Source organism: Coptis chinensis, chromosome 3, assembly GCF_015680905.1.
Source record: "Coptis chinensis isolate HL-2020 chromosome 3, ASM1568090v1, whole genome shotgun sequence".
NCBI lineage: Eukaryota > Viridiplantae > Streptophyta > Magnoliopsida > Ranunculales > Ranunculaceae > Coptis > Coptis chinensis.
In genome coordinates this window covers 82,314,321-82,386,409 of record NC_141458.1, presented here as the reverse complement: position 1 = coordinate 82,386,409, position 72,089 = coordinate 82,314,321, and the positions used below count along the sequence as shown (strand labels likewise).

Sequence of the window (72,089 nt, the reverse complement as noted above, 5' to 3'; positions counted from 1 at the left end):
TCTTCCCAAACAATGGGATTTGCATCCATAGTTTGAGATTCGGGTTATAGCCAAAACCGATGAAACTCATCAACTTGTAATATGCATCTTTAAATTTTGACATTGTCTTCAGCCTATTTTGCACATGCACCTTGGTAATTTCCTTATGAGCTATCTTGTTCACCTCTGAGATGACAACATTGATTGTGTAATCCTTCCACCCGTTCCCTGCTTTGAGGCCCTGGTGCAAATGTTCCCGTAAAACACTTAACATACATGCATCCATAGAATTGGACCAAAATGTTTTCCTGACCCTCATGTCGATTGCACCCCGTTGATTGTGTCTCTCATGCGGACTCCATTCTGTTAAGAAAATTATCCCAAGATATATAATTGAAATTTATGTAATGAAAATATATCAACTAGAAGAAACATAGGAAACCACAAAATAAATAATCGTTATTCCAAAGTCACAACTAAGTTTTCATGTCCTCCCAAGATAAATCAAATCATAATGTTCTACATAATTAAAACATGCAACAAAGAAAAAAGATACCCAAAACTAAAGCATTTGCTCAAGGATGACGATAATCATAGTCATTCCACATAGTTTGAGCAAGATTTTCTCTAAACCCAAATCCACTCATCACTAGATCTTATTGCTATAATGTCCGTCGCCCCTTGAGTGCCAACATCATTACCGTCTTCGGAAGATCCGCCATTCTTGCCCAATATCACTTGGATCTTCATCTCGAATGATATTATGAAGAATAGAACAAGCTATTATCAATTTGATTTGTGTATCCACGCTTATAAAAGGGCATGCCTCAAGTAAGCAAAACGCTTTTTAAAAGTCCAAACGCCCTTTCGATCACATTACGCAAAGATGAGTGTCGGTAGTTATATAGTTCTTTATATGTTGCCGTATACGTGTGTGTTCGACAAATGATATCTTGTTCCACGATAAGGAATCAAGAAGCCTTTAACATGTGGAAAACCGGCATCACCTAAGTAATATTTGCCTACAAACACGAATGTATTAACACATTAGATGCGTTTTTTATTTTTTTTAAATCAAACTAATAATTAAAAAAATAAAACTGATTTGACCTCATTTTACCCTCTGAACTGTTAACTTGTCACTTGAATGCGGATACCGCTGCTCTCAACAACCCATCACCATGAGCGGATCCTTCCCACCGCTAACACATAATACGTGATCTTCATATCGAACGAGCAAGCCATAAGAACATTATGGCTAATGTCACCCTTTCTCATTGATAAAGCATCTTGCTCTTCTATTGGTACTAAAGCTGGTATATGTGTGCCATCAATAGCACCAACACAATTCTACAAAGAAGAGCTCTAGATTAAATATCCAAAATAAATTGGACCATATAGAAGAAGACATTATATTTGTTTCTGCAAATCTACCTGAAAGTATCTCATGGCCCAAGGTTGTGTTCTACTACCCATATTCGAGAATAATTTGCACGAGCGTGCCCTCACTACTTCTTTCCCAAGTTTTAAAACAGCTCGCAAGACATTATGAAAATGTCGATGATACGTTTCCGATGATCTTATAACATCAAAAGCGCCCTGCCTTATTTTGGTGTCATGGCCAAGAACATTGCCACTTGTTCTTTAACTCCAACCCACCTACTAGGACTCAACCCCTTCAAGACTAGTCGTTCACACAATCTATGAAAAGCAATTGTATTCATTCGCAACATGTTGTGACACTGACGATCACTATTCGTGTATAACCTCTCAAGATATCGATTTCTCTCCACATCGCAATTTATAGATGGTGCTCTATCTACATCTAAATATGTGAGTGCCCTCTCGCAAATAAAGTACACAGCAATTATGCACACGTAAGCTGCAACCTCGAACTCATCATCCATATTCCTACACTATCAACTAGTTTAAACGAATTGAAAATAAAAATTTTAAATTTGAAGCCTAAACAAAGTAGAAAACAACATTAACAATGGACATGTAACAATGTCTAAAACAACACCAGTACGTAGAAACTATGTGTTTGGAAGTGGTGTTATCGAAAAACCACACAAACAACAAAGGGGCATACAAGCATAACCGAGCATAATTTGTATGAAGTGAAAATCAAATCTTTTTTACAACAAGATTGCTTACAAGATGAAAAATGCGTGCATATGTAAACGGCAAGAATATTTGGCCAAAAAATGACCATCAAATATCTCAAATATACATAACTATTAAGCCAATTCAAAATTTAATTATAAAAATCTCACTGCACACATACATTAGAATGAGAATGAGACAATTGAAACCCAAATAAACAAAATAGTAAAAGAAGAAAGATGAATACATACCAGAAAAAATATATGGCTTCTGAGAATGAACAAGAATATGTGAGTTTGAGCGAGAGTTGGAGCACTGCACACATACATTAGAATGAGAATGAGACAATTGAAACCCAAATAAACAAAATAGTAAAAGAAGAAAGATAAATACATACCAGAAAAAATATATGGCTTCTGAGAATGAACAAGAATATGTGAGTTTGAGCGAGAGTTGGAGAAGATATATAGTGTAGGACCCCGAGATCTTTTTGGGAGTGGTAGATTTTTGGCGGGCGAAAGAAATATTTTTGGCGCTTTGAGAGATCTAATTTTGAGTGCTAGATTTTAGAAAGTGGATTAGAAAGAAGAGTCCGATTCCATAGTCTATCATTCTATCGGATTAACAGGGGTCTCTCTAAGACTTGATGAAAGGAGTTGGAGTCTGTTTAGAATTCAATTCTATTGGATTCCAGGCCTCCCAAACAGGCCAAAAGTGGGTGGTCCACTAAGAATTCTATTTAATTCCGCTTCTCAAGTCCGATTCCTGGCAAACAAACGCACTCTTAGATCTTATTATCTCGTGAACAGATCTGAGAGAGAGATAGAGTCCCGATCTTATAAGTACATAATTAAGTTAGTAATTAACGGACTAAACCTTACGAGATCCCATGAGATTTAGTAATCCAAAAAACAAAAAAAAAACCCACCGTAATCTCTCTCTCTCTCTCTTTTATTTCTCTCTCCATAATTTCTCTCATACTTTTCTCTCTCTCGTAACTATTCTTCTCTCTCAACCAAATTAAATAAACAAAAAAAAATTCTCATTACCCTCTCTCACTTCAATTCCTCTTGTTCTCAGTTTTCTTCGCGTTTATGATCTTCTATGATACAAGTGAGTTCTGAGTCATAATTTGATTGCTGCCCTTCTGTACCCCTTACCCTTTTTTTCCCCTTTGTCATGTTCATGAGTTTTGGGATCTCTGATTTGTGACAGATGCATATAACCCATTGGATCCGACTGGAAATATCACAATCAAATGGGACGTTGTGTCTTGGACGGTGGATGGCTATGTGGTGAGTGTTTTCAAATTCTTTTCTCCAATTTATCATCTACCAAAATATAGTCAGGCAACAAGCCAACAAGGTACAGTACAACATCATCATTTTTCAATCTCTAAAAGAAAATAAAGTAAAACAATAACCAAGCAAACAATTTACATGCCACTACGGCACTAATTAAGATCTTCGCACGCTATTGTACTGCTAAGAACACTGCTATATCACAATAACAAAAAACTTTGCATTGTATGTATACAAGCTCGATCAACACAAAAACATTGCTTGATGATTTCTAATATGGTATTGCAGGCAGTGGTTACGATGAACAATTTCCAAATGTATCGCATATAATGAGTCCCGGGCGGACCTTAGGATGGAATTGGCCTAAGAAAGAAGTTATATGGTCAATGGTGGGAGCTCAAACAACTGAGCAAGGGGATTGCTCCAAGTTCAAGGCTAACATCCCTCATTGTTGCAAGAAGAATCCTATAGTTGTTGACTTGCTCCCTCGAGTTCCTTACAATCAACAAATTGCTAATCTACGTAAGGGGTGGAGTAGTAGCATCATGGGGGCAAGATCCTGCTTGCAGCAGCAGCCTCATCCTTTCGGTGAGTGTCGGGTTGCGGGGACTTCAAACAAGATGGTTAAACTGCCAAGGAACTTCACTTTGCTTGGTCCAGGTCCGGGTATACTTATGGACCATAAGCAAACGTCCTCCTTCCACCACTTTCCTCTCCCGACCGACGGAGAAAAAGACTTCGGGCACTCAAAGATGTTTCTTAAACTATATTTTCTAATTTGTTATTCCGTTACTATATTGTTTACAAACTTTAATTTTATGGAAATTTTGAATTTATGAATGAGATTGGCGCCCTGTTTTTTCGGTAGTCTTACTCCTACTAATTATTAAGTCTAACTATTTTATAATTCTAACAAGGTGGATCTTTAGCTCAAATGGCAGAGCACTTTAGAGGTATCTAAAGATGATGGTGGTTCAAACCCACCAAGATCCTATAATATTATTTTAACTGTTAATCAGTAGCTTTGTTTTAAGAATGCTTCAATACTAAGGTAAATTTGTGAGAAGGTCCTTGAAACATGTATATGGAGCTGTATTTATGGTGGTAATACGGTGTAAACGTAAGATGGTGACAATCTGATTTATTCATACTTCTCTAATTCTCTCACTGCAGGAAAAAAAATATAGTTTGAACTATAAAAATAAGTAAATAAGTGTATCATTGACGCAAGTGGTAATCCCTGACGTAATTGATCATTTCTAATCCATGCTTTTATCTGTGGTGTCCAGAGATGAAGCAGGTAATTCCTGGCAGAATTTGCAGAGAAGGATGTTGCAGATTCATCAGTCGAGGTAAATATTGGCTGTTAAGGTGCCTATTGTCAAAGCTCTGGGAATTGGTTGGTTAAATGTGATGCAGCTGAAGTTATATTAAAGTTTTAAAGCCTTCATGCTAACTGAATTGGAGTTCAGATAAAAAAAGAAATTCTTGATAAACTTCATTTGTGTAATAGTTGTTTATTTAGAAGTACTCCTAGAATTTGTAGTAGCCTACCTTAGAACTTAGCTAAATGGTCGTGGCATAATGGGCCAATGAAAATATGTGTACCATTCGGCTACTGTTGTAAGTTCATTTTGCTTAGACTAATATAATTTTGTCGTCGACCGTTATCATAAAAATTAAAAGAAAGTAATAGCAAAGATATGTTCCATCGAACCCCAATTGCTATTGTGCATTTCCAACCTCTTGGCTTGCCGGCCTTGCCTCTTTATAGATTTTGGGCCATTTTGGCGGTTGGCTGTTAAGCACTTAAGCAATTGGAGTTTAAGTTTGGCCATTTATAACATAGCTTTGGGGGCAATGAATTGAACGTATGTGAGTTGCCTTACGTGCACCTTTGTGCGCCTTTGCATCATGCCTTTATCTTCCAGAACCAGTGTCATGTCCCAATAGAAGAATGCTTAGTTTCAAAAAATCAGTAGACCCTCGCGAAGGTCACACTCTCATTGCTGATAATTTGGGCAATAGCGAGAAATCTGATCGCCTGGTAATGTTCAATGTGGTTGAACGAGACAATAACTTACGCGACTGCAAATCATCTACTTAGTTGGAATGTTGGATTGTCTTACAACCCTTGACTTTAATGAAATAAATGTACGAGACTAATTACATTGGCTTCTCAAAAATAAAATTGCAGTTGCTGCAATCATCCATTACTAAAAAAAAAAGATAACAATATCTATTACGACTAGCGCGGTTTTTTTGAAATATGCTACTAACATCTGGTGTCATTAAAGTTCCTCGTATGAAATCTCTACCACCACCAACTGCCATCGTGAGTACTTCATGCATATCAATGCAAAGCTCCATCACCTAATATCAAGCAAAAATTCAACAGCTAAGATATACAACACTAAAAGGTAAAAAAACAATTAAAAAAATCAGTGTTTACCCGAGCCAGAATAAAAACCATCGTCACTATTAGAATTTGTATTAGCTTCATCCTCGTCGTCACATGAAGAAGTTTGCGAAGTTTTTTTGCTGCAAGGTGATAAGAGCCCAAAACTGTAGTTTTAACCCCTTAATAATCATACTGTTAGACCAATTATGTGAATAATAAGTAAGAGTTAACACCGACATGCTGTTTTTATGCATTTCAGTGCTTCAAAGTCCATTATGTGCGAAAATGTACCACTTTAGCGAGATACAGAGCAAAAAGTCGCCAGAACTTCCGAAGCCGTATCTTTGGACTCAGCACTCGAATTGGGCATACCTTATGTCAAAACGACCGCTCTCGAAAAGAGCTTTGTAATGGTCCAAGCCTTGACCCAATCAGAGGAGCAGAAGTGGACGAAAAGTCTGTGGAAGTCAACTGCAGCTGAAGAGGCCTTTTGGATCGAAGAATTGGTTTTGGGCCCCGATTCTCGCCCAACCCATGGCTCCAAGCCCATGCACGAATTTTGATCCGATGTATAAAACAAAAGCTTAGCTCTTCATTAATGGTAGATAGTTAGGTTAGAAAATAAATTAGATTAGTTAGCCTCCATTAAACCTTAATTCTAGATCTAGTTTTCATTAGATTAATTAAGTTTAATTTCATTTCAATTCTTGTTTTAGATTAAACTCTCAAATTATTGTTCTTGATTGATTAGATAATAAAAATAGTTATTTTGTCAATTTCGATTTATAGATCTAAATTCCATTATTGTTTGTTATAATTTCATAGTTATTAATTAGATTTCGATTATTGTTTAGTGAAATCGCATAAAGTTAGAATCTTTTCATTATGTTTAGTTTAGATTTAATGGGAATTGTTAGTTTGATGAATCAAGGCTAAATCCTCCATTAGAGGGGTTGATGAAGCCTTGATGAAAACTTAGTGGTTAGTATAGAATTGGTTGTAGAATCTATTCCACTCTAGAAAGTCGGTTTCAAGCCATGAGAATGGGTGGACGACTTCACATGCTAGTTAGTACTCTGTAGAAATGCCATGAACACTAGGGGATTAGAACTCAATTTCTTGCCGTAAGAACGAGAGAATCGAGATACAAGAATCTATACTAGGTTATTAAGTTGGATTCGAGGTGGATTCAATTCCCCTCTAATCCTTTATCTAGATTCAAAACAAAGCATATTTCCATAGTATTCGTAGTTAAATTCAACGTAGACTCATTTTAGTTTCATCGTAGTATAACACCCTTCAGAAAAGCTCTCATTGACTTAAGAGCTTACTAGTTAGACTTAGAAAACAATCCATGCTAGGGAACTAGGAGTGGAACTTAACTTCCTACTCCATTTAGTGCAATTCGCGATCGAGAGTAGAAGCTTTGATAATAGATAACGTAAAAGTTTTATAAGTTTAGTTTACTTACGCTTTGATTCATCGCTCATTTCGTAGGTAAACTATTCATTTTAGAGTTATCAAATGGCCGCCATCTTAGTTGCACTTTAGCATTGTTTTCTTTGTAGAAGTAGTCATTTTAAGTCCCATTAAACCCACCCACCCTTTGTTTGATTCATACCGCGGGTTATTCGCTTTCATTCGAAAAATTCGAAAAAATACCGGATAAAGAGAGAGAGCCACCCGCTATGTTACTGAATTTCATCAATACACCGAAGCTTCAAAGAGAGCGCCAATTCGCTAAGTTAAGTTATAAATTTCTTCTACTACGTACTCGAGAAGATACCAAGATAAGCCTTTTATTTAGCTGAAAATTCGGATTTCCACAGTTTGATTCAACTTCGAAGTTGTCAAGTTTTTCAGTGTTCTAATCTCTTATATACACCGAACACGCCAAAACAAGACGCTTATTCAAACGCTGTAGCAAGGAGGCATTCAGTACTCCTTCTTCCACTCCTCGCATCTTCCTCGTCGAGGAGTTTTAATTCTAGTATAATCGCTTGTTTTTCGTGAGAAATAAATACAACACGCCTATCTAGAATTTCACACACTACACCCGATATTATGGCTGAAGAAAGAGAGACTCTCTCTCGACTTTTATAAAGCTTTGAGCGATAGCCCTAAATCTTGCATCGCTCTAGCGTAATCTAACGGGATTTTCGAATTCCCCAAACATATTTAATTGTTACCGCTTTTCATGGTCTAGACCATGAAAAACCTTACCAACACACGCTGAAGATTGAACAAGTCCTTACAACATTCCATCATCCTACCGCTGGTAATGAACAATTAAACTCGAGGGTATTTCCTTCACCTTAGTTGATAAGGCTTTTGGTTAACCGCCCTAGCCTAGTTCTAATTCTCAGGACTCGTGGCCAAACTTGTTCAAATTTTTATGGAACATTTTTACCCACCCCTAAAGACGGATGAGATGCTTTCCAAGATTCATTTTTTCCGGCTAAAATCCTCATGAATCATTTTCGAGGCTTGGAATCGCTTTCACCGACCGCTTATAGAGTGTCCACACCATAACTTAGCTAAAGACACGCTAGTTCGCGGCTTTTTCAAAGGACTTCTACACCACCATAAAGAAGTCCTTGACATAATGAATGGGGTAGTTTCCTAAGTAAAGGAGCCAATGAGGCTTACAAATTTTTAGAGGATCAAACTAAGCTTAAATAACAACCGGGGTAGTGACGACATCCCCGCCTCGCTAGTTCTTCTTCCACGCTTAAGGCTACCAAGATATTTTGAGGTTAAACCCGATCTAGAACTTAAAATTTAATCAATCTCTAACTAAAAAGGTTGAGGCCATTTCTCAGACAAACAAAAGCCTATCCCCGCCCATGAATGTAAATTCAAATCCATGTAGTTTCATTGAGTCCCGAGCATCCCGACTCCCACGGTCCTATAGCCTATGAACATTCTTGTTCAATTAATAGTGAACCTAACGCCTTTGAGACAAAATCCCAACTTCGGGTTGGAGAAATAACCAACAAGTCACACCTCCGTGGTACAATAATCAATATGTTAGGCCACCACACGCTTATAACAAGCTACACCCGTGACAAGGATTGTGGTCGTGGTAATTATAATAATTATAACAACCAAGCACAACCTCGACAAGGTCAAGCACAAGGTCAATATAGTTATAGTAATTATAATGCTAATGGAGGTATCGCTCCGAAATAATAACTATCACAATCTACTATAAATAATCAACGCGAGATAGTTCCAAATACACCACCCGCGACTATTACACCCACACAACCGGATCGCCTTGACACCTTCATACAAGTGAGCCAACAACTTTTCCAAACCATGGCTCAATCTAACCAACACATTCTACAACTGTTAATAATTTAAACCAACAGCTAGCCCAAGAGAAAGCCCAACCAAAGGCGGTTTCCGTGCCAAGCCGATACCCAACCCTAGAACAAAGAACACAAACACAGCCTTTGAGGTAAACGGTAATACTAGTAATGAAAACTACAAACGAGGGTGAGCTAAATGCCATCACCACTCTCCGCTCGGAAGAGTGGTTGATAACAAAGTAACTATGCCTATAGTTACCCCATCAAGATTCCTACAACGGATATCGAACTAGATAATCAAATAGAAATGAAGAGCCTACCAACCGTAGAGGTACCAGCTTAAACCACAACCAAAGAAACCAAAAGCCAAGGTTAAACATCCTCCTGTTGATCCATATGCTAAATATAGAGAAAACCACCGCTCCCCAAAAATTAGCCATGTTACTGGGGATACTAATTTTGAGGAGATTAGGAACGCTTTTAAAAATCTAACTATAAACCTTCCTTTTCTCGGCTATAAAAAAGCTACCTAACCATGCTAAGTTTCTTAAGGAGTTGTGCACTACTAGGCGTTAAGACCAACATACCTAAAGACGCTTTTTAATGTAACTGAACAATTCCCAACTTTATCCGAAAATAATGGAATTGTTAAGTAAAGGACCCCGGTCGCCCCATCAGATAATGCACCTTAGAGATTCTCACACGACGACCGGCTGCTTACTAGACCGGGGGCTAGTGTTAACTTACTCCCGCTTTATTTGTATAAACAAATAGGTCTAGAGGAGATGCAACCTACTAAAATGACATTGCAATTAGTCGATCGGGTCTATTAAGTATCCTAAGGGTGTGGTTGAAAACGCTAGTTAAAGTCCAAAATTTTACTACCCAAATTTAACTTCGTTGTCCTAGACACGTAAGTCACTAACGACTCAGACTCTATCATTTTAGGGCGCCCCTTCTTGGCTACACGCCAACGCTACCATAAACCGCCACATGGTTCGATGTCCTTGTCCTTTTCGCCATCTTTCTCATTGAGGTAAATGTTTTCAAAACTAGGACACAAGATCCCGATTCATCTACAAATGGAGAGGTTAGCATGATCGAGCTTAGCTCAAGATTACTTCAAAACATGTTTCCGAGAAAACAGATTAACAAATTCCTTTCCTTTGGAAATTCCGACTTTAACAATGACTCCCTAGTAGTAGAGATCTAAATAGAAGAAGAATTCCTCGCAACTCTTTTGCACCACTTCTTACCACTTCACGAGTCCCCTTTGCCAACAACCATACATCCTTTGATGCTATGACGAAGATGAATTTTTCAATCTCTATCCCAAAGATCCTTTTGACCCAACTATTGAGGAATGTCTTGCACATATCAAGATTTCATGATATGGACTTGAGAGCTCTAGCCGAGAATCATTCACCTTCCATCACCAATATTCCCCACCTCCACCTTTTCAAAGGAACCTCGAAGTTTGCACTCGATCCTTTAGTTTCTCCCCAGGCTTCATGATTTTTAAATCCACCTATTAAACAAATACTTCCCAAGGATAAACCACTAGACACCTTCATTTTTAGACTTGAGACAAATTCCTAACTACACCATGAATGAGTTTTGTGCTAAACCCACATCCTCATTTTTTTCCATGCTTTCCTTTAAAACTTATCCTAATCCACCATATCTTCCACAACCATTCACTTTTCCACACACTTATTCACTAGGACACCCTCTCATTCAAAGATGAAACATAAGGTGCATGCTCGGTTATGTTATAGGTCTATCCGACTTCGCTTCATTCCACTAGGGTCGCGTCGTCCTAGGAAATCTTGGTGCTTGATTGTGTTTGGATATGTTTTCTGTGATATTTATTTATGGAACGATCCACAACTATTTCGTTGTTGATATATGATAAACCGTGATGTTCATACATATGTTTAGATAAAGTCTCGAAAGTATCCGACTATAAACGACTCAATTTTTTGTGTTTGGTGCACTTCCTTTCATTTCAATATATTATTGAGTGCACCATTCAGTAACCGGGCCCTCCCTATGGAGTGTGTGGCTGTAAGTACCGGATCCTAAGTCCACGCTTCACATAATTCACGCTTTTCACTCTTGCATGTTTTCTCGGTTTTGAGTCATGTTTCTCTATGGTGTGAATTATGTCTTTATCGCTTATTGTTTTCCTTTATATTAAACCTAATTCATAAAAAGTAAAAAGTTTAAAGATATATAAAAATAGTAATCTAGCAAGTCTCGAATCGACTTTAAAAGACCCATGTTTTAAAACAAATTTTTACAAACCCGTTTTCAAAATTTGTTTGGGGGGGGTGTTTGGTTTTTCCATTCTTGATCACTCAAATTCCTATTCTTACCCCCACCTCGCCCCTGAAAGAGTAGCTAGATTTGTACTTGTTTGTTGTTTTGATGTTGTCTTTTATTATTTTTAGTAGATAGGATGTTACGCTGTTAAATCTCGTGAGTTAATTTTGACTTTTGTAGTGAAATGTTGTTTGAATGACAATATGAATATAATGTCGCTATTTTCATTGTCGTGATTAGTTAATGTTGATCCCACCTTCCCAAACTGTTTGGGGGTGGTGTTATCTATTCCAAAGATGATTTTATATAAACTTCATTCATTCTACACTCACAACCCACACTACACCTAATTTCCATCACTCACCTTTCACTCCCACGCTTCGCCCTCATTTTTCAATTTTCAAGAACTCCGAAGGCCAAAGGCTTCTACAGAGCGCGACTCGCTCGGCCTCAGATATTTTGTTCTGAATTTTGCTCGAAGGCGCCAGCTTCAAGCCGAAGACCATTCTCATCTATCGACCTAGAGCGCCCTAAGTTGAAGCACCCGCTAAAACACCGGAATTTAAAAATTTCAGAGCTGACTCGCGGCTTATATGAAGGCCACCGCTCGACTTCCGTGGACCAGAAAAATTCCAGTTTTCCGCGAAGTTGTGCCCGGTTGTTTTGCAGTATTCCAGAGCGTAGTTTTGAGATGACATCTCCTATAATAATACCGTAACAGTCTTTCAAAGATTTGTTCCAAAGCACTACTTATGGTGCTTGGTTTCATGAGGTGATCACACACGAAGGCTAGGAACCGCTTTATGGGTCTTGCTAGCAATTGTTCTTGGACTTGCCATGCCCGCTGAAATACAAGACCCATGATGCTATTGGGTAGATAATATGCATGTCCGGGAGTGGAGGTAAGTTTTAGTTTCTGTTAGTGTCCGCTATGTCCCAAGCAATTTCATTCTCTTAACCCCATAATGGGTGGAACTCTTATAGAGTTCAAGGCCGGTTTTTATTTCCTATATTAGTACGCTCTAACCTTGTTTTGCAGATGTTTCCAATTTCACGCTACTTCAATGGTATTTTTCCTACCCTCTTTTATTTAAATGCTTTGAGGACAAAGCATGCTTTTGTTTGGGGCATAGAAACACGGTAATTAAGACATATGTTAGGATATAGATATATATAATATGCATTTGTTTTCTAGTTAAAATTTCAAAAATTTAAAAATATAAATAAATAAGTTTATGCTATACACTTAGGAATATTGGTATTGTTTTCTTTCTCCATGCTCTTAACAATCTAGAAGTCTCACATAGTTGTTGCATCGTAATAATTGTTAGAAACTTAGGTTAATAATGTAGGTAATAATCTTTGCATCTATCTATAAATATATTACATGAGTATCTATGATTGTTAGCAAGAAGTTTCTCAAATCTAGGCTAGAGTACTTATTCTACAAATCCTGTGAGAATATAGCCTAAAGCCTTATATGAGCGAAACATTTGAGAAATGACACAAGGGAGAAGTAAAATCCGGATAGAGAAATCACACGCCCACTTGCTTGATCACTAAACCATATCCTAAGTGAGAATTTAGGCCGCTTCTTTGATCGATATAGCCGTAAATTCAAACCTATGAATTATTTTCCGCTAGTCGCCACTCACGAAATTTCTTTTTAGCCTTCCATAAACCACAATTCCTTTACCCTGTTACAAAAACAAAAACAAAATAAAAAAAAAAAAATAGAATAAATCAACCTACCCAATTTAGAATAAGTCTGAGAATAGAATGAGTGAAGAAAGAAGAAGAGAAAAACCTGTGTAAACAAAAATTGTTAGTTGCTTTAAAAATAAAGAAAAAAGAAGTTTCCATCCAAAGAAAAGAAAAATAGAAATAAAATAAAAACTCCAAAAAAAAAAAGAATAAAAAGGAGTCAAAAGCCAAAGAAAAAAAAAAAAGAAAAAAATATGGCTAAGGATGGAAACAAAGTATAGAAGCAAAAGAAAATAACAAGGTTTTCTCTAAGTTACATAATAATGAAGACTCTATTATCTCGTGACTTGTCCTTTGAATATCCATTTCCTTCCTTCTTAAACCATCTCCTAATCCCCGTAACACCTAATAAAGACCTCTAGCCCAATTAGGAATAGGTTAGTGTGATAGTAAGTGGCGATGTGTTTGATCGACCCCGGCTTCCTTGTTGTCATTGAGATTGTAAGGTAAAGTGTGCCCACTGCATTAATCGGAGTAGCTAAACTTGAGTGCAAAAATCAGAGTGTTGTTTCTTGACTATTATTGTGAGAACCTATTTAAGGACGCTTATTCCGAAGTTCTCGAAACAAACCTCGCTAAACATTTGATAGTACTACTCATTGTATATATATGCTTATTGTAGATGATTGATTATTATGCATATATTAACTTAGGGTTTTGACTGGTTATTCTTATGTAATTGCTAGAGAGATGTATAGATAGTTGAGCATGAATAAGGAAACAATAGTTTTATTTTCTTAGTCGCCAGAAGATATAGATGAAGTTTGTGAGTACCTTCACTCGAAAAACTCTCACGAGGTTATAACTCGGCCCACTAGGGAATTCCTAGTGGTTTAAGGCCTTGTTGCATATGGTCAATGCAATCGCGACTCAGTAAACGAGTAGTTAGAACTCCATTTTGGTCACTTATTCTAATTTCTCATATTTGCTTGAGGACAAGCAAAATGTCCGTTTGGGGTGGTTTGATAAGAGCCCAAAACTGTAGTTTTAACCCCTTAATAATCATATCTGTTAGACCAATTATGTGAATAATAAGTAAGAGTTAACACTGATTACGCTTTTTTATGCATTTCAGCTTCAAAGTCCATTATGTGCGAGAAATGTACCACTTTAGCGAGATACGGAGCAAAAGTCGCCAGAACTTCCAAAGCCGTATCTTTGGACTCAGACTGAATTGGGCATACCTTATGTCAAAACGACCGCCTCGAAAGAGCTTTGTAATGGTCCAAGCCTTGACCCAATCAGAGGAGCAGAAGTGGACGAAAAGTCTGTGGAAGTCAACTGCAGCTGAAGAGGCCTTTTGATCGAAGACTGGGTTTTGGGCCCGATTCTCCGCCCAACCCATGGCTCCAAGCCCATGCACGAATTTTGATCTGGATGTATAAAAACAAAAGCTTAGCTCTTCATTAATGGTAGATAGTTAGGTTAGAAAATAAATTAGATTAGTTAGCCTCCATTAAACCTTAATTCTAGATCTAGTTTTCATTAGATTAATTAAGTTTAATTTCATTTCAATTTTGTTTTAGATTAAACTCTCAAATTATTGTTCTTGATTGATTAGATAATAAAATAGTTATTTTGTCAATTTCGATTTATAGATCTAAATTCCATTATTGTTTGTTATCATCATAGTTATTAATTAGATTTCGATTATTGTTTAGTGAAATCGCATAAAGTTAGAATCTTTTCATTATGTTTAGTTTAGATTTAATGGGAATTGTTAGTTTGATGAATCAAGGCTAAATCCTCCATTAGAGGGGTTGATGAAGCCTTGATGAAAACTTAGTGGTTAGTATAGAATTGGTTGTAGAATCTATTCCACTCTAGAAAGTCGTGTTTCGCCATGAGAATGGGTGGACGACTTCACATGCTAGTTAGTACTCGGTAGAAATGCCATGAACACTAGGGATTAGAACTCGAATTTCTTGCCGTAAGAACGTGAGAATCGAGATACAAGAATCTATACTAGGTTATTAAGTTGGATTCGAGGTGGATTCAATTCCCCTCTAATCCTTTATCTAGATTCAAAAACAAGCATATTTCCATAGTATTCGTAGTTAAATTCAACGTAGACTCATTTTAGTTTCATCGTAGTATAACACCCTTCGTAAAGCTCTCATTGACTTAAGAGCGACTAGTTAGACTTAGAAAACAATCCATGCTAGGGAACTAGGAGTGGAACGAACTTATCTACTCCACTATATCTCATAGGATTGAGAGTAGAATTCTTTGATAAATTAGGCTCGTAACAAGTATTAAGTTTAGTTTACTTACGTTGTGAATTCATCGTTCATTTCGTAGGTAGACTATCCATTTTATAGTTATCACAAGGCAATTAACAGTACAAAGAATATATGAAATGCACTTTTAGGATTAAAAATAAAGTGGCGTTACTTGCCCATTATTAAGCATTGGACAATTCCTTTTGTCATGAGACACTCCTACCTTATTACAACCATTGCACCGCCTACCTTTATTTTGTTTCCCCTTCCTAAGTGTTTTCTATTTTCCCCTCTTAATCCTTTTTCCGCACCCTTTTGCCCTTGCTTGACTCGGTTTCTTGTAATTGTTTTCCAAATTCGAACTCTTATTTTCAGAAAGACTACATTTATCGCGTGTTGCTGCTACACTTGTGCCACAATCAACTAACTTCTTAATCTCTTCAAGTGCACCATCTAAAGCATCATTATACACTTTAATTGCTTCTTTACTTCTAAGAGCTTTATCAACTACAACGGTAGACATTTGAATAAGTTCATTCCTCTTCATGAGGTATAGTTTATCATCTTATATCTCCATTCCACCATCATCAATGACTGTCTCTGATTTTCCAGCTTTACACCATCTCTTTAAAATGTATTGGTTCGGCAAGTTATCATAATCATGAATTTTGTTCAAATATCCCAATACGTGTCTACAAATAACCCCTGAGCTTTCAAACATCTTGCAACTGCATGAAGCAAAATCCAAATTTTTTTTATAACAAATTTCCCGCACTCTATACTTTTCCACCATTTTCTTCCCCAAGATTTTCCTTTCAACTTTATAAATACAACAACTGTCATTGTCACCAAGAAGCTCAAATCTATAATTCAAGCTCTCCCACAACTCATCTTGAAATTTAAAAAACATCTCAAGTGTATAAACATCAGCCATGTGTACCAAAAAATTATGGGGCATTTTCAATTTAGGTTTCTCAATCATATCTTTGTTATATGCACTTAATTCTTCATGGCGTTGGTGCATAAGTCCCCTACCAAATTGAATCATAAAATCTACTAAAGAATTTTCCTTGGAAACATACCTCTTGTAGAATGAATGAGCGCTTTCCGCTCGTTGGCTACTTGACATACCAGCAGAGAAAATATGATTCACATATGCAGGCACCCATTGTGAACGAATATCGTACAATGACTGTAACCATTTGTTTTCATGTAAACCACTCCTCTCAACAAGATCAGTCCATTTGGAGTCAAACTCGTCCTTTGTCTCACATCTCCATATGCAACTTGAGAACTCACTGTAGTACTCAATATACTTAATTGTATCTAATCTCTCCGAGAATTTTGTCAATATGTGCCAACTGCAGTACTTGTGACGCAATGCCCATATTTAATATGCCAAAAGAAAGAAAAATAAAACAAAACAAAAATTACAATACCTGTGATAAGTATTTGGAAGAGCTAGAGAAATGGCTTTTGTCATTGTTGGATCCTGATCTATTATAATCATTTTCGGCGCGTCCGGCATAGCTTTTAAAAATTGGTCGAATAACCAACCAAACGTAACTGCAGTCTCATCACATAAAAATACACAAGCAAATAAAACGGTCTGGCCATGATTATTAACCCCACCCCATATAATGGTGCAAAAATCAATCCATATCGATTGGTTTTATACGTAGTATAAAAAATAACCACGTCTCCAAAAAACTTGTATGCTCACCTAGAGGTTGCATTTGTCCAAAAACAATGAGTAATCCTTTGTTCAACATCTACCTCAATTTTAAAAGTGAAAGAAGGATTCTTTGCTTGTTCCAATTTTAAGTACTCGTGAAACATATCTCCATCGTGGCCCTTCACCGCATTACGCTTGTTCCTTTTCTGGTTATATAAATCTCTATGTATAAAACCAATGTTTTCTATCCCACCTGACAGCACACCAAGCAAGTTGAATTGTTGATGTTGTGGTATATTAACCATGGCAAGTTGTTGCGTTAAACATTTTTGGGCAGTAGAAAAGCCACGGTGAGATCTTAGAAAGTGTACTCTACCTGGTGTTGACAATGAGTGAGTATGCCCCTCAATAAATACACTAACTATAAATGCACCAGATTTTGTCTTCGTTACTGCTATTTTTGCCTTACAATCTTCTTTTGTATTACCCCGACGCCTTTTTTTCCCAACATCCGCTACTAGTGAACTTTTTCCTTGTTTATAACAAAACATATTCCTTTCTTATTGCTGCACCATTCTTCTTCTGCTGAGACCAACTACGTACACTAAATCCAGCTATTTTTGCATATTCATTATAAAAGTTGTAAACATCATCCAATGATTCAAACTCCTGACCTACTTTTGGCTTCACATCGTTTAATACTTGAGGAGTGTAAATCTCAATATTTTCAGCACCTAAGCTCCCACTCTCTACATCGACTTCCGAATTTTCCATTTCACTATAACCTGACACAAAAATAAATTAAACTCATTACCAAAAAGCACTATGCAATAATAATTAATTATTATTTTAGCACGTATAGTTCCTACTAATAAGTACAATAAACAAATGGAAATAATGCATAAATAGTGTAGTGTGTGTAGTTAGTGGCATCTGTAAAGTATTGTTTATACTATGCATTTGCATCCAAGTAAGGACAAGTCCCCTCTCCCATCTCTATAGAACAAGCTTAAGGACGTTGTTTTTTCCTATTATTAGATCTCCATATATATAATTGAGTTCAGCCCTCGTGAGCCTAACAATGCAATTACCACTCTTCCTTCACTATATCTGATGGCTCCTCCATGCCCATTCCCTGCATGCATATGTCATTTAAAGCGTCATTCAATTTAAAGCTTCCTTCTATGGGTGGAATCTAAGAGCACATCTTGTCAACTGATGGCCGGCTTGAAGACCATCTGAATGCCAATAAGCTGACCAAGATTGCTTGACTCATGAATATGGCATGTCCCTAACCGACATCTGCATATAAGCTTCCAGATCTCTCACAACCTTGTTCACCACCTGATCACTGGTTTCTCTGCATCATTACTATAACACAACCAAGCATTTTTAATTTTTGTTTGCACGGTCACCAAGCTATACTGCTCACACATATAGACAATTTCAATATGCATGAATGTTGCCAGTTATTTTGTAGCATGGTCTTTTGTGGCACTGTGGTACTATGGTAGTATGTGATAATTGAAAAATGAAGAATCAAAGAGTGCGACATTCATTTTTTATTTTTATTTCAGTAGTTACGAAACAACACCAACGCCAAAGTAGTACCGATTTATTTTTGAACTATACATTGTAATTCTTTCACCTATACATCGTAAGTAACAAACACTTCAACTCCAAACCACTCCCTTAAATTTAAAATTTTTTAAAACAATAGAATGTTAAACTGAAGCACATGTCATATTACAACTACTAAAAATACAGTATGTATATTCCATCGGGAAAAAAGAGACTATATGCAAAATATTCTAGTTCTTCTTTAATATGATACTATTAAAGAAACATAAGTAGAACCAAATACCTTCAAACAATAGTGAAATTGTCCTTGTTTACTAAAGAAAAAGTACTAGAAGGAGAATATGAATGGTTTTTTTTTTTTTTTTTTTTTTGAGAGAAAAGAAAAAAGATTTAAGAGATTTAAGTAAAGAAAGAGAGCTTAACTGTGAGGGAGAGGGAGAGGGAGAGAGAGAGAGAGTCACGTAATGGAGGAGAGAAAATAGGGAGGGAAAGAGAGAAAATAATAGAGATTACAGTGGGTTTTTTTTTTGTTTTGGATTACTAAATCTCATGGGATCTCATAAGGTTTAGTTCGTTAATCACTAATTTAAGTACGTACTTCTAAGATTGGGACTCTATTAGCCTGGCTCTTAAACGGATGTACTTATATTTCTAATTTTCAGACTTAACAAAAAAAGAAAATCTCACATGAGAAACAAAAAAAAAAAGCAAATAATCTCCTAATTTCCCTATTCGTGACTCTATCTCTCACTAATATTCTCTCCCTCCAAATTCTCTCTCCTCTGTCTCAGGTTTTATCTCTGCTTTTATCTCTCTTTCCCAGTTCTCTTTTCTTGTCTCTTTTTCTTTGGTATCTCCTCTCTTTCTCTCCATATTAACTAATGAAAAAGAAAAAAAAAAACTTAATCCCCCTACTCTCCACAAAAACCAAACTGACATGGAATAAGCACTATTGGCAATTGAAACTATAACGAATCTGAAGCGATTGTTTCTTTAACCTTGAATTATTGATGAAGTCTAGAAAAAATTGAATTGGATTCAACTATTTTATGAGTTATTTATGTGAATATATAGTTGAAATGATTGTTCTCACGACATCAATGAACTGCGGCCTGTGATTCAATTCGTCACCCACGCTACGAGACTGAGGTTGGTCATCATTGTCACTTTATGAAAGGAAAACGGTGTTAACATTTGAACTGTTCCTTAATTTATCCAGAACTATTTTTCTCTCATCGTGGCAGGTAGCACCATATATCATAGGTTTATGAAGCTTTATCGCGTACTCGGTCAATGCAAAAAGATTATCAGAGAAAACAATAATCTTATGTCCACACTGTTGTACGTGATACCGTATCAGAAACTCACAAGCCTTGAACTTATTTGGATTCATCGCATAAAGTGCATGCTTTTTCTTTGAATTTCTTTCTTCAAGTACTTCTCCATGAACTCCTTTGTCATTGGACACTGTACTTCGGTGCATTGAACATTAGCAATGAACCCACACTTAACCAGATCCAACCAATTTGTTTCATATAATTTGGGACCAATAAGGAAGTTGAGATCACTTATACGATCATCTTCTCTCACAAGTGTAGCAGTGAGGCCGAGTTTGCAATGAGATTTGGTTATGCTGATGACTTTTCGGAACACTTGTGCAGGAACCACATGCACCTCGTCCATGATAAGCCCCCATTCTCTATTTCTTATCTCTTCAATGAGCTTCTCAGACTCTTTAGATCGTATACCACCAAAAGCAACCATGTTATAAGTGGTCACAACAATGCCTGCATTTCGGTGAAGATCTTCTTTATCATCAGCGGTAAAACGACATACTTCATCTTCTCGAATGGTAGACCAACGCTTGAACTGTTCGGTCCATTGGTCCACAAAAACAACACTTGTAGCTAGGCAAAGGCAGCTTTTACATATTCGACGTGACGCTGAGATGCTAACTAGCGACTTTCCTGCTCCACAAGGCAGTATAATAATGCCAGATCTCGCTCTCCCAGTACCAAACATTATACTAAGGCTCTCTTCTTGGTATGGTCGTGCCTGTACTTGAGGCTTAAGTTCAATTTTTTGTGTGTCGTCGAAGCTTAAGTCATACATTCAAAAACGTTGTAGATAAGGGCACCAACAATGTGTGCCTGATAATTACTCACACATCAAACACTCGTAAGCACACACCTAACTGGATATTCTACGACGCGCACAAATCGACAACACTGGTTACATTAAATAAATATTTTAGAAGAAGAAGATGGATTTGAATGGGGAAATGGTGAGAAGTTAAACAGAGTGAAGAAGAAGAGGAACATAAGAGAAAGAGAGAAAACTAAAAAAGAGAGTTTGAAGAAGAAGAGGAACATGAAAGAAAGAGAGAAAGCTAAAAAAGAGAGTTTGAAGAGAATCAATGGAGAGAATACGGGATTATTTGCCTTTTTTTTGTTTCTCACGTGAGATTTAATTTCTTTTTTTGTTAAGTTCATTAGTTAGAAATATAAATACATCCGTTTAAGAGCCGGGCTGTATATATATTGTCCTTTTCTAAAACATAATTATTTAAGTTAACTTAAAATAAGTACGTAAATAAAATTTCACCTATAAAATGAATTCAAATCTAATTTTTTTGTGGTTATGAAATACTCACCATAAAGATCATCTTCATAAAATTTCAGCTCATTTAAAAACCTCTAACATAGATAAAAATTGTTGTCATCTTTAAAAATAAATCTAACGGTTCAGAAAAGTTGAGTTTTTGCAATAATTTTTTGCCAATGTTGGAGGTTTCCAAATGAGCTGAAATTTTATGGAGATGATCTTTATAGTTAGTATATCATATCCACAAAACATTGGGGTTGAATTCATTTTATAGGTGAAGTTTTACTTTCGTACTTATTTTAAGTTAACTTAAGTATCTACTTTTTAGAGAATGACTATATATATATATATATATGTGTGTATGTGTGTGTGTGTGTGTGTGGCTTGGTCATAGACTAGGTGATAATGACAATCTCTACCACCTTAATGTGACATAGTCATAGTGATTGTGGAATGAACCAACGCATGTCTAACACTTTTCTCTTTTCTTTTAACAATTAAAGTAGTGTGGGACCCATCATAATTTATCCAAATGTGGCATAGTAATCATCTAAATGGTTTTGGGATGACCCAATCTAACCCCAATACCATTGAAATACTCAATTCAATAAAGGCCAATCTCAAATTTTTATTTATTCATTTATTTTTTACTAAAACTTTATCTCTGAATAAGTCTGGTTGTACAAATCTCTCTTATGTCATGGTTTAACCAACCTAAGAAGTCTGGAGACTTCTTGGACCAATAATTAGAGAACTGACAAGGACAACATACAACAAAGGCTTGATAGGGCACTCTCATGTCCGGAGTGGCACCTCATCATCTTCCCTAAATCCATTCTCTATCATTTACCAATCATTAAATTTGACCACTCTCCAATCCTTCACAACACTCACCCACCATTTCAAAACACACACAAGCCTTTTAAATTCCACTATATGTGGATTGACCACCCTGACTATCACACTGGCGTTACAAACGTTTGGTAGAGAGTTCATCTCCCCTTAAATAGTCCATATTACCTTTCCTTTGGTAAACATCTATCCTCCACAAAAAAGGCTTTCAAATTCTGGAACAAAAGTACCTTTGGTAATATTTTTAAAAGGATTTCTCTTCTCAAAAATCATATTGCAAACATTCAAACTAGAAACCCCTTTAGAGAAAATGTTAACTTAGAACACATTGCTTTTGCTAAATTTGATCTTTTACTTACAAGTGAGGAAAAAATCTGGGAACAAAAATCTAGAGATAAATATATCTTGGAAGGGGATAAAAATACACAGCCACAGCATTTTCACATCAAAACTCCTATACACAAAAAATTCAATAAAATTGAATGTCTTAAAGACTCTCAAGGAAATTGGGTTAATCATCATGACATAGGCCTTACTGTGGTTTAATTTAATTTCTTACTTCCAAAATCTTTTGTCTAGTAGAATAATTGTTGCTCTCCAACCTATAGCTATCCTTTTCTGACCTGGAATCTCTCTATAAGACAATAATGACATTCTCATACCTGTAAATTTTAAAGAAGTTCAAGATGTTGTGTTTAGCATTGGAGGCCTCAAGGCACCTGGCCCTAATGGCTTTCCAGCAATCTTTTACCACAACTCTTGGGATATTATTGGGAATTCAACCCACCATTTACCACAACTCTTGAGATATTATTGGGAATTCAACCCACCAAATGGTTTTAGATTTCTTCATCCAAGGGCATTCTCTTGCTCCCATAAACCACACCAACATTGTTTTAATCCCAAAGTGTGTAAAACCCTGTGTCATTCAATGAGTTCCGGCCTACAAGTCTTTGTAACATATCCTACCTATAAGATCATTTTCAAACTCCTCTCCAATAAACTTAAACATACAATCTCAAATTGTATATTCCCTTTCCAAAGTGCCTTTGTGCCAAAAAGGCAAATAAGTGAGAACATCATTCTTGCTCATGAGATCATGCATATACCCTTAAGCTCACAAAAAGGAAGTTATGGACTCATGGCTATCAAACTAGACATGTCAAAGCCTTTGACAAAGTCTGTTGATCCTCTATCCTATCCACTCTCTCATCCCTAGGTTTTGAACAAAAAATTGTCCACCTTGTCAGACAATACATTACCTTCCCCCACTTCTCTCTAATCATTAATGACACACCTACGTGCCACTTCAAGTTTGCTAGGGGTCTCAGGCAAGGATACCCCTTATCTCCTATCCTATTTATTATTCTTTGTATGGAGATTCTCTCAAGGATTCTTAGTCAAAAAACCAATGAAAACAAACTTCATGATATGGTATCAAAATTTCAAGGAATAGTTCTGTAATCTCTCACCTCCTTTTTGTTGATGATGCATTCATTTTTTTAGAGCCAATTTAGAAGAAGCAACTAAGCTTATTCATGCTTTAAGACAGTTATGTAAGATCATAGGACAATAGATTAACTATGACAAACCTGGCATACATTTTAGTAAAAACATGCCTATGATCAGAAAAATAGCATCTCCCATATGCTTGTGGGGGACATATATTGTCATCAATATATTCAACACGTGTCATTGCCATTGATCATATCTTGATACTAACTTATTGAATCATTATAATTAGTTATCTCAAGAGTCATGAGTTATCAAATGGTTACAAAATAAACATGAATACTTGCATTAAATATCATCAATAAATGGAGCACCAAAGGTGGATCTCATTCAATTCATGGAGCACCAAAAGGGGGGAGGGAATTCTTTATATTTCCTCTCCACTCTCTAAACAAAGGAGGGAGAATTCTAGGCTTCTTCTCCACTCTCCATCTTCTCCATTCGTCATCGATCATTCGATCCCAGAATCCAAATAATGAACTACGTTCGACTTGATTCCAGGTCGTCATGAATTGGATACGTAGGCATTTTGATCTTTCGAACTCAGTCGCAACATCATTCTCCCCAAAATTCCTATATAAGTAAGGTTCAACCAAACAGAACCTTTACAATGCTCAATATGAGACCTATTCAAATAGGGGGGAAATACCTAGGGTAGAATATAAATCTAAGATTTTTAGTAGCATTATCTCCAAAGTAAATAATAAAATCTTTGGTTGAAAAAGTAAGCTCCTCTCACAAGCAGCTAGAACTGTTTTGATTAAATCCATTACATCTGCCATTCCTTTTACCTCATAAATTTACAACTACAATAAATGCCCTTCAAAGGGACTTCTGGTAGGGCACAAGCCCAGGAAGAAAACACCATTTGTACCTTAAAACATGGAACTTCATATGTAAATAAAAAAAAAATGGAAGCATTGGAATCAGATATGTTGAAATGGATAATTGATAAGCACCCAAAATTGTAATAAAACCCCGTAGAGACATAACATTTTGGTTAATTATGTGTTGAATAATCGTAAAATAATTATATTTTTGTGTTTTCATAGGGTTTCGCAGTTAACGTAAAAATGATGATAAAACCAGTATTTAAGCATGAAATAATGTTCACTACAACAGAATGCTCCCTTTTGCAGCGCTCGAAAATTGTTGGTAAAAGACATCAATTGTCACACCTTCTAGTGTCGCCAAAATGATTGTTGTTCTATCAACCCCGGGCTTACTTGGATTTACTACTGCAGCGTAGCAAATGCTCTATTTTCTTTTTTCTTTTTAACTAATAAATATCTTTTTTCGAGGAAATTAACCTTGTGCAACGTTGTTGCCGCCACTACAATGGACTTAATCAGTAGCAACACCATCTTCGTAGCAACAAGTTTTTCCATTCATGTGCCGGGATATTCATTTTTGCAACAAAAGTTTTTGGCGGGGTCTTTTTCATTCTTGGCTTCAACTAAAAAGGAATAAAATTAGAAAACCCTAAAAACACTTTTCTTTCTCTCTCTCTCTCTCTCTCCAGCAGCCCCATTTTTATTTTTATTTTTCATTTCTTCAATTAAAGTTTCGCAAGCCTTAATCTTGTTCCTCCACCACCACAAAGCTATGATAATCTCTCTCTCTATTAAAGTTTAAAGATTTAATTTCTGTATTGGTTTTGGGTTAATCCTCCACCACCAGAAATAATGGAGTAGTTTTTGTGAACAGAATTAAGAAGTTTATAATAAGCGATGGTTTGTAGGTAATTAAAAATAGTTTCTACTGAAACTAGTCTGCCTATCCTTCAGCGGATTGGAATTCAGGATTGAACTTTGGGCTCTGGAAGAGAGAGTAGTCACTGTTGGTGCAGATGAGGTATGTTCTTGAATAAGTGCTCTGGTACTCTGAATTAATCTGAGATACTACTACATTATTCTTTGCGTATAATTTTAAAGTAGCCAATCCAAAAAAATTGTTGAATCATTTTATTATAAAAAAATTTAAGTATTGGTTTACTACTTCTATTGCTACTACTACTACTTACCAATTGTATGCCACCGAATTAGGTGCTCAATCTATTGCATCACTCCTTGCATTGCTTTCCAAGACGCCAATGACATGTATTTCGGTTGAAGCAAAATATGATTAAGAGAAAACAGATCAAGATTGAGCCTTTTGGACAAGATTCAATCATAGTAAGACGCTAAAAAGATGAAGTTAAATCTGTTGATTAAAAAATTGCATAACAAGGTTATATACACCGTAGTGAAGGAAAACTTCTTAAATTTTATTTTTGGCTTTTTTCGCTTTTCCGGTTGGATTTGTTATAAAGCTTCTTGGTGTATATTCCTCTTTGGGGAGTATAGATAACTTATATAAAAGTTCCAGGGATTTGCTTCATAAGGTTTCTGGGAATTTTAAGGAATGTCAGTACACACTACTCGATCCTGATGTTGCTTGTCATCACTTTTGCAGGAGTAATCAATTACTCCACTTGATGGAAAAAGATACAAGCAACTTCCGTATTACCAATTGTCCAACTTGTTTTAAAGAGGACGATATTGACATGGGATTTGATATGCAAACTTAAGGTGTGTTAGTCCAAAGTTTGAAAATGCAATTACAGAAACAGGAGGTAAGTTCAATTTGTAAAGGGGTCCATGACGTTCATGATTATGAATGATCTGACTGTAAAGGGTGTGCCATTCACCAATCTCTAGCATCTCCCTTGTGAACAAACAGGGTGTGCCATTCAGTGACTTAGAGGAACGGGCTGTCAATGTTGGTGAACAAGAGGTATTTTTAAGAAAATATTTATTGTACTTACTTTTTATTTTTATTTTGTTATAAAGATAACTTTATTGGATGTAGGTAAATACTCAATATGTGTTTTAGGTATTTAACTGTTAGATTTTGGCTTAACTAGTTTTGGTTTGGAATCAACATGGCACAACCTTCTTTGCACTGATTCATGAATCAAATCACAACCCACGCAGCAAGGAAATGGAATGACAATTCAGGTTTGTTTTGCACAGTCTCTACTATGCAAAGCTTCATCCATATATAATCAAAGAAAGAAATTGAATGCTGGAAACATGAAAACAGTTATGGTGTTCAATATTAGCTTAACCATTTGAAGATAACAATTAATAAAAGTATATATACAGATATTATGTTGTAAGTACAGATTAATTATTTTTTCTTTATATCATTCAATACTTCATTATTTGTGTCTTTGTTATTCAATATTGTTCTCCATTGTCTTTGTTTTCTTGTTGGCTAAATATATACTTGTTTTTCATTGTTTAGGATGGAAAGATAATCAGGGTTAGCTCAATCCAACAGGTTAGAATGGTTATATTTTCTTAGTGAATATCATAAAGGTTCGGACTAGAAAGTAGAATCCCTGATAACAAATTTGTTTTGCATCTTTAATTTAGGTTGCTTTAATCTATTTCTATTATTTATTGTAATTCTTTTAAGCATTCATTTGATTTCACATTTTATAATCCTTCAGTCTTAATTAAATTGGCCTAGCTATAATTGTTGGATTTGGGTATTTAGTCTCTTCTCAGTTTGGTTCAATCTCTGTTTATTGCCATGATTTGCTCGTTGAAGGTTTGTTTGAAGTTTAAGAGTACTTGTTATAGTTGGGTACATTTGTTGTTCTTAAGTTTGAATAAATTGTTCTAGTGGCTAACCTTTTCATTGAAGACTCCAAGTTCCAACTGTTTTCCGGTTGTAGGGATTACTTGGAACAAGGAGGGACTTGTTTTGAGAAGTTGAGAGATTTTTCATATTGTCCGGTTTGATCTTTCTTTGTCGTGAATTTTCTCTTCCTGTGATATGTACCTTGGATTCACATGTTACGGTGCACTTTTGTTTTGACTTTTCATGGTACTTATAATTTCTAAGTTGGTATTTGCTTGGTATTTTTGTGGCATCGATGCAGTTGAGCACATGTGCAGGCCAATTATGATGGGTTGATGTAGTTGTGTTGCCACATCTTAGGTCCATAGGTTTGAGTGTTTGACGCACTTGTTGAAAATATTTTTGCATTGCATACTATAATACTTTTAGCTTTACTGTCTTTAATTACTTTCTTAATTATGCCTCTTTTTCTTTTTCTTTTTTTCTAGGTACTAGATTGATCGATCAGATGCCATATGATTAACGAAGAATACTAGCTTGGATGGATGGTGTTCAAATTTGAAGAAAATGCATATTTGTTGATTTTGCTAAGTTCTAGTTTTTAAGAAATTTGCCTAAATAAGTTAATAGTTGAGGAAATTTTTTAAGACGGTGTATTAGCAAAGACCCATGTGGTTGTGTGAAATACTTTTGTAGTGGATGATCTTAGTTAATGAAATTAATATATTTTGCTATAATTACTGTGCATTGATATGGGGTTGTAATTACGTAAGTTGTATTTGGCACAATCTGCAAATAAAAAAGAATCAAAATCGTGGAAAAAATGTGGAGACATCTAATGCGGCTAAAAACATTCTTTTGCAACACTAATAAGAGCCCAAAACTGTAGTTTTAACCCTGTAACAGTCATACTTTTAGACCAATTATGTGAGTAATAATTAAGAGTTAATAATTTATTCGTGTTTTATGCGCGTTCCTGGGCTTCAAAGTCAATTATGTGCAGAAATGTGCCACTTTGATGAGATAAAGGAGCAATGGTTGGTTGCTAAAGAGTTTTATGATTAAAGGCCAAGATTCAAGAAGACAAAGCCTTTCTAAAGCCCGTTAAAGCTGAAAAGTCAAAGTCAACGCGAAATGAAAACAACACAAAAGTCGATGAAGAACTTCCGAAGGCCGTATCTTTGGACTCGGATCTTGGAATTGGGTCTACCTTATGTCAAAACGACCGGCTAGGAAAGAGCTTTCCAATGGTCCAAGCCTTAACCCAATCAGAGGAGCAGAAGTGGACAAAAAGTCTGTAGAAGCCAACTGCAGCTGAAGAGGCCTTTTTGGACTGAAAGAATTGGGTTTTGGGCCTGATTCTCTGGCCCAAAACATGGCTCCAAGCCCATGCACGATTTTTGGATCTGAAACATATAAAAACAAAAGATTAGCTCTTTGTTAATGGTAGCTAGTTAGACCTAAAACTATAGATAATTCTAGATCTAGTTTTCATTAAATAAAATTAAGTTTAGTTCATTTAAATTCTTGTTTTAGATTAATCTTTAGAATCATTGTTCTTCATTAGTTTGATAAATAAAATAGCTAGTTTGTCAATTTCTATTTTTGTCATTTCAATTTATAGATCTAATTTTAATTCTTGTTGAGTATCATTTCTGAGTTGTTAAATTAGATTGAAGTATTGTTAGTTAAATTAGCTAAGTTAGAATTTTTGTATGATGTTTAGTTATAATTCAATGAGAAATAATGGTTTGATGAATCAAGGCTAAAACCTCCATTAGAGGGGTTGATGAAGCCTTGATGAAAACTTAGTTGTATAGTGTAGAGTCGTTGTAGAGTCTATTCCATTCTAGAAGGTCGTGTTTCGCCATGAGAATGGGTGGACGACCTCACATGCTAGTTATAATTGGCAGAAATGCCATGCTAATTAGGGATTAGAACGAGCAATTCTTACCGTAAGAACGTAAGAATTGGATTACAACAGTCTATGCTAGGTGATGAAGTTGGATTCGAGGTGGATTCACTTCCCCCCTAATTCTTTATCTAGATTCACATTTCAGTATTCCGTAGCATTCCGTTATTCGTAACTTGTCAATTGAATCCACCCCGTAGTATAGAATTCCCCTCGTAAATCTCTCACTAGACATAAGACTGATTAGTTAAGTAAGAAATCATTCCATGCTAAAGAACTAGGAGTGGAACGAATTTCCTACTCTACTATATCTTAATTTGATTGAGAGTAGAAAACTTTGATAGCAATTAGTAAAAATGAGTTTTAGTTTACTTACGTTTTGAGTTTCATCGTTCATTAATATAGGTAAACTTTATCTTTTTATGTTTATCAAATGGCGCCGCTGCCATCTTAGTTCCATTTAGCATTGTTTTCTTACTATAATTAGTCATTTAGCATTGTGGTTCTCCGTTTCAGCATTGAATAGTTCCTCGAAAAATTGCACGGAGCGCACCTGCGCTAAAGTTACTGGAAGCTGAGCACGACCCGCGCTCAAACACTGTAACTTGAAGTTTACACTAAGCGCACCTGCGCCCAAAGTGAGCGCACCCGCACCCTAAGCTGAATTTTGCCGGATTTCCACAGGTTTGTTTTGAACTTCGATTTTTTAAGTTTTTCAGTGTTCGAACTTGTTATATACACTGAACACACGTAAACAAGACGTTATTCATAAGCGAAGCAAGGGCCTTGTCAGGTATTCCTTTCTTCCATACCTCGCATCTCCAGTTAGAGGTTTATACTAATATATCAAGATTGTTTGGAGTGTTGTCGTGTTTAGATTTAGACTTACATGAGATTAAGGTCTAGTCGGAGAAAAACACCGAACGTAATTAACCGTCAACCTCAACAAACAAGTCTATCGAGTATACCAATCACTACACCTCTAGCTACTATCCCACCCACCACACCGACATAATGGTGAAAGAAAGAGAGACTCCTCTCTCGACTTTTACAAAGCCTTGGCGATAGCCCTAAATCTTGTATCGTTCTAGCAGACGATTAGGGATTTTTGAATCCCTCAAACATATTTAATTTGTTACCCGCTTTTCATGGTTTAGACCATGAAAAACCTTATCGGCATTAATTAGGATTGAACAAGTCCTTACAACATTCCATCATCCCTATGGTTGGTGCGGAACAAATTAAACCGAGGGTATTTCCCTTCACCTTAGCCGATAAAGCAGCGGCGTCTTGGTTAATCGCCTGCCTAACTCTGTGGACTCGTGGGCTAAACTTGTTCAGCTGTTTATGGAACATTTTTACCCATCCCTAAAGACGGATGAGATGCTTTCCAAGATTCATTTTTTTCAATAGAATCCTCATGAATCATTTTCTGAGGCTTGGAATCGTTTCACCGATCTGCTTATAGAGTGTCCACACCATAACCTAGCAAAAGACACGTTAGATCGTGCCTTTTTCAAAGGACTTCTACATCACCATAAAGAAGTCCTTGACATAATGAATGGGGGTAGTTTCCTAAGTAAAGGAGCCTCGGAGGCTTACAAATTTTAGAAGATCAAACTAAACCCAATAATAATTGGGGGTAGTGATGATATCCCCCGCTCGCTAGTTCTTCTTCAACAGCTAAAGGCCACGGTATATTTGAGATGAAACCCAATCCAACTTAAAAATTTAATCGAATCTCTAACTAAAAGGTTGAGGCTATTTACGTTCAACAAAAGCCTATCCCCGTCATGAATGTAAACTCCAACCCATGTAATTTCTTTTTGAGTCCGGAGCACCCTGACTCCTATTGTCCTCTCGCCTATGAACAACAACAATCAGAGCAAGATAATGCTTGCTCCATTAATACCTATCCTATTCCTAATGCCCCATGGAGACAAAATCCCAACTTCAGTTGGCGAAACAATCAACAAGTTACACCTCCAGGGTTTAATAACCAAAATGTTAGGCAAGCAAACAATTATAATCAAGCTCCACCTAGGCAAGGACAAGGACAAGGTCAGGGGAATTATAATAATTATAACAACCAAGCGCAACCACAACAAGGTCAAATACAAGGTCAGGGTAATTATAATAGTTATAATATCAATAGAGGTATCGTTCCAGTTAACAATAGTAACTATCACAACCCACCCATAAATAATCAACATGAGATAGTTCCAATCGCACCACCTGTGACTACTACACCTACACAACCGGATCGTATCGGCGCCTTTATACAAAGTTACCCAACAACTTTTCCAAACAATGACTCAATCAAACCAACGGATCTTACAATCCATAAATGCGGGCATACAACAAGGTTAGCCCAAGAGAAAGCCCAACCAAAAGGCGTGTTTCCGGGACAAGCGATACCAAACCCTAAAATAGCAAACCACGCTTTGAGGTAAACGGTAATACTAGTAATGGAAACTACAATCGTAGGTGACCTAAATGCCATCACTACTCTCCGCTTACGAAGAGTGGTTGATAACAAAGTAACTATGCCTATAGTTACCCCATCAATACTCCCTACACCGGATATCGAACTAGATACCGAAATAGAAACTAAAGAGCCTACCACTGTAGAGGTACCAGTTAAACCCACTACACCATAACAGGCTATTTGCAACGGCAAAAAAGCGTTGCTAATAATTTTCACAACGCTTTTTAAGCGTTGCAAATATGGCGTCGGTAAAGTGTTGGAAATATTTGCAACGTTAAAAGCGTTAAAACAAATTTCAAAAAAAGCGTTACAAAACGAAATTTCCAACGCTTTAGTATAACTATTTCAGACACATATTTAAAACCTTTGCAACGGTTTTTAATTCACAAACGCTTTTTAAGCGTTGGTAATTTGTTAAAATTTTTACCAACGGTTTTTAAGCGTTGCAAAGTTGTTAGTTAATTTAAAAAAAATAATTTAAAATTCGTTTGTAACGGTTATAAAAGCGTTACAAATTTGTTAGTTAATTTAAAAAAATAATTTAAAATTAGTTTGTAACGATTATAAAGCGTTACAAATTTGTTAGTTAATTTAAAAAATAATTTAAAATTAGTTTGTAACGGTTATGAACCGTTCTTGATGGGTTGCTAATAAAAAAAAATTCTCATTTTTGTAGCGAGAAAATTCTCATTCCCACCAAAATTCGTACAATAAAATTTATAACAGAGCAAAGCATTACTAAAAGTTCTTCTCCACTAAAACTGTGATACAGACATTCCCCAAAACTATAAAATGGTAGTCTCCCAACAAAATACAATTAAAACGACTTCTAGTGCACCTAGGGGATAATAATTCCTTCTAATAGATAAAAAGTAAAGTCTAAAGTTCAAATAACCTTACGATGGTCGACGCGGTGAAACATGAGCTTCCTCCGAGCTCTACAACTAGTTCTATAAGCAATAAACAATATGTCCAAGAGCAAACACAAGAGAAGACAAAACAAAAACAGGCATCCCCATGACTTGTTCAAATGAAGCTTCCGCCTAGCCAAAGAAGTTGCAGAACCCTCGGCAGACTTCCACATTCCCATTCAATCAAGCAAGCCTTCACCGACAATATCAAAATGGAAACAAAAGAACGTAAACTCGTCAGTCCCCAAATACGGTCCATGAGATAACCCAGTCCATCACACAAATGAATAAACACCTACCAAAAGCATAACCCAAATAAATGAACGAAGAAGTAGTAAAGAATAGAATACAAGATAACATATAAACATACATACATGTAATGACAAGAGATCTGATAAGTGAAACGAGTGGAATATCCATGAACGAAGTTCGAAACCCATATCTTCTCAAATGCTGTTTAAATCCATGACAACTAACACAAGTAAAATGAGGTAGTAACACAAGTAAATTTTGGGTGTTAATAGGAAACAGACAGCAGAAAAATTATACAGTACACTATTATTAACACTGAAGAGAAGTCTGAAAAATTTATTGGAAAATTTAAGTTTAAAAAATTCAAGTATTGCGGAAAGGGACTCACCAAACAGAGAAGTCTGAATTTCAAATACCCACCAAACATCGAGAAATGTTGATGAGTTTATAAGCACTTACAAAGTTGCATCAACTTAGAGATTGGGATACAAAATAACTATTAAGAAACAAGATGCGGGAAGATTCATACACACCTCTCATATTGAGTATCAACAACTCTGTCCCAATTCATACTTATCCAAGAGCCCTTTTGTAATCTAAAGACAATAATAGAGTGTGTTGCTTTTCGAGAAATAACATAAACAAATTCAACCACATTCCTAGATGACAAAATGACTATGATTTCATCTTTCTATTGAGGTCTTACCTTGTAAGCACCCTGGTACTCACCAACCTGCAAAAGAACAACACCAAAAAGTAAGAAGCAAAATGTATGGTGCAATCTCTGTTTTCCCAAGCAAAGAAAAATTTTATCCTTATTACCTCTTCACCCATCACAAAGACCGTGGGGTCAGCAGACATTTCCTCATCGAGAGCAGAATTCAAAGCATCTCGGACCGTCATCTGGAAATTAAAAAATCCCAAAATTTCGATTAACCCATTGCCACGAGATTCATTTGCACCACTGACACTTAAAAATTAGTGCAATTTAGAAATCTAAACTATCGTGGCTTCAAAATTAGTGCAATTTAAGTGCACAATGAACATCAACTTAAAACAATAATTGAAGTAAATAATAAACCAATGAAAATGATGAAATAATAATATGTACCTCTTTCGCCCCCGTTGCATAACTTCTCGAGGCAATCACAGCAGGCCTAATCTGGTAAAAAAAACAAAAGAAAATACAGACTTAAAAAACAAACAAACGAAGAAAAAAAAAAGAATAGGTTTTTATTATTATTAATTTATTTACCAAAGAAGTAACACCTCCGGGATTAGTAAACTTTTGTTTCAACAGTCCCAACATCTTAAAACTCCCTCTGATTTACTATCAAAAACAGAAAAAGAATAATTCCAAAGAACTCAGGATTATACAAGAAAAAATAGATCTTGAATGACGGAAAATAGATCTGCTTGGTTTCTTCACCTGCTGGAATATCTAGTATTGAGTAGGGAAAGGGACTCACCAAACAGAGAAATGCTTCGAGTCATGAAATATAATGGACATATTACAGTATCGTTGTAAATCACGAGGAAATGAGGCTGACTGACTTAGTTACGGAAAAGAAAAAGTAATCCTAGATGTCTAAATTCCATATAATGCTATCTTTCATAAATTCTTTCAAAAAGATTGCAATCGTGAAAGAAAATGCTACTATGAGATTGTCTCTACAAGAGAACACCTTGCACAACTATTTTCTATTTCTTCATGCATGCTTTGTGGGCAAAAGCCATAGAATCCATTCATCATCTTCTTTTGAATTGGCATTTTACGAAAGCAATGTGGTATCTTATTCCCTCGGCAACTTCGGTTTGACACAATTTCAAAGCTTGCGTCAAGCAATGGATTGATCTATGGTATAATCAACGAACCGGGTGGTTCATTGATAGAATTATTTGGACTAAATACCTATTTTTGTGTTTGGAACATTTGGCTTATAAGATGCTCAGGGTACCACAACAAAGACCACCGAACTTGTTTTCAAAGATGGCAAACAAGCTCTTTGTGGCATCGTAAATCTTGAAACTCAATTCTGCAGGCAATTATCACCAAGATAGTCCATGGATCCCACCGGAAAAAATAATTCTATGAACTTAAAACCGATGCTTGTTTTAAACATTGCAATATTTCTAGTTATGGCTATACCAACAGATTGTAATGGTGGTTTTACCGCTTTGGGAACTGAACAAGGAAGGGACCTCACAACTAAAGCGTAGTAGAGGATGCTCCAAGCAACCAATGGAGCGGGAAATTCAATTACACACACCTAGATAATACATTATCCAATGGTAATTTTTCTACTATAGAAAATGTTCTAATAAGTGGGTCAAGAGATCGAGACAAAGTAGCTCGTACTTTATATCGGTGAGGCTACCTAAATGACTTATCTACACCATCGGGTCCACCACTCAAAGCCCTGAATAACCCAAACCCATCAATTATATTCAAAATTCACCAACTAGTTGATTTTAACCAAAAGAAGTAGCAAGTACCGGGCTTGCTGAAAGTGAAGCCATGGCTTGAGGATTAAGAGCAGCTTCAGTAGGAGGTGTTGGAAATGCCGACGTAACATCAGAAGTGAGAGTGCCCATAAAAAGATTGCAATGTGTACTTCAACTTTAGAAATGTATGTGTTCCTATCTGCTATACTTCAAAACAAACCACGGGAGATTTTTGTTTTAGTCGACCAAAGTCACTAGATTTAGCATTCATTAAAATACATCATCTGAGAGAGCATGGTAACAGTTCAAAGTTACAAGTTTAGCAAGCTATACTTCCAAATTTTATTTTCTGTTTTCCAACAAACCTCCACATAAGGAGGGTTTGGGCGTTTAATGAGTGCCGGTTTATTAAATCCAATAAAATTGATAGTACACTTATTATACTCATTAGTGCAACAAAAGCAGCCTATCACTTAACTAAACTAACCATAGGGTGGGTAGGGGGGCAGCTAAGGTGAATTTGAATGTAATCTACTTGAGAATAATGCATAGTTCGAAACCCCTCGCTCCCCCGAAAAGCGAGATTAAACACCTACTATAGCCCAATAAAGTTGAATTCCTAGAATACAAAAAGGCAGCTCATAGTCTCATACAACATTAAAACAATAATGGCCTTATCACTAAAAGACATACTTGCGAACCGAAGATGATAAAGAGTAAAAGGGTCGCTCATACATCGAAAAAGAAAGCATTCTAATCACAATGGACGACATATTTTCATATTACGCGCCGAAGTTCAAACACTTAATGTATACTCAAAAGGATGCTTACACTAATCGGTTAGTAGAGTAACGCCATTTCACGTATCGGTAAAAAACATAAACACTAAGCTTCTTACAAAATGCTGCTTCAAGGAATGACATACCAAGCTGCCTAAAGAGTTCTCGGCTAATGCTTTGTCAATTGCATCCATATGTTTCCGGAGATTCTTCCACTTTACAACAAAATGAGCAAAAATAGGTGAGCAAAAATTTCAAGAGACAAGCTGCAACTGCAAAGGAGGATGCATTACAAAAAGAAAATAAACAAACCTGATCCATGCTTAATGAAAGACCTAAAAGAAAGAAAATGTAACTATCGATTAGCGAAGTATTTGAATGCTCAAATTAGCCACCAATTTACAGAGCGAAACTATGCACATATTATAATGTAAAACAAGTGGGATGCACCATTGTGTCCCGCGAAATTGCAATCTTTTTAGGTTTTATTGCTTAACTTCTATCATAATCATCATGCAAACTTATTTCGGCCTCCTCAATAAACCGAAATGAAAACAGAGGATGTTCATCAATGAGTAATCGTTAACACACAAGATTTATTTAGATCACACAATTACGGTGTTCGGATACGTCGACTCCACCACGAAGAACAATTGTTGTTGTCCTACGATGGGCGTCAACCAACGTGGCATAACCGCAATCGCCCACCACTCTCCCTCCTCCTTTATCCGGGCTTGGGACCGGCAAAAAAGACTTTCATTACTTTGCAATCGGCGGAGTTAAAAACGGGTTGTTATCTCTTCAACCTGCAAAAAACAAAAAAACTTTAATAATACTAGTAATGGTTGCTGGAATTTGATCCCAGTAACCGGTTACTGTGTAGCCGGACTCAAAGGAAAATACTTGCATTCCTCTAATGTGTTTAACAACTTCAGTTCTTTGGCCCTAGGGAACAAAAAGTCCTTTAAAAATTTTTGTAATCTATGGAGAAACCACTTCATCAAAAAGGAATAATAATAATACATTCCAAAGTCAATTGAATTTTCTTTGACAAACTTTCAAAGTAGTTACATGGAAAAGAAAATAACGAATCTGAGATTAAATTATGAAGTCAAATGGAATTCTCTTTTTTACTAAACTTTCAATATGAAATTGCCTTTGCTATTGTTATTATTATTTTTTTTCCGATGAAGAGAAATTGCACTAATAATTTCTCATTGTTTTCCACATAATAGTTGTTTACATGTGTACTTCATTTCTTGTTCTACACGAAAGAAGACCCCTCACTCCAAATCTCTTTCATGTGACGTGATGATATCGCCCAAGGTTATATGAAGCGGTCGGGTGTTGGTTTTGGCCTTGGTTTCCCACCCCGTAGTTTTCTGGGGGAGAATTAATTCACCTATTTTTCCAAGAGCTGTAATTTGCAGGTATGAAATAATCGAAACAACGCCGACCCTCAATTGTGTCGCGCAAAAAAGCCTTATCATTTGTGGTTCAAGTGTGATACTTGCTCGGGTATTATATAGAGTGAAATATCGATTATAATGTTCATTTAAGTGAGCGGACCACATTGTAATTCAAATAAAGCAATGTAATGCCAACACCGACTGATCAAACCCTTTCTTCTTGGCGATTCTAGAAAAGTGAGCGTAAACCGAAGCGAGATCATCGAGGAGAGAAGCCTAGCAAGTCAAAGGCATATACTGATTTCTGCTAGTATTCTAAATAACATACTAGAATAAATGCCAACAAATCAAACCTAATCTACATATTCGAGCACCACAAGAGAAATTATCATATCAAAACCGAAAGGCCACAACTAGTAGCAAACCACCATGTTCAATTTTACACCAACCACCGGATCAAAGAAGAGGAATTAGATACCAAGTAAAGTCTGCAACTTGAGACAAAATATGGGCTGTGGACACTAACTAAAACAACCACTAGCTAAACATCCATTTCTAAGACACTAACTAAACTAACTAAAACAACCACTAGCACACCATTTATGCCCCCTGCCCCTTATAGATGATCACGCCTTACTTAGGGGTTTGCTATTATCTGCATTGTTTCTGCTTTTACCAACAAGAGTCGCCAATATCTAAGCGACTTTTGCACAATCAATCGATGACCTTCCGGTGAAAAAATATTGTGGTGAGAGGACACTATGCAAACCACATTCCACATTCTCAATGAACTAGACAAATTTCAAAAGCGAACAAACGAACATTCCCAAATGATTATTGATAAATTCAGCCAACAAGATATATATATGAATGATGGTAATGGGTAACAACTCAAGTTCATACAAAGCGAGAGCTACTGAGGCGACCATCAATTTACAAGAAAAGGTCACAAAATCAAACATATAACAGCCATGTTACAAGTGAAAGTATATGACAAATCTAATTTCTCACGGACTTGTAACCTTTTGAGTCGATATTTGAAAGAGAAGGGTAGTTTTGGTGATCTCAGTTTTGGAAGCGATTCCCCTTGTGATTTAGGTGCGATACAAAGTTACATTTTCTTGATTTTTTTGAGTATATGAATTCAAGAAAGTTTTATCGATGGATTTTTTTTTTCTTTAGGCAAATCTCCTGCAATGGATTTGTTTCCTCAACATACTGGATTTGCGGAAGAGGCAATGAAGACCACTGAGTTTAGGTGATGGGTCGTTTTCGTAATTTTATTGTCTGTTGAACGGAAGCATGCCTTGAATGTGTGTTTTTTTTTTAAAAAAAATTGAAATGGAAGAAGACAGAACAGAACATACATATTATTAAAAACATACATTTCAATATCTGAATTATTGAAATGGAAGCAGTAAATCAAGTTTTGCAAGTGGGTAAAACAGTCGTTCATTTCAGAGCTACCATCTTTTACATTTGAAAACATGGAAAAGTAACAAACAAGCAAATCAAAGAGAACCCAACCCAAAAACAAGCAAACACGGTACATTTTTTTTTTACTAAAAGTAGAAAGAAAAACCCAACCCAAAAACAACTCATCATCACAAACTAGTACTGGAACTCGAAGAGATGATTTCATGAGAGTTTCTATTAATAGTAAAAAAAAAACGTAATGGCGGTGAGAGAAAATGAAACGGTGGTTAAATCAAGAAAGGAATGAAAAAAACTAGAAAGAAAATGAAAGATTATTACCTTGTTTTCTTCTTCTTCTTCTTCTTCTTTCTTTGATTGAATCTGAATCTGAAAATTAGGTTTTGAGGAGTGCGAAAATAATGGGGGCGGTGAGAGAGAGAGAGGAGAAAAAGAAAAAAAAGTTATGTTTTATATTTCGATTTTTTTTCGTTTTCATCTTTTCGCGAAATTTTTAAGTTTGTAACACTTTTCCAACGCTTTTTAAGCGTTAGCAATTAATTCCGGAAATTCACCCAAATAAAGCAACGCTTTACAACATTGCCAACGCTTATTTAACGTTGGAAAATTACTAACGCTAAATAAGCGTTGCAAATCAAAAAAGGTGCGTGTTGCAAATATCCTATTATGGTGTAGTGACCACAACCTAAGAAACAGAAAGCCAAGGTTACACATCAAGTCGAGCCATACGCTAAATATAGATTAAACCACCGCTCCTCATAAATTAGCCATGCTAACCAGGGATACAAACTTTGAGGAGATTAGGAACGTTTTCAAAATCTAACGATAAACCTTCCTTTTCTTGAAGCTATTAAAAGCTACCTAACCACGCTTAAGTTTTTAAGGAGTTGTGCACTACTAGGGCGTAAGACCAACATACCTAAAGACGCTTTTCTAACTGAACAATTCCCAACTTTATCCGAAAATAATGGAATTGTTAAGTACAAGGACCCTAGTCGCCCTATCAGAAAATGCACCTTAGGAGATTCCGACACGACGACCGCTTTTTATTAGACACGGGCGAAGTGTTAACTTACTCCCCGTATTATTTGTATAAACAAATAGGTCTACAAGAAATGCAACCTACAAAAATAACGCTTGCGGTTAGTTAGCGGACGTGTCAATTAAGTATCCTAAGGGTGTAGTGGAAAACGGTTTGTTAAGGTTCGTGATTTCTACTATCCCCGCTGATTTTGTTATCCTCAATACGGTCGTCGCTAACGACTCACTACCAATCATCTTAGGGGGCCCCTTCTTGACAACCGCCAATGCACTTATAAATTGTCGCGATGGTAAGATGTCCTTATCTTTTGGCCATCTTTTCGTTGAGGTAAATGTTTAAAATGATGAAACAGCTTACTGAATCGTCTATAGATGGGGAGTTTAACATCATCGAGAGCTTAGCTCAAGATTATTTTAACAACATTTTTCCCGAAAACAATATGTACAAATTCCTTTCTTTTGGAACTTCAGATTTTGTAAATGACTCCTACTTAGAGGAAGTCAACACCATCCTTGAGTCCACACCAATTGTAAACCCGTCGGTTGCTCCATATACTGAGTATGAAGACTTGCTACCTAAGCCAGTATTCATTATGCAAAATGGGGACCCTGATGAAACATCTATTGACATTCCTTCCACCCCAGTGCTTAAACCTCTTCCCCTGGAGTTAAAATATATTCAACTTGATCCGGATGGTAGTCATCCGATAATTATATCTTCTCAGTTAACTAAGGATGAAGAGACATGTTTAATCGTGGTGATTAGGAACATCGGTTTGCGATTGGTTGGTCCCTAGCCGACATTAAAGGAATTGACCCCTAATGTTTGCACTCATCGCATCCATTTGAGGGTAACGCCAAGCGCTTCTCGCTAACCTCAACCGCGTTTGAACCCCCGCCATGAAAGAGGTGGTTAGGGAAGAAGTCTTTACGACACTTTCGACGCGGGTATCATATACCTAATCTCGATAGCGAATGGGTAAGCCCCATTCATGTAGTTCCTAAGAAATCGGAGTTACCATGGTACCTAACGGAAAGGGTGACTATGTTGTCACACAAGGTCCTATGAAATGGAGAATCAGATTGATTCATGACGCTTTAAACGCTATGACACGAAAAGGATCACTTTTCCTTTACCGCTTATAAATCGATGCTCGAACGCCTACCGGTCATGCTTTTTATTATTTTCCTGATGGCTACTCGTGCTATTTTCAGATTATTATTGATATTGATGACCAAGAAAAGACTACCTTCACATGTCCCTTTGGAACGTATGCCTATAAACGAATGCCTTTTGGCCTTTGTAATGCTCCTAGTACCTTCCAAATGTGTATGCTTCATATATTTAGTGACATGGTAGAGCTTTTATGGAAGTTTTATGGATGATTTTTCTATCTATGGAGACTCCTTCACGACCGCTTGTCTAACCTCGTCTAAGGTTTTGACACGGTGTGAAGAAAAGAGCCTCGCTTTTAAACCGGGAAAAGTGTCATTTCATGGTGAAAAGGGCATAGTAAGATTAGGTCACATTGTATCTAGTGATGGCATCGAGTAGATAAGGCCAAACTAGATAAGATAGCGACTCTTTACCTAAACCACGACCGTCCGTGATATTAGAGCCTTTCTAGGCCATGCAGTTTTTTAGGCGCTTTTATTAAAGATTTCTAAAATAGCTAGGCCTTTAACTAATCTGCTTTTGAAGGATGCAATCTTTGATTTTAATTTTAACTCGTAGCGTGCTTTTGAAACTTTAAAAGTCAGCCTCTAACCTCTCGCATCACCAATTATACAAAATTCCCCGATTGGTCTAAACCTTCAACTCATGTGTGATGCTAGTGATTATGCAGCTTAGTGTCCGTCTTTGGGATAGAAACTAGATAATAAGTCCAATCGTTATTTATTATGCTAGTAAAACCTTAAACGATGCTCAACGGAATTATACAACTACTGAAAAAGAATTTTAGTCATTCATTTATGCTTTAGATAAGTTTCGGCCCTTATTTGGTTGGTTCTAAAACTTTAGTTTACACGGACCATGTAGCCTTTTAGATACCTTCTTACAAAGAAGGATGCTAAGCGTAGATTAATCCGATGGATTCTTCTCCCGCAAGAGTTCACATTAGAAATAAAGGACAAAAAAGAGGGGTCGAAAATGTAGTTGCCGACCACTTATCTAGACTTACAAACGACGATAATAGTGATTCCGAGTCCATACCGACTCTTTTCCGATGAGCATCTCAGATGCTATTTTTTTTCAGACCATGGTATCGACATTGTAAATTATTTAGCGGCTGATGTTATGCCTTATAATTGGTCAAGAAATGAACATAAGAAGTTCTTGGCCGAGTTAAGTTATACTACCGGATGAGCCCTACCTTTTAAGTATTGTAGGCGGATCGATTATTCGTCGTTGCATTCCCCAAAGGGAATATAATGAAGTTCTATCGCTCGCCATGACAAAGAGTGTGGTGTCCATTTTAGTGGAATGAAAACAGCCGCTAAAATTCTTCAATGTGGATTTTATTGGCCTACCCTTTTTAAGGATGCCCAAGTGCATTGCAAAGACGGTATTCGCTGCCAACAACTTGGGCTTAATCAATGCGGCGCAATATGATACCATTAAATCCAATCTTGATAGTAGAAATTTTTGACGTTTGGGGCATTGATTTCATGGGTCCCTTCCCTGTTTCCCACAGTTTTATTTATATTCTAGTTGTCGTGGACTACTTGTCTAAATGGATAGAGGTCATGGCTTGCCGTACCAATGACCATAAGACAGTGGTATTTTTTATTAAGGAGTATATTTTCTGTCGTTTTGGCATTCCTAAAGCCATCATTAGTGAGGTGGAACACATTTTTTCAACAGAGTTGTTGCATCTCTAGTGAAAAAGTATGGAGTTACACACAAGGTAGCAACTCCTTATCATCCACAAACTAGCGGACAAGTAGAAGTTTCTAATAGGGAAATCAAAAAGATTTTAGAAACAACTCAGAAAATCCGATAGGAAAGACTGGTCGGGCGTCCTATCGGATGCCTTATGGGCGATAGGGCGCTTTCAAAACTCCTATAGGTATGTCCCCTTTTAGACTTGTATTTGGGAAACCATGTCATTTGCCCGTGAATTAGAGCACCGTGCTCGTGGGCTATAAAAGCCTTAACTTCAATATTGATGAGGCGGGTGTCAAACGCAAGTTGCAATTGAATGAGCTTGAAGAAATCCATAGCGATTCTTACGATCTTATGGGTATTATAAAGCTAACATGAAACGTGTTCATGATAAGCAAATCTTGCGCAAAGAGTTTGTGGTCGGTCAAAAGATCTTGCTTTACAACTTCCGTCTACATATTTACCCAGGGAAACTAAAAACCCGTTGGTCTGGTCCTTTTCTCGTTACTGAAATCACCCCTTACGGGGCAATCACCTTGGTAAATCCCAAGGACAATAGTACCTTTCAAGTTAATGGTCAACAGTTAAAACATTTTCATGAACTTCTGTCCCCTGATGTAGAGGAAGTCCTTTTACAGGACCCTGTCTATGAGGATTGACCTTTGTCATTTGGTGTACTTCCGTTCACTTCCATATAGTGGTAAATGCATCATTCAGGTAACCGGGCCCTCCCTATGGAGTGTGTGGCTGTAAGTACCGGATCCTAAGTCCACGTTTCACATAATTCACGTTTTCCACTTTTGCATGTTTTCTCAATTTTTGAGCCATGTTCCTCTATGAGGTGAATTATGTATTTATTGTTTTTCATTTTTCTTATAATAAACTAATAAAAAAATAAAAATAAAATAAAAATTCTAAAATCATAGAAATAGCAATCCAACAAGTCTTGGGAATCTGACTTTAAACGACCCACGTTTAAAACAAATTTTGTATTTAAAAATTTGTTTGGGAGTGGGTAGTCGATCTTTCCATCCGGATTGCTCGAACTTTCCATTTGTGTTGCTTAGGCCCATTAGTTGTAGTTCATTTGGGTTGACGTTATCTAAAACTTAGATTTCCTTCGTTCGCATAACTTACGTCACACACGCACTTTGAGGCATTTTTCCACCTTCTTATACGTTACCCATGGTTGGAATTGAGTGTTTTATAGATCATTGGATTGGAAATTCTCTACTGATCATTTATATAACTCATTCGCCAAAATCGACCAAGAACGGCAAAAGAAATTGAATTTGAAATTGCGCCAAATATCGAAAAGTTCGAATTCAAATTGGGCTTGGGCCCAAACTTCATACAAGACCGGCAACGACTCCCTTCCTTCCTTCCCAAACAAACAGTATCGCGTTTCTAATCCCACCACCGCCATTAACAAAGTTTTCAACCTAACCAAAAAAAAAAAAAAAAAAAAAAAAGAAAAGAAAAGAAACCTAACTACACCCACGCCAAGCATTTAAATCAATCTGAAATCTTCTCCAAACCATTACCACCACCAACCCCAACAATTTTAAAACTCCGAAAACCACCAAAAATCTAAAATTTGAGTCGCCCACCACCACCATCGGTTCTTTTTTAGTAAAGTTGTCTAAAATCGCATCCCCACACTCCATTATACAAACCCGTAGATTGTTTCAATATTTTCCATGGTTATTTTAAGACGACGGATTTTGCCGAGCACGCTGTTTGTTACCGACGCTTCATTTTTTTATTACGCGAGATGATTAGGAGGGATTGAACGGACTGTGGTACTTCGACCGAGGAGTTCTATCACTATGATTTGGTAGAACATTTTATAAGAAGCTTAGAATTGGAAGGGGATAGGATTTTCATTAAGGTAGCGAGAACGAGGAAGGAAGTAACGACAGCTTGTTGGTTAAATGTTAGGCGCTACGCCCGAAGCAACCTAGAAGCCACCATTCGTGAATTGCAGTTATCTTTGGAGTTCCCGCTTTGATGAAAGATACCGCCGTGGAGGGTGAATACAATACGAAGTTCTCATTGCGTTTGCCGGGCAACTCGAAACCAATCAACCGGTCAGCTTCGCTGGATTGGTAGGAACGCCCTCGAAAGACAAAGTCAGCGACATCGGTCCCCGCAATGTCCGTGACGCTCCTCGATTTTGCAAACGAATAAGTATAATTTATGCATCCTCGATTTAATTTTTAATGTGATTAGAGGAGAGCGGGAAAGAGCATGGCTTCTTCCCGTGACATTGATCACTAAGATCATGCTCTCATTTAGAGCCGCCGCAAAATCTGCTCCTATTAAGATCAAATTGCATTCTAATGCAAGTATTTATATCGGATTGCATCCAAGAGACTTGGCTGTTGTCTGAAGGAATTGTAGTTGAGTTGGCGGATGAAATGGAAGATATGACATGTCTGGATGAAAATGCATTAGATAGTTGTAATTCTAATTTAGAACGCATGCAAGTGTTGCAAACCGCTTCACGTTAGCGTTTTATGGTATTTGTGAAGATATCCGAGATAGACAGATTGTAGTTCAAAATAAAGAAACGAACCTTCAGACGAGAGTTGAAATGCTCGAAAGGGGTCAGGAAGATATCTTATCTAACATGGAGACTATCCACCAAAGATCACCAAGCCCAAGATGCGATTTTCAGATCGAGATGGAAGCACCGCTTGTTCCGAATAGAGATGCTACGACGCATGCCACCCGTGGAGGATTCTCGCTTTCACCGAAGTCCGGTGAGGCATGAGCGCCGGCGTGCCGGGCGACAGATGGCTCAAGCCATTCTTCATCCCGTGACCAATCTCCATCTCGTGGTCCATCTTCATCACATGGCTAGGTGTTCACCATCGATTTGTGTTCATTTGTTATTTCATTGTTTTTATTGTTTTGTTAGTTGGATTTTAATTCAGTTGTTAAATTTAAATATTAATGTGTTTGTTTTATGTTGTTTGGATAAAATTTTTTTTTTAATATAATTGGTTATTTTCGAATTGTGCGTGTTTTTATCATTAATCCCACCTTCCTGAATTGTTTGGGGGTGGTAATATTTATACCGAGCATAATTCGTTATATGATCATCTTCTGTAAGGTTGTCTTGGAGTAAAGGTTGAGAATTTAGCCGATATCGGCATATCTATGATTATGTGTGGTGGTAGCATGAAATCTAGGAGAGTTTAGAAGTTACTATTCTAAATCCAGTATAAAAGATACCAGGGTTGTTATAAAATCAAAAATATGGTTTGTTTCCGTTTTCGGGTTTGGAAATTTTCTATTTTCGGAAATTACCTTAAACAATTTGGCAACTTGTCGATTCGTTTTGGAAGCTCGGAACCTATTTAAACTTCATTCATTCTACACTCACAACCCACACTACACCCCACCATCATCTCTCACCTTTCACTCCAAGCTTTTCCTTCTTTTTCCTTGTTAACTTCGTTTTTTACGAAGCATTTACGCCTTCAAGAAAGCGCCTAGACCTTGTCATAAATTTTACTCAGAGCGCACCTGCGCCCAAGTTGAGCGCAACTCGCGCCCAAACATTGTAACTCAAAACACCGAAAGCATCTAGCTTCAAGTTGGCGGCGACTTCCATTACCCTGTAACTCCAAAAACACCCGAGCGCACCTGCACCCAAGTAAACACGAAATTTTATGAGGGTTGTTCCAGGATTTTTGGAGTTGTTCAAAAGAGTAGTTGAGATGACATCTCCTATAGTCATACCTGAACAGTCTTTCGAAGACGTGTTGGGAACCGAGACCTATGGACATTGGTTCAAACAGATCCCGCGAGTTAGGATGGCTTCATCTACCGGTAAGTGATGACGATTCATATTCAGCACAACTTACTGCTTATTTCTACGACCACGTTAGTTTCTATTGTAATCAGGATGGAGAACAAGAATTCTCCGTCATAGTCGATGACACGACACTATAATTCAATAAACATATGGTCGCTTTAGTTTCAGGATTACCAATACCTGATCATGTTCACATATGGGGATATATGACCGATAATGCATATATTTATGATTATATATATTTCCATGAGTATTATGGGGGAGGGGTATTTCGAGTAATGGACCAGGGGCAATATAGCATTGCCCTTGGTAGCCTGTCACTAAACGTAGGCACCACCATGTTATTCATCCTGATGAATATTTTGGGGAATGGCGCTTCACTTCGCAAAACAAGATCGCTGGTGACATTTTCCTCGCTTTAGCTGAGGGACGTCGCCGATATGACATTCCCCGAGTTTTAGTCGCTAGTCTTAAGAAAGCCCAAAGCATGAGGCATAAGTATCTTCTTATTCCTGTTTTGGTAATCCGCATCATGCATAGTTGTTTACGTTCAGTATTCTGTGTACAATTCACAGATTGGAAAAGGGTTGAAGTCATGAGATCCACCAATTGGGTGGTTCGCTCATTGCAAATTATGACTTGGCCGGGATGGCAGGTGCAACCTCATTTGGTCGCCCCGTACATCCCATCAGACATAATAACACTTAACAGTTAGCATTAGTAGATGATAAATGGTGGCAAGCTTGGCAAGTTATAATGGCCTGGCAGGATGCGAAGGAACTTCATCTCTTTGATGAGGAGGAGGATGTTTAAACGGGAGATAAGGTAAGTTTTTAGTTTTATTATTCTCTGCTTATGTCCCAAGCAATTTAATTTTGTTAACCCCATAATGGGTGGAACTCTTATAGAGTTGCGTCAGTTTTTTTTATTTCCTATATTAGTATGTTCTAACCTTGTTTTGCAGATGTTCCAGAATTTCATGCGTTTCCATGGTATTTTTCTACCCTCTTTATTTAAATGTTTTGAGGACAAAGCATGCTTCTTGTTTGGGGGGGGGGCATAGAAACACGTGTAATTAAGGCATCTGTTAGGATATAGATATGTATAATATGCATTTGTTTTCAAGTTAAAATTTTCAAAAATATAAATAAATAAGTTTATGCTATACACTTAGGAATATTGGTATTGTTTTCTTTCTCTATGCTCTTAACAATCTAGAAGTCTCAATGAAGCTTTTGCATCGAGAATAATTGTTAGAAACTTAGGTTAATATGTAGGTAATAATCTTTGCATCTATCTATAAATATATTACATGAGTATCTATGATTGTTAAGCAATAAGTTTCAAATCTAGGCTAGAGTACTTATTCTACAAATCCTGTGAGAATATAGCCTAAAAGCCTTATATAAGCGAAACATTTGAGAAATGACACAAAGGGAGAAGTAAAATCCGGATAGAGAAATCACACGTCCACTTGCTTGATCACTATGTCATATCCTAAGCGAGAATTTAGGCCCTCTTTGGATCGATATAGCCAGAAATTCAAACCTATGAATTATTTTCCGCTAGTAAGCCCCTCCGAGCCTTTCTTTAGCCTTCCATAAACCACAATTCCTTTACCCTGTTACAAAACAAAACAAAATAAAAAATTCAACTTACCCAATCTAGAATAAGTCCGAGAATAGAATGAGTGAAGAAAGAAGAAGAGAAAAAACCTGTAAACAAACAAAAATTAGTTAGTTGCTTCAGAAAAAAAAAAAAAAAAAAAAATTCCATCCAAGGAGAAGAAAAAGAAAAATAGAAATAAATAAAAACTCCAAAAATAGAATAAAAGGGAGTCAAAAGCCAAAGAAAATAAAAAGAAAAATATGGCTAAGGATGAAAACAAAGTATAGAAGCAAAAGAAAATAATAAGGTTTTCTCTAAGTTACATAATGTGAAGACTCTATTATCTCAAACTTGTCCTTTTGAATATCCATTTCCTTCCTTCTTAAACCATCTCCTAATCCCCGCAACACTTAATAAAGACCTCTAGCTCAATTAGGAATAGGTTAGTGTGATAGTAAGTGGCAGATGTGTTTGATCGACTCCGGCTTCCTTGTTTGTCATTGAGATTGTAAGGTAAAGTGTGCCCACCGCGCATAATCGGAGCAAATAAAACTTGAGCGGAAAAATTAGAGTGGTTTTGTCTTGACATTTATGTGAGGACCTACTTAAGGACGCTTATTCCGAGTTTTCAGAAACGAACCTGCTAGGCATTTCATAGTATTACTCATAGTATATATATTTGTATCATAGATGATTGATTATTATGCATATATTAGTTTAGGTTTTGACTTGGTTATTCTTATTCATTTGCTAGTGAGATGTATAGATAGTTGAGACATGAATGAGGAAACAATAGTTTTATTTCTTAGTCGTTGTAGTATAGATGAAGTTTGTGAGTACCTTCACCGAAAAACTCTCATGAGGTTATAACTCGTCCACTAGGGAATTCCTAGTGGTTTAAAGGCCTTGTTGCATATGGTCAATGCAATCGCGACTCAAATAAACGAGAGTAGTTAGAACTCCATTTTTGTCACTTATTCTAATTTTCATATTTGCTTGAGGACAAGCAAAATGTTGTTTGGGGGTGGTTTGATAAGAGCCCAAAACTGTAGTTTTAACCCCGTGAATGATCATACTTTTAGACCAATTATGTGAGTAATAATTAAGAGTTAATACTGACTACGTGTTTTTATGCGTTTCAGGCTTCAAAGTCAATTATGTGCAGAAATGTGCCACTTTGATGAGATAAAGGAGCAATGGTTGGATGCTAAGGAGTTTTGTGATTAAAGGCCAAGATTCAAGAAGAAAAAGCCTTTCTAAAGCCCGGTCAAAGCTGAAAAGTCAAAGTCAACGCGGGCAGAAACAACACACAAAGTCAGCAAAACTTCCGAAGGCCGTATCTTTGGACTCAAATCTCGGAATTGGGTCTACCTTATGTCAAAACGACCGGCTCGAAAAGAGCTTTCCAATGGTCCAAGCTTTGGCCCAATTAGATAAGCAAAAGTGGACAAAAAGTCTGTCGAAGCCAACTGCAGTTGAAGAGGCCTTTTTGGACTGAAAGAATTGGGTTTTGGGCCTGATTCTCTGGCCCAAAACATGGCTCCAAGCCCATGCATGATTTTTGGATCTGAAACATATAAAAACAAAAGCTTAGATCTTTGTTAATGGTAGCTAGTTAGACCTAAAACTATAGATAATTCTAGATCTAGTTTTCATTAAATAAAATTAAGTTTAGTTCATTTAAATTCTTGTTTTAGATTAATCTTTAGAATCATTGTTCTTCATTAGTTTGATAAATAAAATAGCTAGTTTGTCAATTTCGATTTTTGTCATTTCAATTTATAGATCTAATTTTAATTCTTGTTGAGTATCATTTCTGAGTTGTTAAATTAGATTGAAGTATTGTTAGTTAAATTAGCCAAGTTAGAATTTTTGTATGATGTTTAGTTATAATTCAATGAGAAATAATGGTTTGATGAATCAAGGCTAAAACCTCCATTAGAGGGGTTGATGAAGCCTTGATGAAAACTTAGTTGTATAGTGTAGAGTCGTTGTAGAGTCTATTCCATTCTAGAAGGTCGTGTTTCGCCATGAGAATGGGTGGATGACCTCACATGCTAGTTATAATTGGCAGAAATGTCATGCTAATTAGGGATTAGAACGAGCAATTCTTACCGTAAGAACATAAGAATTGGATTACAACAGTCTATGCTAGGTGATTAAGTTGGATTCGAGGTGGATTCACTTCCCCCCTAATTCTTTATCTAGATTCACATTTCAGTATTCCGTAGCATTCCGTTATTCGTAACTTGTCAATTGAATCCACCCCGTAGTACGTATAGAATTCCCCTCATAAATCTCTCACTAGACATAAGACTGATTAGTTAAGTAAGAAATCATTCCATGTTAAAGAACTAGGAGTGGAACGAATTTGTTACTCCACTCTATTTCGATAGAATTGAGAGTAGAAAACTTGATAGCAATTAGTAAAAATAAGTTTTAGTTTACTTACGTTTTGAGTTTCATCGTTCATTTCGTAGGTAAACTTTATCTTTTTACGTTTATCAAACACTCTAGCTACAACTAATGACTTAAACCTTTTGCAACAAACAAAGCGTAGCTAAAAGGTTTCTATTTGCAATGCCTTAGAGCGTAGCTAAAGGTACACCTTTTGCCACGCTTGATGTGTTGTTACAAATTATCTATTGCAATGCCAATCGTTGCTAAAAAGTTGAAATATTTTCAAAATCAATTAAATTTCAAAAATAGAAATAGCAACGAGGATAAAGTAGTAGCAATGACCAATGGTGTTGCAAAAGATTGGAAGCTTTTGCAATGCCCTATTTTGCGTCGCAATTTAGCTTTTGTGACCCACTTTTTAGTAGTGCCTTTGCAACGCCCTGTTTAGCGTTGCAATTGGTCTATTACAACGCTTTACAAAACTTTTAGCAATGGTATATGGCGTTGCATATGAGCCCTTCTATTGTAGTGGTTTGTACATGAAGTATTCCTACTTAGCACATGTGAAGCTCAACAAAGCTTGACTAAAACCCAGGGACTCAAACAGGACATTTCCAGGTCAGAACAGGATTAACGTGCAAAACAATCATCAAACTTTCGACGCTCATATCATTTGAACCTGGACTTTGATTTTGACAAGTGAATTGTCAAAACGATCAGTGCGACGAGCTCTATACAAATATGGAAATTTGTAAAAAGTCAATATTTGTACCCACCACTGGTCAAAGCACATGGAGCCCACCACACAGGCCCACCCAATTGAGTTTCTCCATTATTGAGCAGGTGAAGAAAGTTAAGAAAATTATTGGCACAAGTCACCATGCCACAAAACAAGGACCTAATATGATTAAATGGTAAAAAATAATGGAGGCAAAAGTCTTCATTAGAATAAATAATGGAGATTCTTGTGCACATACAAGTACTCCATTAATGGAGTTTTTCATTGCTTTAGGTTTTCACAAGCTTATTGTCACATCAATCAAACTCCAAATAGTTGATGATGATAACAAGCTAGGACTTGTTAGGTTCTCCTAGAGATAGAATTATTTAACAACTCCTCATGCTAGTAGGTTCTCTTAGAGATACATGAAATCTACTAGGGATCAAATTCTAGTCTTATTCTTGGTTTGTCTATGAACCTAGGATAGGATGAAGAGATGCAACAGAATGAAGTTGCTACATTAATGGAGGATAAATCCATACTAATTGGATTTAACTCTCCACATCTCTCTTTCTCTTTCTCTTTTTAGTATTTTCATTTAATCAATCTTTGTATGTAATTACTTGCATTTCAAACAATTAGTTTAAAGTAGTTTAAAATCAATATCAAACATAAATCCTTCTCTCACCATAATCCTCTAATGAGTAGTCCAATAATGTGATTAGTATGCTCAATTAGTGTTTAGGTATGGGAATGAACATTTATTCGAATTATACCTCAACATGAATTGAGAGTAAGGCATTGACGTAAGTGTCTGTTTTGAGTCACATCATACATACTCAAATTTGCACTTATTAATAATCATGCTCATCTAAGTAGAATCATATGACACATCATCACTAATCCCTCTTATTTCTTATCACAACAATTGAAAGGTAAGTACTTCAATAATACATCTACCTTACATTTTACTTTTGTACATCAATCAAAAGTGCAAATCTTCCATGATCTTCGTTATTTCATTGTAGTTATCTTCACCTCTTGAAGTTGTCAATCTTCCATGATCATGAGCTAAACCCCTTAATTAATTGTATCATGATCATTAATTAAAGCTCATGTGGGGGGAAGCTCCATTAATGGAGTTTTCATTGTTTTAGGTTTTTACAAGCTTATTGTCACATCAATCAAACTCCAAAATAGTCGCTGATGATAACAAGCTAGGACTTGTTAGGTTCTCCTAGAGATAGAGTAATTTAACAATTCCGATCCTCATGTTAGTAGGCTCTCTTAGAGATACATGAAATCTACTAGGGATCAAACTCTAGTCTTATTATTAGTTTGTCTATGAACCTAGGACAGAATGAAGAGATGCAACGGAAGTTGCTACATTAATGGAGGAGGATAAATCCTTACTGAGTGGATTTGACTCTCCACATCTCTCTCTCTTTCTCTTTTTAGTATTTTCATTTAATCAATCTTTGTATGTAATTACTTGCATTTCAAACAATTAGTTTAAAGTAGTTTAAAATCAATATCAAAAATAAATCCTTCTCTCACCATAATCCTCTAATGAGTAGTCCAATAATGTGATTATTATGCTCAATTAGTGTTTAGGTATGGGAATGAACATTTACTCGAATTGTACCTCAACATGAATTGAAAGTAAGGTGTTGACGTAAGTGTCTGTTTTGAGTCACATCATACATACTCAAATTTGCACTTATTAATAATCATGCTCATCTAAGTAGAATCATATGGCACATCATCACTAATCCCTCTTCTTTCTTATCACAACAATTGAAAGGTAAGTATTTCAATAATACATCTGCCTTACATTTTACTTTTGAACATAACTCTTCTTGGTTTTGGTATGGCAGCGCACATGTAAAGTTTTACCAACAATTAGAGATAACTCTATATGGCAAATTGGTAATGAAGTGTATATAGATATTTAGCATGATGCTTGGATCCCTGGACTACCATTGGGCATGGTCCCAATCAACACCAACCCTAATTTCATACACAAATGTGTAGATTTCATCCACCATCATACTAAGACTTGGAACATACCACTTCTAAACCATCTCTTTGATCATGATACCAGTATTGCAATCCAACAAATCTACCTACCTAGATCCCAAATTGATGATAAAATCCAATGGAACCTTACAAAAAGATGTATACACTTAGTCAAGTCCCTATATCAACACCTCAGTTTGAAATTCTTAGAACATTCATAGCCCTAAAGTCACTCTGTTTGCATGGAAGTGCTACTATGACATTGTCCCCACTCGTGATCACCTTGCCCATCTGTTCTATATACCTGACAAATCTTGTCTATTAATTATGTAGGTTACAACAGGAAACAATCCACCATCTTCTTCTGATATGCCAATTTACAAAAGCTCTTTGGTTATTAACACCATGGAATCTAAGATTAATACACTCTGCACACCTACAGGTGAAGCAATGGATAGATTATTAGTATAACCCACCATCTAACTGGCCAATCAACCAGAAGCTCTGGACAAAAATCTACTTACACTTATACTAGCATGGACATTATGGTCTGAGAGATGCTCAGTTTATCATGATCATAGAAGACCAAATCTGTTTAAATTATCATTATTTATGCAAAGGTTCTTTAATTGTGATGAGAACTAAACTAAATGTTGATGCTTCTTTCACAAAAGGGAAGAACTCAACATATGGCTATGTGCTTATGTGATTAGAGACTCATTTGGCTATTTCTTAGTTGCAAGCACTGAATAAGGAAGAGATAACACAGTAAAAGTGGCTTTGGGATAGTCTATATAGTGATAGAACCAATGTAAATTTTTCTATCTAATATATATATGATGATTAACAAAAAAAAACCATAGATAAATATATTTCGGCAGCCAATCAGGTGTATCTTTCTAGTTCCATTCACTTGCTTGTTGAGCAACAAAACCAGCTAAACGCATCAACACCATAATTGGCTCCCCTATATGTCCACCTTATCTCCACATTCATATGATCCATTAATTCCCATATATCGATCAGTTACTATCTCTTTCACAACAATAGGAATCAAGTCCACTTTTCTACATACCACATTGCATAACAATTGGCAATTCGATTTGATAATGATGTTATGTAAATTTAGACCTCTCACCATCATTAATCCATACTAACAAATATGCATGTGCTTTTCTCGTGGAAGTATATGTGAGATTTTAGGAGCATTTATTTGTAAGGGTGAAATTTGAGTCGAGCGGCTCGGGCTCGACTCGTTTAGCTCGGCTCGAACTCGTTCATTTAATAAATGAGCCAAGCTTGAGCCTATATTATAGCTCGTGTAACAAACGAGAGCTTGATGAAGTTCGGCTCGATAAGCAAACTACTCGGCACGTTCATATATTATATGAGCCAAGCTTGAGCTTTTTTCAAAGCTCGCTTAATAAACAAGTCAAGCTTAGAATAGTGAAGTTCGACTTGATTATCTCGAATTCCCCCCTAATTTATTGACCCTCTCTCCAGCCCCATATAATACCAAAAAGTGGAGAATAATTAATGGGTCATACTAAACAACTTTTGAGTAAATTACAGTGTTTAGAAAATTGGACTGGACTGGTGGTTGAACCGGGGTCCGACCGGAATTGGTAAATTTTTTGTTCGGGTTAGTTATAACTTGAGTTTTTGGTTGGACCCTCAGTCTAAGCTTAAACCGTGGTTGAACCGACGAACTAGTTGAACCGGTTCAACTCTAAACCAAATCACCCTTATTATAATTTTTTTTTTTGAAAAATTGATAATGTGGGGAGTTGAACTTAACACCTAAACAAGATAGTCCAAACTCCAAACCAACATGCTACTATGTGTTTCTTGTATAAGAAATTCATTTTGATATATAATACCAATTAATATTGAATTAAAACATGTATTTATTCATTTTATTATTGTAATTATTAAAAAATTTGCTAAATAAACATCAATCGGTCCTACCGAGTCGAACCATGGTTGAACCATTTTAACAAAAAATCGGTTTGATCACCGGTTCAGTTTTCAAAACATTAGTAAATTATTTCAACTCAAGTTTTCGCCGCGTTTTCTTGATGTACTTATTAACAGATGTGTACATGCTTAAGTATGCAATTTGAGGAGACAGTTGAGGCCAAATGAGGAAAAACCGTACTTATTAACAGTTGAGGCTAAATGGCAAAGAAAATGAACACATGTTGCAAATGCTCATGCCCCTTATAATTAGTAGCGATTTTAGCACCAAGAACAATAGTTAGTTAGTGGATTTTATTCAAGCATTTTGTTTTGACTAGTAGACAGAATGTAAAGGAGACCCATCTTTTAGCCCAATGGGCATTGAAACAATGTTGTCTGGGGCCTCCTCATGAATGTATTATTTATATATGTATAAATGTAATAATGTATATATATATATATATATTATTGTGAATAAATAACTACGAAAACAATGTTATCCACTCCAAATAGATCAACCTTACACAAGGATTGATCCCTCTCTCTAGACAAAATTTCAACACCCTCCAATTATTATTCCAACACTTCTTAATATCAATTAACTAGCATATAAAGTAAAGAGACTAATGCAAAAGAAAACAAACCACAAGACATGGATATAACATGGTTCGGCAATGTGCCTACGTCCACCGGCGAGTTCCAAGCTTTACTAGATGTCCAGAGTAACAGATTACAAGAGCTCTCAATTCACTCACAAAGAATGAACACTCAACTCACTAAGAATTCTCTATTACAATCTCTATTTTTTTCTTGTATTGGTTAGGTTAAGTTTTTCTTAAAAACAACTTATGTTTTGTATTGTTTCCGAAACGATTGAAGTCTTGCTGAAATTCGGTGGAGCGCATGCGCTCTTAGTCCAGGCATTTTCGAGCGCGTGCATGCCTGACAAAATATTTCCAGAAAAAAGTCCAATACCGATTCTTTCTTCTGACCCAAAATTTGTCTAAGTATGAAAAAAAAAAAAGAAAAAAAAAAAAAAACTCTTTTTTCTCTACATTCTCCACCTCGGTGAGGTTTTAACACATAAAACAAAGCCGAACGCATCCAACAAGAAGCACTAGTCCCGAAACTCGCCGTCAACATCCCCGAAGAGTCATGCCCACAAAGGGCTCTTTCAAACATGTAGGATTTGGAGCAAGTCCAAAAAGTGTTGGAACTTAACTCCGGTGACAACCTTCAATTCGTCAGCATATGAGCAGGATTATCATGGGTGTCCACTTTCTCAAGTGCTACATCACCATCCTCAACGACATCCCGTACAAAGTGATAACGGATATTAATATGCTTGGTCCGAGCATGATGAACCTGGTTTTTCGCCAAATGAATAGCACTCTGACTATCACAATACAAAGCAACATTAAATTGTTCTGCTCAATACCCATATCATCCAGAAGACCTCGAAGCCATAGTGCCTCTTTCACTACCATATACTCTACCTCCGTAGTAGATAGAACAATTCACTACCATATACCTCCAACTAACCGGTAGTATGATAAACAAACAATCAATCGTCATCTATCTAGATCACCATTAGGGTGTGTCCACCTCCAACGGTCCGGTTTTTAGGTAAAACCAGCCAACTGTGTATCGGTTCACAAAAACAAACCGTCCAACAAACCGGTTCAATCGTCATCTTCTCTTTTATGAACACCAACCAGATAATCGAAATCCACATAACCACTGACATAACAAGTACCTCCACCATAAAATAATCTCACATCCAAGGTACCCTTCAAGTACCTCAATACCCATTTCACTGCCTCCCAATGCTGCTTCCCAGGATTTACCATATACCTGCTTACAACACTGACTGCCTGTGAAATGTCTAGGCGTGTGCACACCATAGCATACATCAAACTGCCCATTGCACTAGCATAAGGAACATGAGCCATATACTTTTATTCCTCCACCGAACTAGGAGAGAACTTAGATAAAGCCTAAAATGCCCAACTAAAGGAGTAGAAACCGACTTTGCATTCTCCATACCAAATTGAGAAATTACTTTCTGAAGGTATTTCTTCTGAGATACAACTATCTGTCACTTCTTCCTATCTCTGTCAATCTCCATGCCCAATATCTTCTTGGCTCCACCCAAGTCCTTCATCTCAAACTCAGAGCTAAGTTGAGATTTCAACTTGTCTATCTCCACCATGCTTTTAGAAGCAATAAGCATGTCATCCACATAAAGCAAAAGATAGATGAAGTCATTACCACAAAGCATATGAAAGTAAACACAACAGTTATACTTACTTCGGGTATACTCATGTTGCATCATGAACGTGTCAAAGCGCTTGTACTATTGCCTTGGCGATTGCTTTAAACCATACAATGTCCGATTCAACTTGCACACATGATCTTTTTTCTTAGCAACAACAAAACCTTTAGGTTGTCTCATATAGATCTCTTCATCTAAGTCTCCATGCAAGAAAACAGTTTTCACATCAAGTTGCCACTACACCATAATAATCTATTTGCAACACGTGCCTTTTTTTATTTGCTACGGTTATTTACCGTTAGTAAGTTTCCAACATTAAATAAGCGTTGGCAATGTTGTTAAGCATTGTTTTATTTGGGTGAATTTCCGGAATTAATTGCTAACCCTTAAAAAGCGTTGGAGAAGTGTTACAAATTAAAAAATTGAAAATTTCGCGAAAGAGGAAATGAAAAAAATTGAAATATAAAATATAACTTTCTTTCTCTCCTCTCTCTCTCACCGCCGCATTTCAAGATCCCTAAAAACTAATTCATCACCAATCGTACACAATACCTCAAAACTAATTCATCACCGCTGCAATAGTTATGAAAAATAGATCTCGCACTCCTCAAAACTAATTTTCGGTGGATTAACCAGGTTTGTCTTTCTTTCTTCAAAACTTTAAAGTAATATCGCTAGGCATGTTTCGTTTTGCTTAAAACTATGAATTTTGTGATCGTTCAACATTCTGTGTTTCTTATTTTTTTTCTAATTTATATCCTGTAACATGGATGTTTATATACTATAAAGCTTCTTTTAACTACACAAAATTTTGCCGAACAACTTTTGAGTTATATAATTTTTTTTCAATGGTTGTTTCCTTGTTTGCAGGGGAATGAATTATCTTCATGAGTGCAAACCAGATCCAATTATTCATTGTGATTTAAAGCCAAAGTAAGAAACCAAATTCAAAAGTTTATTAAATAGGTAGAGCAGCTGTAAATTAGATTTACTTTGTACTCAATGGGATGATTTCTATTCTTTACTATTTGAAGTTTTGGCAAGGTGCCATAAATATTTTGCTCGATTGTGCGGGGCAGTTGAAGGTAGCTGGATTTGGTTTGGTAAAGTTGTCAAAAATTTCACCTACTAAAGTCAAACTATCACAAGCGGCAGGCATTAACCCTTCAAGTAAGTTGCATTATCTTTTGTTGATTAGTGTTCAATTTATATAACTTATTTCGAGAAAGTGAGTGCGGCACTCTGGATAGTCTGTTATTCAATTTTTTTGATTTGTTCAATTCTTCACAGATAATGGCAAACAATAGAAAAAAAAAATTGAATAGAGTTGTGCATAGACAACAATAGTACACAATACCTTATCAACAAACAAGCAGACTTTTCTGCCACTACCATCTCTCTTGTTCATCTGAATCTGATAAGAAATGGATTGATGTCTCTATTTCTCTTATTAAAGTTGTCTGTTTGTGTCAATGTGTTATTTCTTTTTCTGTATATTTTCTGGAACTTGTGGATTCCTGTTAAATATAATAATAAATTCACTATGTTGGTTTGTTCTGTTTCTTGACTTTCTTTATGTATGTATGATTATTTTTTGCCTATCTGACACTTTGTATGCATGGTTTTTAGCTGTCAAAGTTGTAGTGTCATTGTGTCAACATGTCATTTAGGGACTTACCATTAGATGTAGGATTTCGAATTATATCGTCGAAGATTCCATAAGCATTAACATAGATAAATTGAGCATCATCTAGGTTATTGTTGAGGTTGTCCACCATATTCCTAAGCCTATCATTAAATAACCGACATGCGCCGGCCATCAGGACTATTAGCCAATGCATTTGGACTGCAACCAATCTGACCAACACCAATCAAAGCCACTTCCCTTGCTCCGTAGTTGTACAGAGTCTATGTATGTACACGAAAACAAGATTTCATTAGCACTTAGTAGAGACAATATTGCTATATATGTACATAATTTTTGATGAACTAAGAGAATGTAGTCAATGTACCCACCCTTAGTTGTTGAGAAAATTGTTGAATTAAAACATCGGCATATTGCACAGGGGTGTGGGAGACTAGTTGAGTTCGTTTGGGGCATGAAGTAGTTGTTAAGGTAGTCATTGTTGCCCAGTCCAACTGAATAAATACATTGCCTTAGATAAGCTGCTGCTGAATTTTCATCCCCAAGTATATTTACTACTTGTGAAACTATATTTTGATAATTTCTCAGTTTCCCATTGAAAGCGATACGAGCGCCCTATTGAAACAAATACATAAATAAATAGTTATTTTTAATGAAAAAAAAAAGGTTTAGTCATAAGTCATAAGTCATAACAACATCGGCATATTGCACAGGGGTAGACTAAAAGATATGTATTCTACATGTTTAATATTACTACTTGAATTCATTTTGTGCTACTTTCTTTAATTAAAGGAAAACTAGGATTGTGGATCAATGTATACTTGTTCTATGTATCCCTAGGAGTTAATTGGTAGTGCACACACCAATTAAGTAGTTAGTTAATTCTATTTATAGCTATTCCTTTAATATCATAGACTTAGCTAGAATTCGAGAATACTAGTGTTACTTGCTACCTAGACCAACTGCGCTGGACCGACTTAAAGCTTACTTTTGATGTAGTTGGAGTCAAGTTTAAGATTCAACGACTTACACAAAAGCCTTAGTGCTCTGTGTCTATATTCAAGGTTTGATTGTGTATTATGTTGTATCAAATCGATAGATTACACAATGTGCTTGTTCAACCCCCCACATGTCTAATTTTGCAGAATGTCTCGGCCAATTTAGAAAGAGTGGATGAATGAATTGGACAGATTTGGAGATGTGTACAAACAAGGGGTGGCTGATTTCATTCAATTTGCGACTGTGAACAATCGTGGCTCAACCACGTGTCCTTGTCCTTGCAGAGAATGTCAAAATGGAAAAAGTTGTGTTTGGTACAATCTCTAGACATTTGATTAGGTACGGGATAGATAAGAATTATTGTGTATGGGTTTTACATGGTGAGAACCCATGTACGGATTTGCAAAGGGTTGCTGCAGCAAGCGGGGGAACTGTAATGGGCTTTAGTTTGAAGTTTGCACGCATAAGGACAAAATGGAAATTTTTGAAATTGATTGGGCTTGGGCCCAAATCTCGAACGCATGTGCCGCGCACGTGTGTCTCCTTCCTCAAACACAAAAATAGATCGCGAGTTTCTCCAATTCCACCATTAACACCAACCAAACCTTAACCCAAAAAAAAAAAAAAAGAGAGAGAGAGAGAGAGAAATCCAAATACCACCACGCCAAAAAGGTTTCCCCCACTTCAAATCTTCTCCACATCATCTCCACCACCATTATCGACAGTTTAAACCACCGAAAAAATAGAAAAAACCAACAAATTCTAACCACCACCGCGCCCACTCAAAAATTTTGAGTGAGTTTGATTCAAACTCATTTCCCATATTGCACTCAAGCCCACAAATCGACTCCAAACTTCAATGGCTCAAAAATGAAGAATTTTGCCGGAACAGGCTTTTACTACCGACCACTTTATGCCGTTTTTTAGTGATGAGATGATTAGGAGGAATTGGAAAGGATTGTGGTATTCGGAAAATGACTTTTATCACTCCGATTTGGTCCAACAATTCTATAAGAAGAGGGAGTTGGAAGGTCAAAAAAATTTTGTGAAGGTGACTGGGACGAGGAGAGAAGTCTCTAGAGATTTGTTGGCTGATATTTTAGGCAGTACGCCAGAACGCCATCTCGAAGCCACCTTGCAGGAATCTCAGTATGGTGGAGTTCCTGCATTGATGAGAGACACTGTTTTGGAGGGATGGTACAATGCGAAATCATATTATGTTCGACAGTCATCTCTGCGAACCAACCAGCTGGCTGTAGCTCAGTGGATTGGTAAGAACGTCATTGGGAAAGAGAAAGTCAGCGACATCGGTCTGAACTGTCTGCACGTTCTCTGGATATTGCAAGAGAAGAGGTATAAATTTTGCATCCTCAATTTTATATTAAATATGATTAGAGGAGTTGGAAAAAATATTGCACCCTTCCCTGTATTGATCACTAAGATCATGATGTCTTTTGGGGCTGTTACAAAATTTAATCGTATTATGTTAAAGTTGCATTCAAATGCAACTATTTATACGGAGTGTATCCAGAAGACTTAGAGGTTGCCGGAGGATAGGGTAGTTGATTCGGATGATGAGGAGGAGGATACGGCATGTTTTGATGCAAATGCCTTGGAGAGGTGTACTTCTGATTTAGAACGCATGTCAGTGTTGCATCGTGGCTTACGTTCCCTTAATAATATTTGTGAAAACTTACGGACTAGGCAGGTTAAGATTCAACAAAACCAAAAGAGCCGTCAGACGAATTTTGAATTGATCAACGATGGTCAAACGGATCTCCAGGCTAACATGGGGACTATCGTCCAGCGTGAGGATGAGCGTTGGGTAGAGATGAAGGCATTTATGGAGGCACAGCGCCGGTTCAAAATGGAAGTTGATAAGCATGTAAATGTTATATTATTTACGGCCAATTTTATATTAGTTAATCCATTTATTTTATTTGTTTGATTAAATTAGTGCATTTTCGGTGATTTTGCAGGAAATCGAAATAATGTTTGAAAGTGTGGTAAAAGCGTAAATTGTTCACTGAATACATGTGTTGCAGCAGTAGAAGGATGGGTCACCCTTAGTTGGGCCTTAGTAATAGTACAAGCTTGTGAGCTATGGGCCAATATCTAAAGTCTAAAATCGCATGACTAAAGGAGGTGGTTGAAGACCGGACCATGTGCAACTCAAGAGACCGGCCCATACCCACTAACTAAGGGCCACACCATTTCCCATCCGGCTTGATGTACCGTAGCAGCTCTTAGTTCCTTCTCGAGTTCAAATTCATTCCATCGCGAATAAAATCCCGAAAACCCTGCCTTTTTATCCCGACCAAAAGAGAACCTTCCTCCAAAGACAAAAAGGAAACTGCCGATCCCATACCGAAAGAAAAAAGGAGTTTCCTTTTAAAAGGGGATTCTCGCGTATAAAGTGGAAGCGACAGCAGTGAGTGAAGGGGCTCTCGGGGGCTAAAAGCGAGAGAGGGAGAAAACGAGAGGGGGGTCGTCTGTTGGCTAGAAAAACGTAGGCGATAGCAGTGAAAGAAGGGGCGGTTCTTGGCTGAAAAGAAAGAGAACAAAAAAGCAATGAAAGGGGGTCGTTCTTGGCTGGGGAAAAACCAGAGAACACAGCAGTGGAGGGTGTCTCTTGGCTGAAAAGTAGGAGAACAGAAAAAGCAAAGAAAGAGGGAGGTCAGAGGTGGAGGTCATTGAGAACGATAAAAAAAAGGCTCTCTTGGCTGGAAAAAGAAGGCAGAGAGACCGAAAGGAAGCCGGAGGTCATTTGGAGAGCGATAAAAGAAAAGGCTCTCTTGGCTGGAAAAAGAAGGCGAACCAAACCAAAGACAGAGCGTGGAGCGTGACGACGACCCGACCCGAAGGAGAAGACCTCACGTGGGCTGAACCAGGAGATATCTTGTGAGGCCGTGACTTTGAGCTACGAGCACAACTGTTGGAATAGGCGAGCAAGAGGAGAAGACTTCACAGCAGGCCATGGTCTTGTTAAGGGAGTTTTATTTCTTCGGTTTTATGGTTCCAGTTATTATGTGTGGCTAAACAATAAGCTAAGGCTTAGAGGAAGCCCTAGACTTGCGTAGGTTTATACTGTTTAATTGATTCACTGTTTTCGGAAGTTAAAGATTCATTGATTGTTTTCATATTGATATTAGTGGTTTACCTTCATTGATTATATCTTGCATGTTATGTCATGACTTGACTAGTTAATAGTTGGATTAATATTCTGTTTTTATCAAAGCATCATTTTTATCGTTTACGTAAACTTGTGAGAAGTCGTACTGTAAGAAGATGATTTTTGCTAGGAGTTTATATTCTCATTTGTTGAAACCCAATCAAACCCATATATAGATTTATATAGGAGCTCAACGTTCACATCTTCGAGAAAGCTAGGATTACCTTTTCCTCGTGCTACTCATAATTAAAAGAGAACTTTGAATTAATTAAATTAGGAAAACTTACAACAGTCTAGGGTGAATTCGAATGCCTTAGTATCCTCTCCACTGATAATTTAATATAAATTTTATAGTTTTCATAATTAAGTTAAATAGGACTAGTTACTAGTTAATCAAAAGTTCATAAACCAATATAGTTCGGATTAGGTTAAGTACTATTTTAGTATTCAATTGTACCCAACACGCAATCTCTGTGGGATCGACCTCGTTCTTGCGCACCTATTACGATAGACCTCGTGCGCTTGCAAGTATTAGTATAAGTAAAATAGGATTTAATTAGCCTGTTTATTTAGGCCGGTTAATTTCCTATCAGAAGTTCTATAGCGCATGCCACCCCACGAGGGTTCTTCCTCAGAGGAGTCTGTGAGGCATGAGCGTCGTCGCCGAAGGACGAATGACTCTGGCCCATCTTCATCTCGTGGCTAGTGGTTTAGGACATTTGTTGTTTTGATGTTGTTTTTATTGTTTTTAGTAGATTGGATATTAAGTAATATTCCTGCAACTTGTTGATTCCAGCAATATACTTGTTGAATCTTGGCCTTTAATCATAGAACTTCTTAGCAACCAACATTTGCTCCTTTATCTCGCAAAAGGGACGCATTTATGCACATATTCAACTCCAATGCCTGAAAAAAAATTTAACAAGTTGCCAAAAAAAATTTAAGGCAATTGTCGGAAACAAAATATTCTAAAACCAAAACGAAAACAAGTTAGGTGCATATTCTGAATATAAACCAATAGCTTTTTGGCTAAATTCAAAATAGCAACTTCCTAATTCTATTCATTGAAATTCCATTCTACAACAATATCTAATCTTAGCCATGCTAATATCGGCAACATTCCCAACAACTCATATTTCCACGATTTGCAAGATTTAACTTCTAAAACGGTGGACAAGATAAAAACAATGCAAAAAACAATAATACCACCCACAAACAATTCGAGAATGTGGGATTCATTCAAAAACCATCGCATGCTTGGACAAAAACTAAATTAGATTAAAAATTGAAATTCAAATAACAATTAACTACAGAATTCAATCTACTAAAAACAATTACTAAAAACAACATCTAAACAACAAATTTCCTAAACCACTAGCCACGAGATGAAGATGGGCCCTGCGATGAAGATGGGCCCGAGTCATTCGTCCTTCGGCGACGATGCTCATGCCTCACAGACTCCTCTGAGGAAGAACCCTCGTGGGGTGGCATGCACTGTAGAACTTCCACTCGGAACCGGTGTTGTGCCTCCATACATGCCTTCATCTCTACCCAACGCTCATCCTCACGCTGGACGATAGTCTCCATGTTAGCCTGGATATCCGTTTGACCATCGTTGATCAATTTAAAATTTGTCTGAAGGCTCTTTTGGTTATGTTGAATCTTAACCTACCTAGTCCATAAGTCTTCACAAATATTATTAAGGGAATGCAAGCCACGATGCAACACTGACATGCGTTCTAAATCAGAAGTACACCTCTCCAAGGCATTTGCATCAAAACATGTCGTATCCTCCTCCTCATCATTCGAATCGACTACCCTATCCTCTGGCAACCTCCAAGTCTTCTGGATACACTCCGTATAAATAGTTGCATTTGAATGCAACTTTAACATAATACGATCAGATTTTATAACAGCCCCAAAAGACATCATGATCTTAGTGATCAATACAAGGAAGGATGCAATACTTTTTCCAACTCCTCTAATCATATTTAATATAAAATCAAAGATGCAGAATTTATACCTCTTCTCCTGCAATATCTAGAGAACGTGCAGACAATTCAAACCGATGTCGCTGACTTTCTCCTTTCCAATGATGTTCTTACCAATCCACTGAGCTACAGCCAGCTGGTTGGTTCGCAGAGATGACTGTCGGACACAATGTGATTTCGCATTATACCGTCCCTCCAAAACAGTGTCTCTCATCAATGCAGGAACTCCACCATACTGGGATTCCTGCAAGGTGGCTTCGAGATGGCGTTCTGGTGTACTGCCTAAAATATCAGCCAACAAATCTCTAGAAACTTCTCTCCTCGTCCCAGTCACCTTCACAAAAAATTTCTGACCCTCCAACTCCCTCTTCTTATAGAATTGTTGGACCAAATCGGAGTGATAAAATTCATTCTCTGAATACCACAATTATTTCCAATTCCTCCTAATCATCTCGTCACTAAAAAACGGCGTAAAGTGGTCGGCAGTAAAAGCCTGTTCCAGCAAAATTCTTCGTTTTGAGCCATTGAAGTTTGGAGTCGATTTGTGGGCTTGAGTGCAATGTGGGGAATGAGTTTGAATCAAACTCACTCAAAATTTTGGAGTAGGCGCGGTGGTGGTTGGAATTTGTTGGTTTTTTCTATTTTTTCGGTGGTTTAAACTGTTGATAATGGTGGTGGAGATGATGTGGAGAAAATTTGGAGTGGGGGAAACCTTTTTGGCATGGTGGTATTTGGATTTCTCTTTTTTTTTTTTTTTTTTTTTTTTTTTTTTAATTTTTTATTTTGGTTAGTGTTTGGTTGGTGTTAATGGCGGAATTGGAGAAACTCACGATCTATTTTTGTGTTTAAGGAAGGAGACACACGTGCGCAGTACATGCGTGCGAGATTTGGGCCCAAGCTTAATCAATTTCGAAAAGTTCCATTTTGTCCTTATGCGCACAAACTTCAAACTAAAGCCCATTATCGAGTAACTGAAGAGGATTTGCAAAGGGTTGCTGCATCAAGCAGGGGAACTGTACAGACATATGTGAACAACGTCATTGATGAGGTTCTTTTGCACTTAAGTTTAAGAATAATTTGTAAAACAAAAATTGATTATGTTAAATTCTCCCTAGAAGCAGTTATGAATCTCTTTTATTTATCAACTGAAAATGGGGAGGTCATATATAGGTTCTTGGGACCTGTGAGGTTTTTGAGGAACGCCAAGTTGGAAATGAGTGTTTCAATATTTTCAGTGGATGTCCATCGGTGGGGGGCCGACAACAATTGTTCTTCATGGTGGAGCTGATCAGGTATCTTAACACCTGTAATTGTGTGATCTAAATAAATCTTGTGTGTTAACGATTACTCATTGATGAACATCCTCTATTTTCATTTCAGTTTATTGAGGAGGTTGAGCAAAGTTTGCATGATGCAATTATGATAGTCAGAAGGGCTCTTAAGAACTCCACTGTTGTTGCTGGTGGTGGTGCTATTGATGTATGTGACATCATTATTATTATTTATTTGGTTGGACATCATTATTTATCACTAAGACATTAACCCACTTTTGACTTTTTAAGGGACTGATGCCCGCTATATTTCAGTAGCTATACTTGCAAGAAGAACACAAAAATTTAGTCCCTTGGAAGACGAAACTATTTTCGTTGGTGACGATAGAGTTCCTTTGGAAGGCGTTATTCAATTCGACAAACCCGATTTTTCAGAGAAAATAAACAAATGGGGGTAATTTAATTTAATTTACTTACTTAATTACTTAAACAGTCAACAGTAAGAATGTTTTAATTCACAATTATTTGAATATGCAACAGTCGTGTTGCGCTTCTTTCTGGTGGAGATGTTATGGCTTTGCTTTTGTTCTCGGCAATCGGAAGACTTAGTCATGGGTTTCCTGTCTTAGATGTCGAGACACTTCACACAGCATACCCTTTTATTGCTAGTATCCCTTTTTAACGAATCAATTCAATTGACTTTCTGGGTGATTATCATTGTAATTCATGACTGTAATTTTGGTTTTTGGCAGAATGGTTTTTGAGTGCTTATTTTCTCGGGGGTTATGGGAGCGATGGAACAGGAATGGAGGGGTTGTTGAAAGCGGTTACAACTGCTGCTAAATCATGGGCTGTGGGAATTCCGGTAATTCCCGATTGCTAATGTTATACAAAAGAACAAGTAATGATAAAAAAAAACAGGAAATCTAGTTGATTTTATGCTACATTTATTTTGTTTTCTATTTAATGTTATTTGATTGGTGGGATGGTGTATTTGAATGCTCAGACATGATTTAATCTTCCGTTCAGGAAAAACAAAAGGTCACGTCTGACTAGGCGACTCTATCCTTTGGCTCTTATGTGGAATGCTCTAAGGTTGTATTGGATCCCGGATAAATAAAATTCAGCATATAGTGGCCTCCTTATTTTATTGGGTCAATGAGAGGATTATGGTTGGTATCATTGAGGTTTCAAGCTTTTATCTTGTTAGAAAGGTGAATTGGGCAAACATTGAGTCTTGGAATATAGTTTTTTGAAATATGATGTTTTCCATTATTCTAGGTATTAAAAATAGTGTCGTTTCTGTTACCTCTTTTTTCATGTGTTAGGAAACGATTGGTCATGTCAATTTTAACCATTGTTGTTTTTGTTACAGATTCTACAAGTCACTTTCTCCGATAAGCAAGGCATATGGGACCATCTGTTTTTTGGCCACTGCAGCATTTCAATTGGGAATATATAATCCTTTTCATATTGCGTTAATACATGAACTGGTCTTTTCACGCTTTCAAGTATGAATTTTTTATTATGTCTATCAGTCTATGGAGTATCACAATGTGTGTGTATTTATATATATGTGTGTGCATTTATATATGAATCATATCTTTTGGGTTCAAAATTTTAGGGTATTGCAGATCCTCATAAATTTTTTGCCTGCTGGCTGCTACTACATATACAAGAGTTATTGATCTCTACTTCTTGTATTATTTCAGTTGTGGAGGCTGTTTACAAACTTTTTTTTCCTCGGTCCATTTTCTGTGAATTTTGCTATTCGCCTCTTAATGATGTAAGTAGAAAGTTCTGGAAAATCTACTGTCCAATTCATCCTCACAGTTGAATTTTTATGATGTAAGAATTCTAGGAAAACAAGGGAGCTAATAGGGAATCTTTTGTGTTAATGTCTTTCATGTTATAGAGCAAGATACGGGGTCCAGGTTGAAAGAGGGCCTCTCGATAGACGACCGGCAGATTTCCTATGGATGATGTTTTTTTGAGCTTTTTCGATATTGGTGCGTTAGACAAATCTACTACCTTCTTGTTTAGTATCTATATATCTTTGTCACCTCATGAGCTCGTCAAAGCTTATTCTTCTCACCTCAAGAGATCCGGCAAGGTATCTATCTATATACTATTTTCTTTTAAATCCACAAAGACTAATTTTATACTCAAGTAGGTCTTTGAATGAACTAGCTCATTTGTGTAAAAATTGTGTTGACCCGATCATCTTATGCTAAAATATTAAACCAAAGAAAATTTATTGGGCTAAATGTATTAAACATAAATGAATGTGGCGGGTTGAGATTTGTTATTATCATGCTTGTATCTGTTGCATTCCTGTTTCCTTGTCAATATTTATGTCACAAAAAGTATGATACTAGTAATTAAATGAGGACCTATTATCGTGATTTTGTAAATTTAGTTCAGAAGAAGGTTGGGTGTATATTTACTTTTGCCTTATATTTATCTATTACTAGATGGAGCTTCCTCAATGGACTGATATTGAGAAGACTGCAACTTTCAAGGAGCTTGCTCCATATGACCCAGATTGGTACTACATCAGAGCTGGTATACTAATTCGGTCTAAGTGTGGACGAGACCGTGAAGAACCCAAAGGTAAGGTTTTCTCCAGCTAGTTGTATGGCGTTTGTAGTGTTATCTATCAAACATGTTACACTCGGCAAAAAGTTTAGTGTCTTCAAATCCCAAGAGTTTAGTTGTTCAGCCTTCTGTTATTTCTTTTTTCATTCCACTGTGCCATCCTTGGTAGTCACGGTGTTTTTAATTTTTCTTTGCATTGTTATTTTCTAATGGCTATTCATTATATTGATAATCCAGTCAGAAAGTGCACAAGGAGATGCTGCTGCTGGAGTGAGGGGTCGAGGGCGTGGCGGGGCAGGTTTCCGTGGCCGTGGAAGGGGAATGCGAAGACGTTGAGCTTTTGGGGTTTGAAGATGCCAAGGACTTCTTAGAGTGAAGTGAAGATTTTGAAAGCAATGGTGGTTTGTTTCTTGGGAAGTTTGTTTTTTGTCCTTAATTTTGTTTGTTTCAGTTTGGAGTGAGTTTGTAGCTATATATATATTTGTCTAAACTATCCTTGTATTCATTGTTTATTGTAGGTTTAGCTAGTCTCGCTACAAAATATGAAATTTTTTTTTCATCAGCAACCCATCAGCAACGGTTTATAACCATTACAAAAGAATTTTAAATTATTTTTTTTAAAATTAACTAACAACTTTGCTACACTTAAAAACCATTGGTAATATTTTTAACAACTTTGCAACGCTTAAAAAGAGTTTGTGAAATAAAAAAACCGTTGCAAAGGTTTTAAATTTGTGTACGAAATAGTTATAATAAGCGTTGCAAAAATTTCCAACACTTTACCCACGCCATATTTGCAACGCTTAAAAAGCATTGCGAAAATTATTAGCAATGGTTTTTTGCTGTTGCAAATAGCCTATTATGGTGTAGTGTGCTCTAACTCCAAGTTGAAGTGAGCAACTAAACATAATAACACACGAATGGAAGTATGTTTGACCACCGGGGAAAATACCTCATTGTAGTCGACTCTTTCCTTCTGTGAGAAACCTTTTGCTATGACTCTTGCCTTGTACCCAATATTGTCAGACTCAGGAAGAATCTTTTTTTTTGAACACCTATTTACTACCGATAGTCTTTTTTCCCTTTGGCAATAAAACAAGGTCCCATGTGTGATTTTTATCAAGAGATTCCATCTCTTCCTGCATATCAACCAACCAATCTCTGTAATGAGCATCTCTAACAGCTTCCTTGAAGCTATTTAGATCATCATCTTCAATATTCAATGCATATGCCACTAAATCCACCTGATCATAATGTTTTACCGGCTTATCGTGCCCATACTTGTGCACTTCCTTAACTTGTTTCTTTGGCCTAGGGTCAGCCACTACAAGTTGCGGATGCTCATTTTTTCTTCCTGTTGCTGCGTGGTTCCATGATCTGGTACCACATCATGAACCAACCAATCATCTGCTGCATCAGACAACTCAAGCTCAGTAGCTTGAACTTCTATAGACTCACCATTCTGCCCAGCTTTTTTCGACTTACTGAAAGATAACACAGAAGTCTCATCAAAGGTAACATCTCTACTGACCAGGAACTTGTGGTCTTCTAGACACCACAATCTGTATCCCTTTACCCCATTTGCGAAGCCCAAGAATATTGCCTTCTTAGCTCTAGGAACTAGCTTGTTTTCCCTCACATAATAGTAAGCAGTCGATCCAAACACTCGCAAAATACTATAATCAGCTGGGTTACCTGACCACACCTCATAAGGCATCTTGCAATCTATAGCTGGAACTAGTGACCTATTATACAAGTAGCACGCCATGGACACTGCATCTGCCCAATACTCTTTACCTAGACTAGCATTAGACAACAAACATCTCGCTCTTTCGAGTAAGGTTCTATTCATCCTCTCTGCCATCCCATTTTGCTGAGGCGTGCCCCTGACTGTCCAGTATCTAGCAATACCCTATTGCGCACAAAACTCTTGGAAAGTACCATTGTCAGACCTTAAAGTTTTCACCTTCCTATCTGTGCGATTCTCAACCCTTGCCTTCCACTTCTTAAATATCTCAAACACTTCATCTTTCATTTTCATCATACACACTCACACATAGCGAGTATGATCATCAATGAATGAGACATAATAATGGTTACCTCCTTTTGAAGCCACTCTGGAGGGTCCCCAAACATCCGTATGCACATAATCAAGGATGTTTGTTGTCGTGTGCTTGCTTGAACTGAACTTGACTCTACACTGCTTCCTATAGGCACAATGCTCATAGAATCCCGTACTTGGCTTCTTCAAGTCCTTCAAGAACCCTCGCTTGCATAACTCAGACAAACCATTTTCACTCATATGCCCTAAACGCATATGTCACATCTTAGTGCACTCGGAATTATCACTACATGCACCCACTACTACATCGCCTATCACCGTACTACCCATCAAAGTATACAAGATTTCATGTTTTGACCCTTCATAACAACTAAAGAGCCACTAACAATCTTTAGGACTCCACCTTCCCCCACAAACTTGTGGCCTTTGGAATCCAAAGTACCAAGAGAAATAAGGTTCTTCTTTAGCTCAGGAACATGCCTCACATCGGTTAAAGTCCTCACTACACTATCATGCATCTTGACCCGTATAGTTCCAATTCCCACCGTCTTACAAGCAACGTCATTACCCATCAAAACGGAACCACTATCAATGCTCTCATAAGAAGTAAACCACTTTCTATTCGAGCACATATGATAGGAACACCCAGTATCAAGAATCCACCTTTCAGCCATATGGTCTTATGTGGACACACAGAGACTCACATCGTCCCCTTCAGA

General features: G+C 36.8%; 4 protein-coding genes, 1 long non-coding RNA gene and 1 pseudogene across 13 annotated transcripts; 3 read left to right on the top strand and 3 right to left on the bottom strand.

Moving 5' to 3' along the window:
* The first annotated feature begins 3,179 nt into the window (after window positions 1-3,179).
* Window positions 3,180-4,820, top strand: LOC147511124 (COBRA-like protein 4). Its single transcript, XM_086598366.1, has 5 exons — window positions 3,180-3,198; window positions 3,301-3,450; window positions 3,675-4,052; window positions 4,676-4,686; window positions 4,806-4,820. The coding sequence occupies exons 1-5, from the start codon at window positions 3,180-3,182 to the stop codon at window positions 4,818-4,820; spliced, it is 573 nt and encodes a 190-aa protein (XP_086454492.1).
* Window positions 4,821-15,977: 11,157 nt separating this feature from the next.
* Window positions 15,978-16,940, bottom strand: LOC147511123 (protein FAR-RED IMPAIRED RESPONSE 1-like). The gene is made up of 2 exons (XM_086598365.1): window positions 16,852-16,940; window positions 15,978-16,773 (listed from the first exon to the last, which is right to left on the bottom strand). Exons 1-2 carry the CDS (start codon window positions 16,938-16,940, stop codon window positions 15,978-15,980), a joined length of 885 nt encoding a protein of 294 aa, XP_086454491.1.
* Window positions 16,941-20,057: 3,117 nt separating this feature from the next.
* Window positions 20,058-20,690, bottom strand: LOC147511122 (general transcription and DNA repair factor IIH helicase/translocase subunit XPB1 pseudogene; annotated as a pseudogene).
* An 11,643-nt stretch (window positions 20,691-32,333) lies between these two features.
* On the bottom strand, window positions 32,334-34,286 carry LOC147511121 (pyruvate dehydrogenase E1 component subunit beta-1, mitochondrial-like). The gene is made up of 8 exons (XM_086599368.1): window positions 34,259-34,286; window positions 34,085-34,159; window positions 33,941-33,991; window positions 33,652-33,732; window positions 33,536-33,562; window positions 33,363-33,425; window positions 32,952-33,030; window positions 32,334-32,872 (listed from the first exon to the last, which is right to left on the bottom strand). The coding sequence occupies exons 2-6, from the start codon at window positions 34,136-34,138 to the stop codon at window positions 33,378-33,380; spliced, it is 261 nt and encodes an 86-aa protein (XP_086455494.1). The 5' UTR covers window positions 34,139-34,159; window positions 34,259-34,286; the 3' UTR covers window positions 32,334-32,872; window positions 32,952-33,030; window positions 33,363-33,377.
* A 23,809-nt stretch (window positions 34,287-58,095) lies between these two features.
* LOC147511120 (uncharacterized) lies at window positions 58,096-58,789 on the top strand. The gene is made up of 3 exons (XR_015216939.1): window positions 58,096-58,268; window positions 58,503-58,565; window positions 58,667-58,789. It is a non-coding gene; the product is annotated as an uncharacterized LOC147511120 (long non-coding RNA).
* Window positions 58,790-66,382: 7,593 nt separating this feature from the next.
* LOC147511119 (derlin-1-like) lies at window positions 66,383-69,849 on the top strand. Of its 9 annotated transcripts, XM_086599367.1 has the most exons (12): window positions 66,409-66,487; window positions 66,610-66,731; window positions 66,820-66,918; window positions 67,002-67,164; window positions 67,251-67,378; window positions 67,463-67,575; window positions 67,740-67,924; window positions 68,086-68,221; window positions 68,423-68,496; window positions 68,626-68,823; window positions 69,185-69,323; window positions 69,546-69,849. In XM_086599367.1, the coding sequence occupies exons 5-7, from the start codon at window positions 67,282-67,284 to the stop codon at window positions 67,764-67,766; spliced, it is 237 nt and encodes a 78-aa protein (XP_086455493.1). In that variant the 5' UTR covers window positions 66,409-66,487; window positions 66,610-66,731; window positions 66,820-66,918; window positions 67,002-67,164; window positions 67,251-67,281; the 3' UTR covers window positions 67,767-67,924; window positions 68,086-68,221; window positions 68,423-68,496; window positions 68,626-68,823; window positions 69,185-69,323; window positions 69,546-69,849. The 9 variants fall into 9 exon arrangements, 7 of the variants coding, with proteins under 7 accessions (XP_086455492.1, XP_086455493.1, XP_086455487.1 ...); XR_015216938.1 differs by lacking the exon at window positions 67,251-67,378 and having other exon boundaries at window positions 66,383-66,487; window positions 67,029-67,164; window positions 67,740-67,805; XR_015216937.1 differs by lacking the exon at window positions 67,251-67,378 and having other exon boundaries at window positions 66,383-66,487; window positions 67,026-67,164; window positions 67,740-67,805.
* The last annotated feature ends 2,240 nt before the right edge of the window (window positions 69,850-72,089 follow it).

Excerpts from the sequence above, each read along its gene's own strand:
- LOC147511124 (XM_086598366.1), top strand. Across the intron at positions 3,451-3,674 it reads TCAGGCAACAAGCCAACAAG|GCAGTGGTTACGATGAACAA; the intron begins GTACAGTACAAC and ends ATGGTATTGCAG.
- LOC147511123 (XM_086598365.1), bottom strand. The coding sequence starts at position 16,940 with ATGCCGGACGCGCCGAAAATGATTATAATAGATCAGGATCCAACAATG. Across the intron at positions 16,774-16,851 it reads CTTCCAAATACTTATCACAG|TTGGCACATATTGACAAAAT; the intron begins GTATTGTAATTT and ends CAAGTACTGCAG.
- LOC147511121 (XM_086599368.1), bottom strand. The coding sequence starts at position 34,138 with ATGTTGGGACTGTTGAAACAAAAGTTTACTAATCCCGGAGGTGTTACT. Across the intron at positions 33,992-34,084 it reads CCGGAGGTGTTACTTCTTTG|ATTAGGCCTGCTGTGATTGC; the intron begins GTAAATAAATTA and ends TTTTTTTACCAG. Across the intron at positions 33,563-33,651 it reads TCTTTGTGATGGGTGAAGAG|GTTGGTGAGTACCAGGGTGC; the intron begins GTAATAAGGATA and ends GTTCTTTTGCAG.
- LOC147511119 (XM_086599361.1), top strand. The coding sequence starts at position 68,686 with ATGGATGATGTTTTTTTGAGCTTTTTCGATATTGGTGCGTTAGACAAA. Across the intron at positions 68,824-69,184 it reads ACCTCAAGAGATCCGGCAAG|ATGGAGCTTCCTCAATGGAC; the intron begins GTATCTATCTAT and ends ATCTATTACTAG. Across the intron at positions 69,324-69,545 it reads AGACCGTGAAGAACCCAAAG|TCAGAAAGTGCACAAGGAGA; the intron begins GTAAGGTTTTCT and ends TTGATAATCCAG.